This window comes from Thunnus maccoyii, chromosome 15, assembly GCF_910596095.1.
Source record: "Thunnus maccoyii chromosome 15, fThuMac1.1, whole genome shotgun sequence".
In the NCBI taxonomy this organism is placed as follows: domain Eukaryota; kingdom Metazoa; phylum Chordata; class Actinopteri; order Scombriformes; family Scombridae; genus Thunnus; species Thunnus maccoyii.
Genome location: NC_056547.1, coordinates 24509021 through 24578007, shown reverse-complemented (window position 1 = coordinate 24578007; position 68987 = coordinate 24509021). Strand labels below are relative to the sequence as shown.

Sequence of the window (68987 nt, the reverse complement as noted above, 5' to 3'; positions counted from 1 at the left end):
TGCCTATTCTAATATTAGACATGTTCCCTTTTGTCTCAGCATTACAAGGAGCATGTTTGAGGCTTCATTGAGTGACATTAGCATGCAGGAACGGAGACAAAGTAAACAAATTGCTGTGGCTACAAGTTATGGACAGACGATGTGTTGCTAGCAGGGATTATGAAGAGCAATGACCAAACCAGCATCTAATGGGACTGAAGTGACATTTTTAATGTGCTACAGCTGAGTTGAACTATCCTGATAACTGATGTTAGCTAAGTTAGATAAGAAATAGATTCTAGCAGGGAAGCTAATGTGGATTGTTGTTGAGAGTCTGTGGTTCTTGTATTGTGTAGCAGGATGCTATCAGGCTCAGTGTGACTATTCTTTGCATGTGAAGTGTTTGGGAATTGAAGTTGTAGTTGAAACAAAGGAGCTGAAGTGTCAGTAGATGTTGACTCACTGAAAGGATTAAAAGTGCCAGTTGAAGTGTAAGCATTAGGGAGAGTTAAGGTATCAGTTAAAGTGCTGAGTAGTTGAAGTATAATCATTGAAAGCAGCTGAACCGTCATTTGAAGTGTAAGCACTTAAAGTTTCAGTTGGTATGTAAAAGCTGAAAGACGTTGAAGTGTTTAGGTGTAAGCACTTATATGAGCTGAAGTTTCAGATGAAGTAAAAACAATGAAAGCAGTTAAAGTGTTAGGTGAAGCATAAGCTCTGAAAGCAGCTAATGTCAGTTGAGGAGTAAGCACTGAAAGCCATCGTCATGTCAGGTGAAGTGTAAGCAATGACAGCGGTCATAGGGTCAGTCAACATAATAGGCTAAACTTTCAATTGAGGTGTAACAGTTGAAAGCAGTTGAAATGTCAGCTGACGAGTTGCTGAAGGGAACTGAAGAATCACTCGGTATGCAAGTGCTGAAGGGAGTTAAATGTTTTGTTGAAATATAGAAGCTGAAAGTGCCGGAGCATCAGTTGAAGACTGAAAGATGAAAGCATTTGAAATGTCACTTGACGTAGCTGAATCACATCAAAGGAGCATCTGGGACCAATGTTCTCTCTCAACTGATGATTTGATGATGCGGAGTATATCTATTCATTTATTATACTGACCAAGTAAAACTATTGTGTCAGTCATCTGTTATTGTTCCCATTTCTCAACAAGAATGAAGAAAGTTTAGGTGTGGAAATTTTTCTTTTTATTTGAGACTTTGCCAGTGATGTAAGCTTTACTGAACTGCCATTCCTGGATGAAGGTGAGGGTATTTAATGCACAGAACACTGTGAGAGCAAAAAAGGTTTCTTTAAAATTCATCTAAGGTACGCCCTTGGCAGCTGAAGTTGGATGGTCTGCCTGACCCCGGTACTATAGGAAACACTGCAGGTAGTTGAGCGGGTCTATTAAGAATGTAGAGTTTCAGATGCCTGAGGCCACATCAGACCTCATCAGGGCAGCTGTCTGGATCCAGGTGTTGTCTGAGTCGAGAGGCCTCACCCTGCGCTTTGCCCGTGGCTGTATTTCTTTCCTGAGAATGTGTGTGCATTGTTTGTGTGTGTGTGCATGCTTTTACTTAAAGGCCAAACCAGACAAATCTGACTCGACACTCAAAAAGAACCCCGTAACCTCGACATGAAGAGAGGGGTTACACCTGACAACCAATCGGATTACCCAAAACGACAGGAAAGAGGTGGATTTCCTTATATGTGAGAAGACAAAAAACTTCCCAAAGGCTTTGATTGATAGCGTCTTTCTTCTCTGCTGACCAGACTGTAAGCTATTCCCACCCAAAAAAAAATTCATACGGTGTACGTTTTGTTTATGCATGCCTACTGAGCCGAGCACCGGGGTGAGAAACAAAACATTGCGTTTTAAATTAGCAGGTGTGACAAGATTTTCCACTGTAAGACTGATCGGATGGTGGGCTGAATGCAAAACAGCATGTACATATTAGACATACAGCTAACATACAGTTGCACAGCTTTACCCTTACCACGCAGCAGTGTAAAGATAAACAGAACATTACATAGCTGTGGAGCAAGGACAATGCGAAATGCTAATGTCTACAGAATGAGCCAAATGTCACGGATGTGCTTCTTTACTGTAGACAGCTGCAGAAAGCTGAGTCAGATCAAGGATATTGTTCTTGGGGAATGAACAATAAAAGGTCTCCCCCGCATAATTATGAATTCCCATGAATAATTTTTAGTGATATGTGGAGCGAAGAGATGATAAATTGCATTTCTCTGCATTTGTTGCGTGCATGAAGCATTCAAAGCAAGGGGTAATGATGCAGGGAAAGTTGCGTGACTTCTGCGGCGGTGGCACTTTCCTTTTTCTTGTTTGCATTCAAAGTTCCGTCTGGGGCGTCTGTCATTAGCAATGAGGAGCCAAACCCTCTCATTTCCACACATGCACACACGCACACACACACACACACACACACACACTCTCATATACCTCAGAGGGTTGTATTTGATCACACATCTTTGACTCATGGGAACATGGTGTTTTTGTTTACTGTTTACATGAACACATGCTCTCGTACACACACCCGTGTACGCGTCTGCATGCACACAGCCACACACGCACATGGAGCTCGATCAAAGGGAAGCCTGAAAAGAAGCTCAAAGGCAGGATTTCTCTCCTCTCCATTACCCTTCTTTTTACCTTAAAAGAATAGCAGCTTTGAAGAAGCACTATAAAGAGAGGTATACCATTTACAGTCATTAAAAACTGTATGTGGGATGAGTTACGGCTGTATTTTTTTTTATAAATGTCCTGAAGGTAGAAAGCAGGTGAAGGGAGAGGGAAAATCTCACCACTCATGACGTCTTTACAGAGGTTTAACGCCTAAGAAAGGCCTCTGATCTCCATCTGCAGCCAGCCTTTGAAGGCCTAAATGCATTTCTAATTACTAGAGGCAAAAACCAAGTGCTAAATCCTCTATTGGTTTCAGAGATTATTTTTAGTATCTGTGCTTTGTAGACACTATTTAGCAGAGGGAGGTATGAGACCATGGTCTGACATATCAAATGGGCTGTGAGCCCTCTTTGATGTTGCTGTGTCACTGAACCACCAGCGCGGGTTCTGAGTTTTAGCTGTGACAGTGCACCTGTGTTGGACACATAAAAATAGCATGAAACATACTTATTTTTCTGTTTTTTCATTTTCATTTGGAAAATAAACCCTTAAAATACATCATCGGGACCATATTTCAGGGCCAATATTTGCTCATTGCACATGTAATGTGTTTACATATATGGTATGTTGGCCAATATATAACAAATCAGTAAAGAAAAGAGGAGGACCGCACACAGACTAGCTAGTTTCATCAACTTCCAAATTAATGTTTATGTAAAATAATTAATATTATGGCATTTTAAAAACTCTCAATATTATTATTTTAAAAAAACAACTATTGGTTGGGCTCTACTGTCATGTACCCTCCACATCAGTTCTGTTAAAACCTCCTTGTGGGGTTTAAAAATGTCAGACTTTGGCAACTCCTAGTGGTCGCATCAAAGAGGACAGTCACCAATACAATTGCATAAACAAATCTTCACATAAGGGCTTTAAACCTGCAGTAACCTACTTTTTAGCCACTTGGGGGAGCAGAAACAAGATGGGAACACAACATTGATATATCATCACCTTTTTGTTTGTTATGGCGTACTTGTTAGCAAACAGTTTCCTATTTACACATCCAGCTGATACGGAGCAACATTAGCATTTACATGTGTTCCTGGCCAATTAATGAACTGGTGCTGGGCAGGTAGTGTACAGTGTTTTTATGAACATTTTAATTGGAAATGACAGTATGAGAGTGGTGACGATGAATCAAAACAGTAAAGTTATTGGCTGGAAAAACCAAAACAATGAGATGAAAGAAGCTATAAAACTCAATAGAGCTGAGGGGAACAGCAAAGTCGAGTGTTAGTTGGGTTTGTGTCACTACAAGCGACACCTATCACATTACAGATCGTCATTTGACCCATTGTTATTTTAGAAATATTGATTATAGCTGCTTTAAGTTCTGCAATGATCCTCCATTATTAATGCAATAATTAATGGAAGAAACACAAGGAGATGGAGATGAGTCAACCATACTGCACATTAAAAATTAGTCTTCAATACAGTGACACTATTTATGGGACAACAGCCCTGCCGGAAAGCTTAAATATCCCCCACTGCCACTTTACTATTTGCTTACTGATGACACACAACCAGGGTTGAATGCAAACTGTTACCTTAGCGATCTCCCAGAGGTAACACTGGATATAAAAACTTAACGAGCAAATAGGCATTATGTGAAGATATATATGTGTCCATAAACACCTTATTGGCTTTTCATTTGGGTCCAATGAATGTGGCTGGGTATCATCAATCAATTCTGAAGGTATATCATTCAAGTGAAGAGCATTTACATCAAAATGTGAAGGAGAGAGAAAAAGCCCCTTAGTTTAAAACATGTTCTACATAAATCACACACACACACAGACAGGCAAAACAATAATAACAGCAATCACAGAGAAATCGGAACATCAATGAAAATATCAAATGAAATCCTTCAGTGAGTAAGACCCGACCGTACCTCTGCCCCCTGGGCTCAGAAGTGGCCTACTTACTCTCAGCACAAATCACACTCAGTCATATCAGATGATATAATTCAAGGTAGAAAGTAAGTGTTTGGGAGACTCCGGGTGGTCAGCCATTAGATGTAACACACAGTAAACACCAAGAGATGTGGCAGATCACTGGCTTTCATGCGCATGCACTGACTGTTGTTGTTGGCAAGGACTGAAAATCCATGGTGCAACAGATGAGTATGATGCTCAGCTGCGGTAGTTCCTGGCTGTGTCAGTGATATTTATTTACTGATATTATATTTTATACCAATAACTGACAGAAAATATGATAAAACCACTAAAAACTTGTATTACTTAAAGCTGTATTAATTGTTGGCTACTGTAGGAGGCATAAGAGCGTCAAAACACCAGACACAGCCTGACGTAAAGTAAGATGAAGTTTGTACGGCTAATATGTTAGCAAATGATAGCGTAAACACAGACACACACACAGAGCAACATTAATATCCAGTTGGAGTTGTATTTTCACCTAACAAATTTAAGTCCAAGTAAAGCCTTTTAAGTCTGGTTTGATCTAATATCAACTTCTGAGAAAAATATCTGGATATCTCTAATTTGCTAGATGCTAACGTGGATTTTCTTCACCAGCTAGATAGCTCGCTAACTTTGACTGCCGTTTGGTGCTGCGCAGGTACCGTATGTGCAATGGGGTTTGAGAGATTTTTTGCTGGAAACTGCCTGCTGCTGGAAACAGTGTTAATAAGAGCAGTGAGATTGAACAGTGCAGTAACATTATAGGACATAAGGCCAAAACAATGGGCAAAAAGCATCTGATAAGCTCAGTGGAGCTGCAGAGATGTTTCTGTCACTGCAATTCTTGTTTGATTCAGTGTTAAAGACTCAGTTCACCTAAAGCACACACACACACACACACACAAAATGATAGTATTGTTTTTATTTACCCCAATGAAATGAAAGTGAAAGAAAATTTCTTCGTAGTTCTCGCAACACTGATAAATTACATCTAAAAGATTCAACAGCAACGTGTATTTCCAGAAGCAATGTTCTGGGTACTCAAATTAATCCAAATCCACTATGAATTGTTTTTCTGTGTACCTCTTTCCTATCAAATAAATAGTCCCTAGAAGAGTATCTCAATACCAGAACAAATAAAACAAAAGTATTAGGTTGGCAAGAGACAGATTTCCTAGTTACACATCTAGCAGACACAGAGCAACATTATCACCCCTTTGTTTCCTGGCTTCATGACAAATGTAAGTCAATAGTTCTGGTTTATTCTGCCGACTTGAAGCTTGCCAGAATGCTAACAGAGACTTTCTTCACCAAGCATAATGCCATTTTAAAGACATATTAATGAAAGATATATTTCATATTACAGAATAATGCTATTCTTTTACTATGGTTTAAGTGTTTGCATGGGGAACATGAGCAAATAGAAAAGATAAGATAATTCAGGTGTCTATGTTCCTCTGACTTACAAGGTTATTGGATTTTGTCAGTTCCAAGTGTATATTTATACTGGTCGTACAATACTTTGTTCTATATTTCAAAAGAGTATTCACAGAGGGGTGGAATTATGGTTTCTACATTTCAGCAAGCCTTACTATAACCAGAGTAGAGTTATTGGGGCATAAAATATTCAACCATTTTGTTACACTAAAATCAGGCATTACTTTTAAATGGAAAAATTGGAGTAATTTCCCCAATCCCTCTCAGCTCTGTCAGAAATAACACAACCTGAAATGTCACATTACTTATTTATTGAAGCAAAAGACGTTGTGATTTCACCTGCCATGTTTTTTCACCCTCTGGTTTGTTAAGAGGGTAAATTAAAGTTTTTGGCTGCTGGGTCTCTGCCAGTTTTTTTCAGTACCAGCAGAATATGTAAGTTCCCTTCCCTCACTAATGGCTTTTCCTAGAACTCCTGTCTCCAAGTAGAACAAAACTCTTGCAATACACATAAAAGTCTCTATGTTCCAGAAGAATAATGCAATGCTCTATTGTAAACACTATATTTTTTACGTTCGCTTGCTGGCTTTTAGGTTTGTTTCTTGCAGGCACTTCTTTAGATGTAGATTTCTCCCTGGATGGTCTGATCATCAACAAAATAATCACCTTGTGGGCATGACAGGGACAGAAAAACAGTCAGGGGGATGGGATGTAGAGAAGGCTTGTTTTCTGTGGTGGGTGGGTGGGTGACAAGGGAGGGATGGGGAGTGAGGGAGGGTGGGAAGAGGGGGAATTGGGGGAAGAGGAGGGGGGTGGGGTGGTGTTACAGACCTAAGCAGGTGTGACAGTTCTGAAAGCTTTCATGGGGAATAAAAGGTTTCTCTGGCCTTGTAGCGATGCTAAACTGAGCGTGACCCTCAGACTGAACCCAGCCATCTCTTTTCGCTCTCTCTCTCTTGCTTTCTTGCCTAAACTGACAGTGTGTAGACTACGATTTAGTCTTACAAATTCCTTCTCCCTTTCTATTTGTCTCTACCACTTTCATTTTATATCTGTTATCTGTTTAACTGTCAATTGATATGCTGCAGCGATGAAAGACTTTCATTTAAATTGGATATCATCCATTTAGTGTCTCCTCTGATATAATGGATTCCGCTATATGATCACATTTACTCAATATATATTTATTTATATTTATTTTTATGTCAGATGTCTGACCAGGAAAAATCTGGTGTGGTGTGGGAGGTTTGGCTGACAGTCAATTGGTCCACCACCTAGGTCCAGACTAAAACTTCTCAACTATCGGATGGATTGCCATGAAATTTTGCAGACATTCATTGTCCTCGGAGGATGGCATCTACTGACTTTGGTCATCCACTGACTTTTCCTCTAGCAGCACAATGAAGTCGACATTTTGGGTTCTTAGTGAAATGTCTCAAAAAGTATTGGAAGAATTGCCATGAAATTTGGTACAGACATTCAAAGTTCCCAGAGGATGAATCCTAACAACTTAAGTGATCTGCTGACTTTTCATCTAGCACCATCACTCACTTATTAAAATATCTCAGATTCTACAAGACAGAATGGAACAATGTTTTATACAGACGCTTGTGTTTTCCTGACAATAAATCCTAACGACATTGGTGAGCCCCCACATTTTCTACTCACCATAAAGTTCACATTTGTGGTTTTTGTGTAAAATGTCTCAAAACTACTTATTGAGTTGCCTTGAAATTCTGTACAGACGTCCATGTTCCCTTATGATGGACTGTAATGACTTTGGTGATCCTTTGACTTTTCATCTAGTGCCATGATCAGGGCAAAAATTTACCTCGTCCAATACTTTAGTTTAGAACCAAATATCTGCAATACTAGTGACATTCCCATCAGTGCTAATTAGCAAATTAGCAAATGTGTTTAGTGCTAATTAGCAAATGTTATTATGCTAAAACAAAGATGGTGGACATGGTAAACATTAGTTAACATCAGCATATAAGAATTGTCACTATGAGCATGTTAGCATGCTGCCGTAGGCATTTGCATCACTGTACTTAAGTATCAGCCTCACAGAGCTGCTAGTTAGTTAGTTACGATATTTATTGTGTCATGCACATGCAAGTGCCCAGTCAGTATGGACTTATAAGATGCAAAAAATACTGTTGCAGCAGTGAAACACTTGCCAGACATGAATATAACTTATTACATTAGTCTTCTTGTCTTGTCTGCAGTTTGTAAAAATTGCAGTGAAACCTGCCATAAGGAGCTGCTAAGAATTTCATTAGTTTGACTTTTAGTGGAATGTCAGAGCCCCATGATGCTCTAAATGCTGTTTCACAGGCTCCTCTGCCCTAACAAGGCTAAAACTCCAAGGGAACACTGAATCCTTGCCATTTTTTTTTTTAGAATCTTTGGGGCATGAAAAATGGTCAGATGCAAAGATCTGAAGATGCTGCGGCTTATATAAGCCTAACCCCACTGTTTACCCCCTTCCATCTGCCCCTGTTTACCCCAGACTGTGGCTCTGTATGTTAGGGGACAGGGGATGTCCACACAAGCAGAAGGCAAGAGTGCGAGCTATCGGATTGGAACTCCTCCACCTGCCAAGAGAAGTAACTCTTCCTTTTATGAGCCAATTGAAATTCAGCTCACAGGCTATCCATTCTGTCAATGACAAGAGGAGTCAGGACAACCTTGCAACCCCCAACACTAATAACACTGTAATGGTCAGAGATAGATCAAGCTGAACGCTGATAGTTAGAGCGGGTCTTCGGCCTCCCATAAGTGTTTATTGCAGACAATTTTTGCCTTCATTTGTTTTGAGCAGATGCATGCCTGGGTACACCTGCGGTCGATTGTAATAGTTTTCACTCTGACAGCGGACTGACAAATGACCTGCAGTTTTTGCTGTTTGTTCAAAGAGCATCCGCCTGCAGATAATGCATGTTACTGTATATTCTTAAAGACCCAATACACAGGGAATAGCCCAGTCTTGTTTTGTATGCATTAGACCAAATCTAACCTCTGACCTATTGCGCTCCACTCAATGTCATGACAGGTTCATTACCACCATCTGAATCAGAGAAATCAATCCTTGAGAGGTCTGTTCCAGACATTCTCCTCACTGCGCTTTTCACTTGCACAGATCCCCCCTTAAGTGTTTTTGAATCAATAGAAGTGGAGAGGAAAAGGAGGGGATTAGACTAAGAAAAGGTTTCTTCTGATAGACCCAGTTCCAGCAGCTTGTGGCCCACTCTCTGTCATGATCAGCTCTGGCACTAAGGGGCAGTAGAGAGCCTGGAATGAAACTGCCACATCTTCAGGGCAACCTGTATGTATGAGCTGAAATTATATTAACAAATTATACAGAAGATGTGTCATCATCTATCAATATGCTATTCACATCAATTCATATACACTTGGTGAGAAATGTCTTACACTGCAGTACATAAAAATTCAGACATATCATTCCTATTCTCAGACTTAATCTATTTGATTTTCTATTATGAATAGCTTGAGGTATATTTTATTTTCTTACAGAACCTCCTTTGTGTCATTTGTGATTGACGTGACTTGGTGACACTACACTATCTATCTATCTGTCTGTCTGTCTCTCAATCTATCTATTTTATACTCTCCTTATTCTGTCATATTATCTTCAAGTGATTATTTTTTTGGAGAATATGCTGCAATCTCTTTGTAATTAACAAATTAAAGATCACTCTGTAATTGAGATTAAGGCGTTTGTGGTAATACAGTTAAACATACAAAACCTTCACATGCTGGAACTGATTCCAGGAGTTATATAGGTCATATTATAGTTAAAGGTAATCTTATAAAAGAATTAATACATAAAAAAGCATTAAAAAAGATAAATAATGGACATCCCCTTCCAATTGACCTGTCTACAACTTGTTGATTGCCTTAATGCCTCTAAATCTTAACACTACATCAAAGGAAATATATCGGCTAAGTGCCTATAGTGATAAAGTGACATATTTTCCATATGATCATTAATAAATTAACTTTGAGCACCACAGACACAGACTATAGCCTACCTTTAAATATACATTTAGTAGAAAGTTGTGAGGTTTCAGAATCCAATTGTAGGGAACTTCAATACCTTCTGAGTAGTCCAGACTCAGAAAGAGGGGTTCTCAAACTTTTTCACATCAAGGACCCCTAAACTGACAAAAATCAGACCACGGATCCACATTTGATAAGATTTTGTCCCAGGGTCCCCCATCTGATAAGATTTTTGCTTTTAAATGTTTAATTACAGAAAGTGTATGAAACCCATGAACAGTCATTCATCCTGTCATTGTGTTACTTATGGATGGAATTATAGTGAAAATAAATTATTCCCCTTTTTGATGGGGACCCCCTGGAACCCCCTCAAGGACCCCTGGGGGTCCCCAGACCCCACTTTGAGAACCACTGGTCTAGACGTTTTTTTATTTTAATAGTGCCACACTCCGTACAGCAGGCACACCCAGACCAATACTGAAAATGTGATAGCGGGATTATCGCTACTGGAGGCACATTCACTCAGCACGCAGTAGGCGGCGTCAGTCTCGAGAAATACGTCCTTCTGAGCTCACTTCCGTCTGCTTGAGTCGGATCGCTATTCTTCCAGTCTCTCACCGCTTTTGTTCTCCCATTTCCATCTAGCCAGCGCTGCTGAAAAGACGGAACCCACCGGCCGGGAAACCACATAGACGCAAAGTAGCGGAGCCGTCCGTCGCAGAAACGCCCGGTAGCCACATGCAAAGCGCCGTCTGCACAGAGGATACGCGGCACTCCGTAGTTACATAACTGGACTACTTTTTTTCTATTATTGTTGGGTTTTTTTTTTCAAGCTTTTTTGTTGCACCGAAACTGACTGCCCCCCTCCCTCTAAACTCAAAATGGAGAACGGCGACAAATACCTCCCCGAGCTGCTGGCGGAGAAGGACAGCCTGGACTCATCGTTTACGCACGCCATGAAACTTTTAAACGCAGGTAAAGTGAGCTGACTTGCGGTTTATTTTCACTCAGTGAACGCGGTACACGCAGTGAGTTACAGAGGGGCCACATACGGCTCATGAACGCACCTTAAAAAAAAAACTAAAAAAAACCCCGCACACCTCCACGCTGTGAGCGCCATGTGTTTGCGGACGGGACGGACTGCCCCGTTACACCGCAACACAGTTCGCTCACATCTCAGTCACGGGTATGTGGAGCTCATGTGATGCATGTAGAAGCTAATAACTCTGATATTGGAAATAGCCGAAAGCTATCACAACACCACAGGAGGAGACACGCTTTCAAACCATTTTCTCAATGATTTCCGCTTCCCCTCGAGCACCTGCGACGAGTCGAGTTTAAACTCTGACTCTTTTGTTGTTGTTGTTGTTGTTGTTGTTGTTGTTGTTGTTCTACTGGTCGTTTGTTTTCGCTGCCGAGCCCCTGTTGAGCTCATTGTCTGGCAGCTGCGTTGCGCAGTAGCCTATAAATGTGCGCCAGTAACCGTGACTGGGGTCACCTCAGTGCTGTTAAAGCCGGGTGAAGAGGCGGTGTGCCAGCGGTGACGGAGACCCGCAGGTCCCGCTCTCTGTCGGCCGCTGCCGAAGTGTCCTTGAGCATGAGACCGCAGACATGACAGCTGCAGGGCTCTGCTGTCCTGTAGCTGAGCTTGAGAAGGGACAAAAAGACACGACTGCCTCTGGTATAATGTTTAACCTGTGTTCATCAACGAGCTCTGAAAACATGGTGTCAGTCGGCCTTATCCTGTTGTTCACCTTTTTAGTTTTCGAGGCACAGCACTGTTGTTATATTGATTTTGTGATATGAGACTAGATATCGTCTCAGATTTTGGGTATTGTAATATCATGATATGGCATAAGTGTTGTCTTTTCATTGGTTTAAAGGCTACATTACAGTAAAGAGATGTAATTATTCTGAACTCACCTGTTCCAGCTGTTCTGTTATTTGTCTTTACTGATGATTTATCAAAAACCCGATTGTGTAAATATTTTGTGAACGCACCAATAGTTGTCTCTACAATATTGTCTTAATATCGATATCGAGGTATTTGGTAAAAGATATTATATTTGATTTTATCCATATGGCCCAGCCTGACAGAAATGACCTCTATATAATGTAGTAATTCTGTGGAATGATGTGCTAAAGTATCACAGTGTCACCAAGAGTGCACAAGTCCTTTCAGGGCTGTTAGACTGATACTATAGACAGGATATAATAAACTGGCTGTTGACTGCTATAGCTGGGTAAACTGAAGGATTGTTAGTTTAGCGGTTATTTTGTTTTGAGGCTTTGTCGCCCATGTGCTCTCCTAGTGGCTGTGAATCATTTAATGTGAGCTGGTTTTTACTGCTGCTCCGGTCAAGTGTCTCGGGTATGTCTCCCGATGCCGATATCACGAATAAGTCGGTGTCTTCGCCTGACAGGTTGTGCCAAAATCTAGGCTACATCTCTGAAAATGAAGGTGAGAATGATCCAGAAAGACCAAGTGTGTCAGTGTGTGCTGCAGGTTCAACATCTAGACTGGGTTTGAATCTGACATGTTTGCACATCGTAGACTCAGGAGTTGTCATGGCCAGGAGTGAGGAGGTGGTTTGAGAAGTGATGGGTGCTGTGGGTGCTGTGCCACTTGGAAGAAGGGACAGAAGGTGTAGTACAGTTGTAATATAACTGTGTGGTTTTTTTCCCATTTGTGTTTTGAAAGGTTGAGGATTTGAGCTGCGATTTAACGATCAGCTTCAAGATAATTGTTAGAATAAAAATGTCTTGTTATGCTTGATCAACAGTCCAACACCTAAAACAAAGAAAAGTAGCAATTGGAGAAGCTGTAACCAGAGGATGTGAGGAGTTTCTGCTTGGAAAAACTGACTGAAACAATTATCAATTAATTATCAAAATAGCTGCTGATTATCTCCTGTCTAGTTATCGCCTAATCAAGTAATTGTTGCGGATCTATCTGTAATATTGACAAGATCGCAGCAGGCGCTAAATGCAACACATCTGTACTCTCGTATTCTTTGGGGTGCACCATTGTGTGGCAATCAGTAAACACTGATTTGGTGATTTGTCAGTCAAAAGGTTTCAAATTGGTTGAAAAGTGAATGTTTTTAGACATCCAGGATTCAATTTCAAAAGCATGTTGTTAAAACCCGCCTCACAATGAAATCCTGTCATTAAAAAAAACCTTTCCGACTAAATTTCGCTTTATTTGAACCAAGACGTCGAGATAGTTTTGACCTGCAGATCTCCACATCGATGCTTACTTAGCAATGTAAGCAAGCGCACCTAATTCTCCTCATGACCGAGATGTGCTTCTTTGAATTCTGTTTGACTGCATGAACGCTGCCTGAAACGATGCCTCTTCCCTTCTAGAAATTGATAGAATCCAGAAAGGCGAGACTCAAAAGGAGGCAGAAACATACCTGGACCTTTTCACAACAAAGAACATCAAACTTAAGGAACGCGTGCTCATACCTGTTAAACAGTACCCGAAGGTGAGCTGTCTTTGCCCCTGGTTTCTTTCTTTTCCCCCTTCCCCCTTTTTTCTTCTGTCCTCTTTTTTTTTTTTCCCACTGTGAACCCCTCTTGATTTAATTTATCCTGCAGCCGGGTTTCAATTACACAAAGCCATGGGGTTACTTAGGAGTCTCAAATTACTCCTCTCAACCTTGATCTTTAAGCTCCAGAGTATAATTACAGCTGATACTGGCATGTTTTAAAATATCACTAAAAGGATCAAAATGTTAATATTACTCTAGTCAGGATAGCTCTCTCTATATATTTCTGTGTAATACAAACTGTGCTCAGTAGATTGGATCCTCTCCTCTGTTTGTGCTCAGTAAATGTTTCCATTCGGAGCGAGTTCTTTATCATGTAACCTCGGGTGTATTCATCCATGTCAATACAATCTATATCTGGCTCAGACGTATGACTACATTGATTTTATGCTTATGATGGTAGAGATAGGGTGTTCAAAACAAGATGCACCTGTTCTGTGAAACTCCCAAGAACACGCTGCTAGTTGCGTAATGCTTCATTTGTATGTTGTTAGATTTATCTCCATCGGATTTGAGTTAATATGGCTGCTATCTGAAGCCTATGTCGATATGCTTTTTTGACAAAAATGAATAGATCACACTTTTTTTTGGAGAAGCTGCACTTGTTCTAACAAGAATAAGATCTATAGGTGTTGCTCCATCCTGAGCATCAGATCAATATGATGTAGGAGTCTGGTCTGTAGGGGGTAAGATGGCCCTTTCTGATCTCCCAGACTTAGTTTGTGAATCAGTCCGCTGTAGCAGGGATGACACAACTAAGTGTTTTCAGATTCCAAAAGCCACTTTTACAGCTCTCAGAGGAATCGCTTTGTCGGGGGGCAATATTTTCGCTAAAAGTCTTTGACCCTGACAGCTAATTGTAGGACAAATCATATACACATGGTAATTGCTCTCTTCAAAAGTAGACGAGGTAAAGATTGCAACTTTTGATCATGAGTTTGTTCTGGTTGGGCGCTAGGATGATTGTAGTGAATAGTAACTGACGGTATTACAGCCCTCAAGGGCTCATATCGACCTTCTCGGGTAAATACACTACTTAAGGCTGCAGTGTGTGTATGTGCAACAAGACCCCTGACAGTGATTGCTCCTTCATTCTCTTTGCATTACACTTGCCCCCCGCTTTGATTGTCAGGCTAATTTTCCTCTGCTTTGTTTTACTATTAGTTCAATTTCGTGGGGAAGATTTTGGGACCTCAGGGCAATACAATCAAACGTCTGCAGGAAGAGACCGGAGCCAAGATCTCTGTCCTGGGTAAAGGATCCATGAGAGATAAATCCAAGGTAAAACACTGTTTGTACTCACACATACACACGCACACACACACACACACACACACATCTGGTATGACACACCTGTGAGAAGGTTACCTGAAGCGATAACACATCTGGACTGTACTTTAGAGGGATGGCAGGCAGAGAGCCCAGATGGCGTAAACTCTTAGGAAAAGCTCGGGCAGACGAACACAAAGCCAAGGGCATCCACGCACCGCACATCTGTTCTAGGAATCTTTAGGATAGCCCGCTAAATGTGTTATCTACCGGTTTGATGTCATTTTTAAGCTACATAAAGGAAGAGATTACCACACCTATTTCTCCCTCTGAGGTGGATGAAATGCAATTACTTCTTGTGTAATTCATTTAATTTGAGTGTGTAGTTCCTTTGACTGGCTGACACCCCTGTGATGCTGCTGTCCTTGTTTCAGGAGGAGGGGCTGAGGAAAGGCGGCGAGCCCAAGTACGCCCATCTGTCAATGGAGCTGCACGTATTCATCGAGGTGTTCGCCCCCGTGCCCGAGGCCTACCTGCGCATGGCACACGCCATGGAGGAGGTCAAGAAGTTCCTGTTTCCTGTGAGTTTGACTTTGTCGGCTTGTTTTTGTCTCGTCCGGTGACGCTGCGTGCACGAGCTTTGCTAGAATAAAATTGTTGATATGATTATTTATTCAGTTCACCGTTCAGTCTGTAAAATGTCAACAACTTTGACAATCTAGTTAGCAGCGCTGAAAGTGATGTCTTAAGTTATCTAAGACAAAAACATCCCAAAGCCTTATTTGTACAATGAAATTAAATGAATTATAGTAAGCGTGTGCAGTTGTGACAGCAGATGATTAATTGACAGTTGGACAGTATTGACAAAACAAGAGCTGAAGCTTATTGTTTCACTTGTTTTTCATTCAAAAACAGGTTTCAGCTTCTTGAATATGACAATTTGTCATGTAGCAGCAGATTTTGGACTGTTGGTTAAACAAATCAAGCAATTTGAAAACATCACCTTAAAAATGTGGCTCCATTTCTTCCTTTTCATAGACAAAACGAATAATCAGTTCATCAAAGAGATGATTGAAGGATTAATTAATAATGACTGTTAGTTGCAGCTCTACCTATAACATAAGTTTTATACATGTGCTGTCTGTAAGTCAGTTTTTCTTTTTACTGTTTTTTCACAGACAGGTTTGCAAGTCCAGGTCTTATATGTTGCCATTTTCTTATTATGTTTATTTTAAGAAGAAGTTTGAAATATTCTTCAGATTTAAAACTTCCCCCCCTCCATGCTCTGAAAAAAGCAGAAAATAACACAACGCAACGCTCAAATTCACAACCTGACAACCCTAATAGCTGGAGTTATGAGAATATTAGGATCTAAAAACAGAGTCACCTGCTGACAAAACGATGAGAGACCCCGCTGAAAGTGTTCTTGCGTAATTGACTGAGGGCGTGTGTTTTTTTCAGAAAGGCGGAGCGAGCTGCAGCATGTAAGTTAGACAAAGCTCTGGGAGGAGGCCCAGTAGGACAGCTAGAGGAGATGGAGTGGGTATAACGTGAATGCAAACACAGTCCAGGCACGTAAAGCAATCAGCTTAAGAGGAGGAATTGGGTCGCTTTCACTGTGTCAGCAGGGTTACCCCAGCATCTACTAGCCTGTCTACACGTCTGTCATCACTGTGTCTCATTCTGTAGGGAGAGAGAGAGAGAGAGAGCAGAGCCTGGAGATGTGTAGCTCCCAGACAGATATGTGGTAAAGTTCATCCTGTGTGTCCCCCACGCTTACTTTATTGGTTTTATGTTGAAGGATTCTTGAGCGTGGGCCAACCCGGTCTGCTGTCAAGCCAGGCTGAAGCCTATAGTGCTCAAACAATGGCTCGCGCCAAAGCAGGCCAGTAGGCCCAGGGGTTTGTGCAATGCCTTACATTTTTTAATTAGTGTGCAGGGTTCTTTTAGAAGGAAGAATAATTTGGATCAGAGGCGAGATGAATGGGCTGATGAACCAGTTGCGATGTTGGTATTGCCTTGTTATGTAAAAAGCCGTCCCCTGCAGAACCTGTCATTACAATTTAAGGCCATAATCTGTCAGGCTTGACTCCGGCCTTCATTTGGAATCGGGCCATATTTTAATAAATGACTCAGGTTCTTAGAAAATGGATGGATGTGATTTGTTGGTGAAATGTTTTATGTATTACCAGTGCTTCTGCTCAGGGATTCCAAGAAGCCTTTGTTCCTCCTCATCCTTTTTTATATCTGTACGCTTGTATATCGACTAATGAGAGCACGAATGCAAAGCCTCTGTGTGAAGAGTCTGAAGATCCTTTTTATATGTTGACACTGTGATATTTATTTGATAACTTCTATAGATTGCTATTTCTAAAGAAACTCAATCTGAAAACCTTGATGGGTAAAGACACTGTCACTTCTCCGGCCTGTTCAATGCAGCTGCAGTCACGCTGCCCCTCGCCTGAGATGAATTTGTAATCAGTCAGATGGCTTGTGTTTGCCTGCCCTTGCCTGTGCATATTCTAGTATCTGCTGTGGTTTTTTTTTTCCCCCTTTTTCACCATCATTAGAGCTCTGTCACCATTCCAGTGCAGGGTCTGATTTATGAGAAAGAATTGATTAGGTCACAGTGCAGCACCTCAGATTGCTCCCCGAAGAAAGACGGCGGATTGTGTTGCAGGATTTGCGCTGCTCAGACAGGCAGCTTGACTAATCCACCCCAATGTTTTTGCAGATAAAATAAGGTAACCGTTCATGCAGTCACACCACACTTGTCCAGAAGTGCAGGGAGAAGGGATTTACATTTTGTGCATGATGTAGAGGCACAGGAAGGCAGCGAGTGTGGATGCTTTCCAACCACCCACTTCCACGACCCCCACCCTCCCCCCACCTTCTCTTTAACACTCTGAGTCACTAGCACTGAGATTTTTTCTTCTACTCGCTCTGTTAGCCATTAGTGGGATGCTGTGTTTTGAGCAGCTCTGTAATTGTGTTTCGCTCTTCTACTCATCGCTCCTTCTTCCACACTGCCTCCTTTCCTTACAGCCTCTCACTTTCTCTCTCCTCTCCTGTCTTGTGCACTTGTTTCTTATCCTCACTCTTCTTTTGGTTTTATTCCTGTGTGTGTGTGTGTGTGTGTGTGTGTGTGTGTGTGTGTGTGTGTGTGTTTGTGTGTGTAGGATATGATGGATGATATCTGCCAAGAGCAGTTCATGGAGATGAGCTACCTGAACGGAGGACAGGAGCACGGAGCCCGAGGCAGAGGGGGCCTGCCGGTCAGGGGACGCGGAGTCCCCCCTGCTGGAGCACACAGGTGAGGAGATGCGCATGCACGCGCGCACACACACACACACACACACACACACACACTCACTTGCTTCTTGCAGAGATTACATATTGCATGCAGCCATAAAGCTTTATGTCAGAAACAGATCTAAATGAGTTGAAAGATTGTCGAGGGATCTTGACCAATGACGCATAATAAATCCTATTCATGTTTAGTTTCTTGATAAAAGTGTAAGCAGAACACAGTTTTGACTGTCTTGTTTTCCAGGGGAAGGGGAATGCCTCCTCGCGGTGCTGCCGCCAGGGGCGGCGTGAGTCGAGGCGGACCAGCCAGAGGCGGCGCAGTGAGGGGCGCCCCAGCAGGCCGAGGAGGACTCCCTGCAGCACCCTCTAGGGGAGCTGCGGCACCCCGTGCCAGGCCCCCAGCTGCTGGACCCCCCCAGAGGATGGCACCCCCCCACCAGCACACCCCTGCTGCAGCCGCTGAGAGCTACGATGAATATGTAAGTACAACCAGTGGAATAGTTTTCATTCATCCATTTAGTTTACATGTGGTTACATGCAACACAATGCTGCTATTAACATGCAAATAAGTAAAATACCTCTAATCTTATATTTTGATGGGGTAGACATAAGAATGGTATATGAGGAAGAGACGAGTATTTCTGTTGATGTGCAGCTGGCAGGTTTAAATCTGACCTCTCCAAACCTCTCCTCTGAATGAGATTGAGCTGGGCACTCTGTTAGATTTGAATTGCTCGTCCGTCAACACAGGAATAAGTGATTTCAGATGCTCTAGACATAAGGGGGGGAGTGTGTCTGCTTCAGTACAAGTGCAGTACATTGGGGACATCTTGACATTCATGATTCATGAACAAGCCACCTCTTGCATCTCACTCTTGTTTCTGTTTCCTTCCCTCTCCAGGGCTACGACGAGAGCTACACAGAGACGGCCTACGAGTCATACGACAGCTATTACAGTCAGCCGCAGGCGTGAGTGAATCAGACGTCTCTTTGGTTTTCACCTGCTTCTCACATAGAGCACACATCGCCTCGTTGCTAGTTTTCACTTGAAATGGGATTTGAGAGCAGCATTAATACTTTTTAGCCACTCTGCACAAATTCGAAACGTAGATGGTGTTTCATGGTTTGGCGGTGTTATTTAGGAGAACCAGCCGGGACTGAGATGTTCCATGCTAGAAAGTCAAGCTTTGATCTTATTCGTGGAAGCCAATTATCATCCCCCCTAGACATTAACAGTCAGCAGCTTCTTGATGTTTTTTTCAAGATTAACAGTGATTTTTTCCTCTTCTCTTTCTCTGTTTTTTGACCATCAGAGAGCCAGAATACTATGACTACGGACACGGAGAGTCCACAGAGTCATATGAATCATACGGTAAGGACGACTTCGTTTTTACTCTAAATAGATGCTGGATATAAAAAGTGACCAGAAACGAAAAAGTCAGGGAAAAATATTATTAATTTGGATTAATGAATGCTGTAGTATATAGTGTATCCTGAAGATCCTACATGGTGTTATGAATGAGGTATTCATTATTGACTGGTCAGTTGATTTCTATAATACTGATAACTGAAATTGTCCAAATTAACTGAGTCTGAACATATTGGTAGCCCATTATATATGACTTTCTATTGCAGCAAGACTTCAAGTTGACTTTCTGGATCACCAGTTGCTTTCAAAGTTGCTAACTGGTAACTGTAAAAGTACCCAGTGGAGTTTTGGACCACTAGTAGAGCTATGGAACAATGTTCTTACAAGCAGGTTCCTGTTTTTTTTGGATCCAATTGGTGACGCGATTAGCAATAAATGCATGATGTAAACAATACAGGATTAAAAATTTGGCTTTGGAAATGAGAAAGAAAATGTACTCAACATGTTTGTTTGACCTCAAGGTCACACATGATGCTTCTTGGTGATAAATACTGACTGTAGGTTGCCTGTAATGTCCACCAGCCAAACTGGTTTTCATTAATGAATCTTGAAGTGGTTTGAATCACCACTGAGAGGTCGCATCCATATTAAACTGTTATTTTTGTGCGTGTCGTCTCCAGGCCAGGATGACTGGAACGGGACCCAGCGAACAACTGGAAAGGCCCTTCCCCCCTCCAGAGGTGCCAAGACGCCCTACAGGGAGCACCCATACCGACAGTACTGAAGCGGACACGCCACCCTTAACGTGTCGCCCTGACTACCGCCTGTCTACCACGGCAGCTGTCGCTTTAAGCAGCCCGGCAAAAGTAATTGTCCGTTTTGTCTTTGGTTTGGTCTTTTTCCTACATCGGACTTTATACGAGAGAGAAAATTGGGAACTGAAAATCGGAACTGTTTTTTGAGATTTGACCGCGAACTCCCTCCCCCACCCCTACTATGTTGCACCAACCAACCACCCATCAATCCAACCAACCAACCAACCAACCAACCAACCAAAGCGGCTTTTAGATGGGTTAGAGAGGAGAAGTTGGTGTCCTTTTTTGTTCTTTTTCATTTGGGTTTTTGTTTATTTTGCTGTATTTTTTTCTCTGACCCTTTTTACTCCCTTCTGGCTTTTTTGCATTGTTAATCATTAACTTTTTAACTGTTTGGGAATAGTCATTTCTAGTGGAAATAGTGGCTCATTATCCACTTGTCTAAGGAATCCATTTTAATTGTTTTTAAATACAAAGAATCTGTCGAGGGTCAGTTGCAGATTCCCATTTAGGCTACATTTCAAAATTCTGTTAATATAGCCAAATAAAAAGACCTTTTAAACTTGTAATATAGAAACAAAAAAACTACCTTAAATTAAGTGAAGGTTAAAGAATCAATGTTAATGGAATTCAGTACAATTCATTCTTGATGATGGTTTGTTTTTAAATAGTTCTAAAACGTTGTCCATTTAGATTTAGGCAGCAATATTTGTCATTGTACTTAGAGTTTTGAAATATAGCCCTAATAGACACTGTTGAGATGGACTGTCCTCATATCCTCAATTTGTTTTACATGTTAAAAATTAATTTTAAGACTCTGAAGACAAAATGTTTGTTTAATGAGAACATGGCCAAGAGATGGCCTCCTGTTATGCTAAAAACGGTTCAGGTCTTCATTTTGTGATCTGATTCTCTATAAACTGCATGCACAAAGTACACAAAGAAGGATTGGGACAAAAATCTCCACATGGGTCTTCTCTTTCTATAGAGAAGGGATCCTGCAGCTCAATCCGAACTCTTGTACATATTTTAAAACATCCTAACTGTACTTATTCTGCCACTAGTATCTGTACCCTCTCCATAAAATGCATTATGCTACATGTGTAAGCTTGCCTAAATAGGTTACTAAATCTGTCCAAAAGATGTTTTGCAGCAGTTTGTCAATAAAGCTTAGTTTGTTTTTTATGAAACTTAACTTGCTTTATTTGTTTCCTGTCCTAGTAAAATCTGAAATGACCTTTTTTAAACAACCTTCAGCAGTCAGATGTAGGTGTTTTCCTTTGTTTCTCATTCAAAACCGCATTTTAAATCTAAATGAATGTATTGACGTCTGAAGACTTTAACCCTACTAAATGATGTCTTGATTGATTATCAAAAGAGCACAACTTATTCTTTCTCTCTCTTTCTATACTTTTTAAAAAGGACCCAGAGGTAAGACCTCTAAAATAACCTGGATAGCTTCCTAATGTGTATAGAGTTCTAAAGCATTGAATGCCTGGGTATGTATAAGACTTTTTCAATCCTCTTACCTGTGGTCGTAATCGTTAATGAGAATTGCTTTTATAGCATCTGAAAATTAACTGAATTCAAACCACCATTCAGGTCTAGGCTTCATTGTCATGAATGACGCTGGCGCGATGGCTACTTTAGTACAGAGTAATGGCAGTGCAATGGAGAGGATGGTTATAACCTAGAGAACTCCACTGTAAAGGTAACCTAACCCTAAATGTTTAATTTCGTAGTGTGTTTATCCATTGACATAAACTTGCTGGTAAATGCGTACAGTTTCTTAAAATATTATTACAGTCATGGCAACAAAAAAGAATCGACTCAAAAGTAAGAAAAACGTAACTTCCAATATCATACAGTAGTGATTTTATGTACCAAAATAACTGTTCTGTGTACTAACAAAATATATTAGAGTAGTGTTAATGCAACTCTTGCTAAAATGAACAAAGCCAAATCTATGTCAATATCTTCTGTACAGTTGAGCTGCTGTTACTTTTTTTATTTGCAATATGTGTAAAGGTTGCTTACTGTAATATTTAAAAGGTTGTGCCTGTACAAAGTTATCCAAAAAAGAAAGCTTGAGTTGCATGAGCATATCTTCTCCTGTAGACATTGCATGATCTCTGTCTCAAGTTTCTCCCCGTGTTTTTAGACAAGGTATTGATTTGGGGTTTGTCCTTCCTTCAGGCACAGCTATCGGTCACTGAGTGCCCGGAGACTGACAGTCTGCTGAAGTGAGACCGTGCAAACCTCAGGTTGGTCCTCCGCCGCCGCTGCTGTCACACTTTTTCCCCATTTTAAAGGATCATATCGCTGGCTTTTGCATGTTTCCACCCACTTACTACGTGCTGCTTTCATTACCACCATCCACTTCTCAGATCATATAATAACCCTTAAAGTCCCCTTCCACTCAAAAATACATTTTGCTTCTTGTTCCTACATTTGGATGTTTGAGCTTCACTGTGCAGATTCATGTATGTGCAGAGTTTGACGCTAGAAGGCTGTTCTCACATTCATCTGCTGAAAGTAGAACGTTTTTCCGAGCTGATTGAAAATCTGATTTTAAGGGGCGGGCTTATGAGCATGATTTGTGACATCACAACTAGCTTGGAAGCCAATCCTGGTCCAGTATGCAACTTACTTAAGTGTGATGTAGAAACTTGAAGCCTCCAGTGCACAAACACTGAGAATTACTTTACAGTGAAGTAGAAAAACTTTTGAAATGAATTATATTTGCATATTCACAGATTCTGGAATTTTTCATGAGGGAGAAGGAGGAGATGTCATTTAAGGATTTTAAAGTGGTAATTATATTTTTTTTTGGTAGAGAAACCATATCAGACACACATTATTGTTCCAAGTAGAGTATTTTTTATGTCTTAATACATGTCTGGAGGGGATCTTAAAGATGGATTATTCTACCCTCCAGGCAGCTGTTAGTGTCCGTTCATGTTTGTACAATATGAAAATCAGCTTGCAAACTTGCATGAAACGTGTAATCCATCAGAGAGCAAATTCAGCTTCTATTGTTTTTGTAAAGGCTTCATTTCTTTTCAGAGCAAGCAGAGCTCATTTGGAATATTTCCCTGCTGGTGCATTCATGGATACTCGGATACCTGAAATCTGAAAGTCTGGTTGCAGACAGCAGCCTATTGAATGCAAGAAACAATCTGTTCTACACAGTACATATTTGGGTTTTTTTTTTTTTCTCCAGTGATAACTCCATGAATGTGATGCTTTTTAGCAGGAGATATCACCACTAAGGAGAGTTTTTAGTCCCTGCTTACTTAACTAAGAAAGAAAAAGCTGACAAATTGCCTCCTGTGATGGATTAGCTTTCTCCAGCAGTAATGTAGGGTCTACACACAATTTGTAGGTAATGTTCTAAAACATTCAAAACCACTGGTATGGTCATTTAACTTTCCCATTATCCCCAAAGACTTTGCTTGTAGATACCTCTGGGCATTTCAGCCAGTGTAACACTATGCAGCAGCAGCAGCACGTTCATGATATTCACAGCATTTCAAAGGTTGGTTGATTCTGATGATTGCCCAACTCCTGTAGTAGCCATGCTTTTGACAGTACGTGTGAATCGGTGTGTGGCTGAGGGAGAACGCGATGCCGGTGTCAGTGCGGTCTCAGGGAAAGTGACTAATGAGGATCCGTAGCTCAAGGCTCCCTGACAGAAGGAAAACAGGAGCGAGAGGACTCCAGCGATTCCCGAACTGGAACCAGCAGGAGGAGAGGTGTCAGAGGGATTTTTTCATGATGTCCTGTCTGTGCCCGGAAGGCAGAAAAAAAGTTAAATGAAGGCTGGGAAAGTAACGCTCGGTGGTCAGACTCTGAGAAACAACTGTCACTAGCATTTTAGTAGGAGGAAGTTAAATAACAGAAACCATTTAAGAGCCTTTTTTTTGAGATGTGTCATGACAGGAAGGTCGCTCACTTGTTTAAAGAAAGTGTTCCACATGACTGCCAACAATTTTTAGACATTTTAGAAAAAAAAAATCCTGGTTTCTTTGTGTTGATAAAGCAACACAACAGCTGATTTGGAGCTCTTGTTTTTTGACAGAAGTCCCTTTTGTGCAAAATTTTGAGTGTGTGCCAGTGAAAACTATGTGTTATTGCATGTCTAGACTTTCTGGAAACGTGAGATTACTGAACGGATATGTCCACTTCTTGGTTTTCATTTGCTGTCATGTGTGAAGCGGCTGCAAAAACACTCGAGGCGAGATCTGTGATCACATAGCTGCTGATTGAAATATTAACACTCTAATCTAAAATCACCATTCTTGCCAGTAATTACATCTCACTTAAGCTAAAATGTTGCTTAGCTACTGCTCAAGAGCTGTGCTGCTTGGCAGGAAAATGACCTTTAATTATTACAGCCACTGCTTAAAAATTGAATTAAAAAGTGGGTTTTTTTTTTTTTTTTTTTTTTTTTTTTTTTTTGCCAAACACCACCTCTTATCTCTGGTTAAATCTGTAGAGCTCAGGATTTTGTCATTTTAAAGAGCCAGCGCTCTGTGTTTACATGTCGACTCATCCCGCTGTCTCCCCTGTGGTTTTTGTCTCCTCTGCAGTGAAGCCGTGCACAGGATCAGCTCAGCATGAAGGAGGTGGTCAGATGAAGCTCTCCGGGGGGGGGGGGAGGAGGGAGGAGGAGGGAGCGCTGTTGAAAGGAGTGGCGCAAGGCCCAGTTCTGTATCCTGGCATGGTGGAGGGAGGGAGGGAGAGAGGGAGGGGGTTTGCGGGGTGGGGCGGCTGAAAGGTGGGCCGGCTGCCAGGTGACCCACAGGAACCAGCTGATGTAGTGTGGGGAGAGGATCTGGCCGAGACCGGGACAGGACTGCAGCTGGTCAGCTAAGATGCTCGGCTTGCTGGAAGACGCAGAGACTAACAAACAGCTCTCGCTTCACGTGGACTGTTTTTTTCATTTCATGTCAATATTGAAACACTGTGCATTATTCTTGTGTGATTATTTCTACCTTCGAAGACGCCCTCTTGAAGTCTTCGCTGATTGCACGCTGCTGTACAGTTTCCGTGGACCACCCCCTCTTTCTACAAATGTAATTGTTACAGCCTAATTTACCATAAAATGAGCACTCCTGTTATAGTAGGCTGTGAAATTGTTTTTAATTTCTATTAACCCTTGAATTAAATGTGAAACGAGCTATTTTACTTTCTGCAAGGCAAGCTGTATTCTTCCATTCAAGGAGAGTCGTGTGACATCTGCATTTCAAGTATTTGATTCTTTAACATTCTGACAGCGTGCTGTTTAGCATCCGTGCCTTATTGCCGGGTGAAATTAGACTCAGTGCTGGAGAGTTTAAAGATGCCGGGGAGCGCGGATCAGTATCTGGCGGCGGACAAGTTCAACGCAAGCGGACGCACGCCGCCGCATCTCGGCGGTACACAGCCTGCGTAGCCCTGAGGACAACGAATGCAAATGCTGAGCCCTATTTGCATGTACTCACATGTACCCTCTCTGCAAATGTGCAACACTTTCATAACCAACGCTGGCTTGTTCTCCATGGTTCAGCATCCAAGTATGATAATTCAGTGAGATGAAGCCAGAGAGGGAGAGATGCATGTGAGAAAGGGACAGAGGGTGAAGACAGACATTACTGTCTTCCCTCGATCTATCCATCACATCTCTGTTTATTTGATTCCCCTGTATGCCATTTTCTGCCATTATCGCTGATGGTATTACTGCTGCCTGTGGTGCTGAGTTACATTTAGAGGTCAAAACTGTACTTTCCTGTATTAAAAACAAATTTCTTTGTCCCGATCCGCTGGTCAGAGGCAGCATTAGCCAAGTCAGAGGCTCCATTTAGTTTATTGAAAAAGCTAGCAGCTTAGAGGATAGAACATTAAATATTAGGATAGAAACCATCATTTGAGATGAAATGTCAACAGGCCATATCCAAAACAGATCATTTTTCAGTCTTTATGTGCTATTATGTCTAAAATAATGATTTCTGTGTCTCCTATAATCTAATGAAAGATAAGTAATGGTGTAGAAGCCATCTCCTTTGTTTGAATCGATGAACTGTCAAGAGCGAAAGGGTGGAAAAGAAAGTAAATGTTACCGTGCAATGATCAATAAAAGCGGACTTGAATATGAGCGAGCCGTGTATCAGTCATCTGTGATGTTTCCTCTTGGCTGTAGCTGCCTTCAACACAGTCTGGTGTTTCTACCCACCTCCATGTAGTCAACTGGTGTGGTGCGTTCACATAACAGTACGTGGGAGAATAGATGGAAGAAGGTGAGAGACAGGAGGACAGACTGTCTTGTCTTTTCAGGCTGAATGAGGGGAGGGGTGGGGGTTACAGAGTGTGGAGGAGGATGTGTTAAAATGCTGTGTGTGTGCGTGTTGGAAGTGGAGACGCTGTGGGCAGATACGGTGGACAGCTGGATTGCATCTTCTGGTCCCGACGGATTCACACCATCAGAGGAACATCGCATGCCGAAGCTTGTGAAGATGGTGACAATCAGACTCCTTCAGACACGCATCAGCTGCCGCTTCGTCAGGAGAGGCGATGTTCTCGGTGACGTGTTGCTTAAAGTGGGGCGAACTGACCTTGAGTGTCCTTGATCTTCCAGGGAAATTGCAGGGGGAACTTTGAATATGTATAGGGATGACTACTATAAACACGTGTTTCTGCACTCTTACATACATACACAGTAGAGATGGAAAATAGCAAATAAGATGGGCCACTGGTCTAAAGTGTTCCCAAGAGTTCATTATCATGAAAAAGCTTAGGATCTCCTGGCTTAAAGGACAATATTTATGTATATTTTGTATTTTCTATGTATCCACAGCCTCATGTACTTATTCCTCTGTGCCATAGAGCTCAATTGTCAAAAGACATCAATGAGCGGACATCTTTCAATACCACGGACACAAGATACACCGTCTTACCACTGTCGATACTCACTTGAGCTTATCCCACAGCACTGTTATATGAGCTCAAGTACCTCTTCATATACACGACCGGTATTATTAATGAAAACTTTGAAATATATAAAAGAAGATATTGTCACACTCACTTTTAAAGAAATAATGATGCTGGAATTGTCAATGTTTAGGCTTGGCTGTTTTTTTTCCCTTTTTTTCTTCCAAGTTTACATCCATACTACTACCACCTGGACGTTTCGACTATGTAACTATTTGACACCTCTGCTCGCTTGCTAACTAGTTTTCACAAACACTCAGTGGTAACACATGATCCAAGGGTGTTACAACCGACTCATTTTGGTGGGAGGTGTGTCCCGTGCAGTTGGCCTATTGTTGCTGGTAGTTTGTTGGTCATTGTGAGAGGAAATATACTAACGCTCAGCTCAGTTTTGAGCATGTTAGCTACACAATATACAAAAGCTCACATTCTAATCATGTTTGTGTTACTACTTGACTCCCAAACATTCATATGTAGATCGTTTTAAAGTCAAATTATAATTTCCTTTTTTCAAATGAGCTGATCTTTCCATAAGCCCTGCAGCAACTAGAAAAGTGTTCCTGGTTCCTGGAACTGCACTAGAGCACTACAGGAGTGGCTGTAGCTCAGAAAGTAGAGCGGGCTGTCCACTAATCCGCATGTCGGAAGTGTCCTTGGGCAAGATACTGAACCCCAAATTGCTCCTGATGGCTGTGCCGTCGGTGTGTGAATGCATTAGATTCCCCTCCTGATGAGCAGGTTAGCACATTGCATGGTAGCCATCAGTGTATGAATGTGTGTTTGAATGGCTGAATGTTGGCACGCAGTGTAAAGTGCTGTGAGTTGTCAGAAGACTAGAGAGCTACTATATCAGTGCAGTCCATTTACCGTTTGATCTGTAGCTGGAAACAGTCCCCAACAAATACAATATTTATTCCTGTTTAAAACTACAATGCCTAGCTGTTTTAGGAAATTACTGAGCCTTTAAAAAAAGAAAAGACAAGAAAAAGAAACTATATGTTTGTGACAATTTTAACATTTTTAGTATGAAATGAAGTTAATTCTCAACATTTGAAACAGACAAAACAGTCTCACCACAAGGGCCATTTAGCAGCTGTTTTGGAGTTTTCTTCAAATATATAGAGAAATATCAATGTATTCAAATATAAAACATAGCATAATGCAGCCTTATGCTTTGAGACACCTATCACACGCTTATAATAGCAGGGGTTTGATGCCCAACTGTTTGTCTCATCATCTCTTTCTCGTCAACAGGTGTTCAGTTGCCACCAGGCTAAGTTGTAAGTTTCAGTCTACCATGAAGTAACTATGTCTCTCACAAAAACAGAATATGTTTTAAGTTTGTTGTGTATGTTATTTACCTTTAATCTTCCTTTATTTCCATTTGAAAGAGAATTTTATATGTCAGTGTTGTGTTTGTAACACTTGAGAGTTTCTGTATTCATGTCACAACAACTTATTAAACTCCAGATATCTCGCTGCCATACCTCTTACACCAAAATACCTTTGATCACCGAGCTACTGCTGTCGATTTACACAGCAAAAAAAATCCATCCTAATAAGTCATGTAATAAACAGGCACGGACATCTTATTTTCCAACACGTGAATTGCATATCATTATTTTTATGCGTCCAGCAAATGTTTTCCTTGGAAAAAAACAGGTTAGAAATTCATAAAGTGGAGTGAGATACTTTCACCTGTTGCCAGTTTACCACTTTTTTACAAAATTTTGTGAAGCAAATTCCAACATCGATTTGTGAAAGAAGGCACGTAACCACCTGCATGAAGATTATTTATTGGAGGAAAAAGTTGAATTGCATTAAACAAGGGAAGCAATCTCAAACTGATTGTTTAATTTGCTGGAAAAACGACCTGTAAGAGTCAAGAGTACTTATCTCCATATCCCTCACATAGAGGTTCAGTGTCAAACACACTTTGCAATAAACCAATGTGTCACTGAACAATAGATTTGAATTGTTGTTGGCTTTAACCATGATCTCCCTCTTTCATTGGACCTGAACTTCTATTCAAAGGGATAAACAAACCTGTATTTACTTATTAAGTGCCAGTACGATATCTGTAGCCGCGAGGGAAATTTCTGCCTGGGGAAAGAATAGAGCCGAGGTTCTTCTTTATGTCTCTTGTCATCGACAAATGCTGTCTGTCAACACTTGAGAGACTGGATTGGAATGGTGTTGCACAGGTCTGCTCAGACGATAGTTAGATGTTAGAGTCTCACGTTTTCAAATGAGATTTTAGAGCTGCAACAATTAGCCCATTAATCGATTAGTTGCCAACTATTAAATTAATCGCCAACTATTCTGATAAACAATTAATCGTTTTGAGTCATTTTTGAAAGAAAAAAAGTCAAAATTCTCTGATTCCAGCTTCTTAAATGTGAATATTTTCTGCTTCCTTTGACTGTAAACTGAATATATTTGAGTTGTTGACTGTTGGTCGGCACAAAGCAAGACATCTGAGGATGTCATCTTGGGCTTTGGGAAAGTGATGAACTTTTTCTGACGTTTTATAAACCAGACAACTAATCGATTAAACGAGAAAATAATCAACAGATGAATAGATAAAGATATTAATTGTAAGTTGCAGCCCTACTAGATTTTACTCATTATGTTGCCTTTTTTGCCTCAAAAGCACAAATGTCATTTAAAAGCTTTGAAAGACAAGATAATTTGACTGATTATGACTCAGACTTTTTCATTGGAAAAGGTTTATGTGCCCATTTACAGTAGGTGTCGGCGACCTCAGCGCTCTCATGTACTTTCATATTAAAATAGTCCTCTCTCGCTTTTATTTAGGTCTTTTCAAGGCTTTATTAAGTAGAACACAAGACTTTCAAGACTAAATGTTGGTGTTTGAATAGGGATTTTGTCCCCCCCCCTCCCCTGTGAGGTGTAGTCTGCACAGGGCCCAGTTGTCATCATGGATGGCAGTGCTCAGCGGGGGCTGGAGTAGACAAACTAGGCCAGCTATATAAAGTGGATGAATCTTACTTTTGAAATGGTTGCCATGGAAGACTTACTAGATGCTGCAGTGCAATGTGGGATACTCTAGAGCAATACTGTGTGTATGTGTTTGAGTGCGTGAGTGCGCGTGTGCAAAAAAAAAGAGACTGGAAGCACATCTTCAGTTGTTTATTAATGAAAGACAGGGTGGAAGAGGAGAACAGTGAGTGTCTGTGTATCAGTTTCTGTAGAAAGACAGAGAGGGAGGGTGACGGGAAAGCAAGAGAGAGAATAAGGAGTGCCTTTACATTTGTGTGTGGGAGGATATTGCTGGGAAATGTCATAGCTGTCGTGTTTCCTAAATAACATTTATCAAATAGCAAGATCACATTTGGAGAGCAACATAGTGCGGTTTACAGTCTGAAAGCTCACGACAGCCAGAAGACCTTTCACTAATCCCATTGATATTCAAAACCGTGCGTCTGTGTGCGTGAACGTACACCTGTGTGTTCACATGTTGAATCCTCATATCCCCCGAGTGGCGAGCAGAGATCAATAAGACTCGAGCTTTACTGAAGTCAGCCTTTTCTTTAATGTACAGACAGCTCAGGTACAGAGTGGGGAAATAATGAATGGTGCTACAACAACCGGCCCAGCTTGTGATGTCCTCCTGCTTCTTTGTCATGTCTGATTTCCATCAAAAATAATGAAGTTACTTCCCCTTGTCTCAGCCCTCGTAGCAGGGCTGATTTTGGAGGTGCATCCATGGGGAGAGGGGAGAGGTGATCTTTAGGTGAGGTTAAGAGTCACAGCTCACATCAAGACTTATTAGGACAGTAACCTGCGCTCTTCACTGCTTTGATCTGCAAGGACTCGAGGAGTTCTACTTTGACCTCCTTCAGCCAATTCAGGCGTCCAAATGGACAGAAGTAACTGAAATTTGGTTCAAGCAGGAAAATCTGTGTGAGTGTTAATGGGTGTTGGCAGGCTTTGATGATGACTTTGATCGCATTTAAGTGGTATGTCGATCAAGTCCTTGTCAAAGATAGCTGTATAAGCTATAATTGTGAAACAAGCCAGGTAAACAGGTTGGGTGGCTTGGCTTGGTAACTCAGCTGGAACTGGAGCCGAGTGAATCAGAGGTTCTCATTAGTATTGTCCCTTTTATGAACCCCAGAATTTTATAAACCTTACATGCACTCCAACCCCAAGAAGCCATGTTCAGTTCCTAAACCATAGTTCATACCACCCAAATAGTCTTTGCTCTTACAGTGGTGCTTTCCAACGGCCCACAAGTGAAGTTTGCAGTACTGAACATTGCCGAATGTGAAAGTTGTTGCTTGTAGTGACAAACCTGCAGGAAATTATCACCCACTTCTGAAGTTTACCTCAGCTATACCGAGTGTTTTAGCATCTTTCAGCTCATTGCTTTGGCTTTGGTTTCATTGCAGTTGGTAGCCTCCAACAAACCCACTGTATGCCACTGGCTTAGCACCAAACTCCAGAGAGACAAAATCAAGGACTAGCTGTTGAGCTGTTAAAACAAATAGCCAGCTATCAACTGTAGTAGCTTCTATATAATTAGCTAAAATGTTGTCCAAAGAGTAGTTGTCCAAAGATGTTAAGGGACTGAGTGAGCCTCCATATGTTACCTCCACCAGGCACCACACTGATTTAACAGTGGTGAGGGTTAGATTAAACCCACTGCTGACTTTAGAAAATCCAAATATGCAAACTACCAAATACGCAAAGACCAAGATCTTATCAACCATTGATGCTGTTGCATCCTATAGACACCTCTTTGTTTTTGCAAAATTGTATTACAGGAACTGGATACTGGACTCAAAGATGGCACCTATTCACTCGAATGAAAATTGCCCACATAGCTCATAAGCCAAAAAAGCCTCCGGGTTTGCTTTTATGTTGTGTGGCCCACTGAATATGTGCAGTATAGTGTTTTTCCTGCTGGCCCCAGCTCATAGACTTCACAGTAGGATGATTTCAAAACTTTAAAATCTGAAATATCTAGGCTCTGGGAAAGTTTTACAAATATAAAACTTCCATGACATCACCAGGGAGGGGAGCTCCATTGCTAAAAGCTACTGATTGGGTCAGTGATAATGGTGATTCGGTATAGTCAGTCCAGTTTGAAGATTCAGTGTTAAAGATTCATTCGTACACATACTGACCACCTCTAGATCAGAATATTTTGGTAACCCTCAGTCTGTAGCTCTACACCCACACAGGGACTCACATACGAACTCACACTTTTAACTCATTTTATTTATTTCTCGTCTCGCAGTTGGCTGGGAACTCGAGCTGGAAATTATAACATTTCGACTCCCTCATTTCTCTCCAATTTCACTTCAATTTCTTCCCCATTCCGTGCTCCCTCCCTTTAATTTCTGCTTCTCCTCTCCCATCTCATTGTGCTCTCTGCTTTCCTCTGCTCGGGTCTCTCACCTCTCATTAGCTTCTCCTCTGCTGACTGGAGGCACCTGTCCTCAGGTCCCACTGCGGATATCTCAGCTTCTGTTTAAATCAATTTCCATGTTAAATAGCTGCTGGAGGGTGTGGGTGGGAGGCGGGGTGGGCCCTGTGGTCGGGGGATGGATGGGTGGGTGGGGGTGGGGGGGGGGGTGGGGGGGGGGGGGGGGGGGGTGGGAGGATGGAAGAGGTTGAGACATTACAATGAACTACAACTCTTTCACACCGCTGACCCTCCAGGCTGATCCACAGCCCCTGTCTGCTTCTCTCTCACTGTCTGTCTCTCTCCCCCTTCCCTCTCCTGGTTTGGCCTTTTATCACTCCGTGTTCTCCCCTTTGGCTTTTCTCTTTCATTTTATTTCACCCTGTCCCTCTCTTTTCTCTCTCTCTTTCCGTGTTTGACTTCCATCCTCCCAGTGCGGCCCAGGGCATGTTCTCATTTCAGATGAGAGCTAAAAAGAGTTGTGACAAGGTGGTGTTTGTTTGTGTGTGTGCGTGTGTGTGTGCGTGTGTGTGTCTCAGTTCTGCAAACTGGGAGTTGCTTCTCATATTAATCCCCTTCTCTTAAAACAGGTTTTATGACATACAATGACATATAGGTGTATCTTTTAAAACAATACATGCCATCATTGCTACTGTACATTACCATTTCAATTCTCCTTTAAAATCCATTCAACATGACATGCAGACTGATCTAAACCTTTTTTCTTTCAATGCAAACATGCAGGACAACCTCCAATAACCTTATAGGTTCACTGTCCCTGTTGTGTGCATTAACTTAAATGTCATTGTGTCCTAGTCTTCATCCTCTTTCTCTAAGATGTGCTGCATCACAGGTTTAGTGTCCTAACTTACACAGAGTGGTAACAGTACAAGAAAAGCTGTCAACCATTACAAACCTCGTCATGTTGCACAGTGTGGTTTCTTTGCCTAGTGTAGTTCAAACTTCACAAGGCTATACTTTTGATGTTAACATTTAGTCACATGACTCTGTAATGTCAAAGACTTGAATGGCAGAGGCTATTAGAGGTTATTTTAGCATTAGAGTTTTTGTATTAACCGCAGTCATTTTAACCTGTTCCAGTGCACCTCGAGCTACAACCTCAGGCCTTTAAAACTAAATGTCAACCTGCTGGCGGTGCTCGAGGAAAAACTGAAAAAAAAAAAAAAGAGCCCAAGCCTAAACCTAGATAATTTCACAGTCATGTCTCTAATGAAAAAATAACTGTAACAATATCCACTTTAATATACTTTATGGTGTTAAAAAACATGCAGTGTAGAAATCAATTAATTCAAATGAACACATTTGGAATATGATGGGGGTTTTCAATGAAGGGACACGTAGGACAGACAAGCTACCCTCATACACAACCCACAGTCAACAGTTTTTATAGGGACTATTTCTTTAGTAGGAAGTAGTTCTAGTGTAACTGTTCACAGCGAGATCTTAGTAACCGTTATTCTTAGTAACCAGGACACTACATTACTGTTGCAGTTTTTAATACTTTTAGCACCACAAATGAAATTTCATTCACCTCTATACTATGTGTAATCACAGCTATTGTATTGGCGTGAACTGTACCACCAAAACTATCTGCATGGACACCACTGGAGGAGGAAAATTCACTTTTTTTTTTTTTTTTAATGTGATTGAACCGACTAAATCAAACATTTTTGTTCACTGTGTTTAAGATTTGCAGAGAAACTAAGCTCTTTCTTTTTTCCTTTATTTGTTTGTCTTCCTTTGATTGTTTTTTCTTATTAATCTCTTAATGATTTCTTTACCTTGTTCTATACAAATACAGTTGCCTTGTCTTGCCATTGTTTCTGGCAAGAGCGTGGGCAGTCGCACCCAGCCGTTAAAGCGTACGTGCTGACTGTGTGCTACCTCAGAAATTTCTCATCAGATTTATGGAAGCATTCAGATACCAACATCACCAGATTAATGTAGGGGACAGCTCTTCCAATAGCGGGCTGGATTTAGCAAAACTACATGTCTGATATACTCTGTGCTCTATTGTGCTCTGTGATTACATGAGTGAAGCGGTATTAAACTACTGGACTAACAGCTGTAATCCTGAGTGTGTATGTGTGTGTGTGTGTGTGTGTGTGTGGGAGTGTGTGTGTAGGGTACTGACAGCTACTCATACTGACTCATGTAATGAATAGTCCAACAAGCATTCTGTGCTATTGTCACTAAGTATAATAATGGCCTTGTCCCAGATTAGTGCACGCACAAAGCAAATTGCTCGTTAATCGCTCAACTACGTGCGTGCATGTGGGCACGTTGCTGTGGTTTATGGCAACATCTACCATGTGAGATTCCGGCGTGCAAACACTGCTGAGCACCCTATCTGATGAGATTAAAGATTAATTACTCCCCCTTAATCCCCATATAAAGGAAACGGGCTTGATTGCAGATAAGCCCTTCACCTACAGATTCACGAAATAGTGTGTAAACTCCAGCGATGTTTAAAACACACAAACATTCATGCTTTCTTGCCTGCATACTGTACAAACACATATACATGCGGTAAAGTGTCTGAATATGATGGATAATGTCACTGACTCAGAAATATCCTCTGGGAATGTTTCACTATCACTTGATAATTCAGTATTTGCATGTACACTGTGTTTACTCGGCTTTATGCCTCATGGGAAGAATTCATTATAAATCACTCCAGCTCAAATAAACTCATGCCCTCACACTGCAGCTTCCACAGAGTATTGGATTTGGATCATGCTTGGTGTGGCGCTGCTAAATATTCACAAGCTGAGACGGCATAAACAGCTCCATCTTTAATTTAAATCAAATTTTTTTTTTTTTTATCTATAGGCTCTTGTCATCACGGGTCAAGCTGATGTGAGTCAAACACTGTACTGTACGTCATCATTTTAGAAAGGAAGCTGTGATTAGATCACACTGAAGCTGAAAAGTAAATGAGGGAAACAGAATCCAGACAAAGGATCGTGTTGATTTTCAATGAAGTGGCTTCATCGCAGATTTTCAGCCTTTTGGCAAATCACAAGACTTAATCCTCACAACGCTTTTATCGTTAAACCTTTTTCTGAATTCTGCCTCATAATTAAAACTAGAGTGGTGTAAGTTGCTGTATGTTGTAAGTCTTTAGACATTTCAATGACGCCTAATGGCTTGCCTACTGAAATATTTGCAAGCAAAAACACATCTTTGAAATCCAAAAATCCAAAAATATTTAGCGAAAAATCCATAAGCCTATCACTGTTAGCTTCTGATATTCTAGGAAGCTTTCATCATGTGTCTTATTGTTGCAGATGTCAGCTTAAAATGTAGCTGGGCGTGGCGATGAAAATGCTTCCTGAAAGGATAGTCTCATGTTTCCCCCAACAAAGCTGCTGCAAAGGAGATAATGAAGCAGCTTATTGTGTTCCCCTCTGTCTCGGGGTGGCGGCGGTGGTGGTGGGGATGGGGGGGGGGGCACACATCAGAATGAAAGGAGGAAGTAGTGAAGGAGAGGAAGAGTATTTCTAGGGTAATGGGATGCAGCCTTGGTCTCTGCTCAGTGTGTATTGCATAGAATGAAGATGTGGCCATGGCCATACAATGCTAAGACTAATCAGGTGTATGTTTCCATGCAGTAAAGGGTGAAGGCAGGCTCTTGTATGGTCTGTCTCCTTCCTCTTTCAGTCTGCTGGCTCTTGTTTTGTTCTCTCAGACCTGTCAGGCAGAATAGAGTCACATCTGCTCCCCATATCTCCTTCAAGTCAGGGGGACATAGTTGGCAAAGCTACCAGCTGCTGGCCAGAATGTATGAGGTTGTGCGTGAGGTTGTGCAGTGTGTACATGCGAGCGCGCACACGTCTGTGTCTATTTGGCTGCGAGTGTTGATGGCTAGCAGTTAACCAGCTCTTGTCACAAGGGACATCATTAGGCTTCGCTCGGCAGAAAAGGGGATAAAGATGGAGGGAGGAGGAGAGGAGGAAATTAGAACGACATCCACTGCCGTCTAATTCCAAAAAGAAGCTCCTACTCTCTGCTTGTTTGGTTGCTTATGTATATAGTTTTCTTCCCTTGCTCTGTTCTGCTCTCACACCCACACAACTTACTATTGCTTTAGCAACAGATTGCAAGCTCCCAACTATGTTCTACCACTGTCATCCTTTATTACCCCCCACCTGTATTTTTAAAAGAAAAGAGAGGCTTAGGCAGTTATCAGTCAAACTGGAATTTGAATTTTCCTCAGTTTTGTGTGAGGAAATATAAAGCTTGATACTACAGCCATTGTGCATTTGTCCATAATAGAATAAAACCATTTTAGATTCACCTCTCTTGCAGCTGTGACTGACATTTGAAAGGGGGCATTGCAACTTCTGTGGTGCGCTGCTGACTGAAACGTCGTAGCCCTGTGATGTTGTAGCTCTCAAACATTGATGTGTTATTCTTTATTGAACAATCCCACAGAGCTTTGGTTATGTACTCTTAACAATTTATGTCTGTGCCTTTATAACAGTCAACATTTTGGAGGACCTTAAAGGGAAACTTTGGTATTTTTCAACTTGGACCCTATTTTCCCATCTTTTTGTGTCTAAGTGACTAATGAGGACAACAATTTTTGAAATTGGTCCAGTATTGAGCGAGAGCGCTTCAGCTGGCAGCTGCTAAACTGGCTGCAATATAATCCAATGGGGCAATAGCACCCCGTCACTGTACGTCCACTAAAAGTGCTTGTTATTGCCACTGACAGGCTCAGATTGTTATTATAAGTGTCTGACAGCATTATGGAAAGGACCGTACAGAGAAATAAAATGTTTTTCTTTACTTTTTGCTTGATCCAGCGAACCAGGTTTCGCTCAAGGAGAAGTCTTGCTCTGAAATCTCACGAGAGTGGAGTTGTTGTCAGGTCATGTGATGAGCCATTAAAACGTGCTTTGAGGCAGATGGTAAACACCAGCAGACATTTAATAGCATAAGATGCTTTCTACAGTGGAATAAAGGTCTTCTGCATCACCGCATCCCAACTTCTACAGCAGTGACCTGCCCTGCAGCTCATGGATGAGAGAAAAGAAAAGGAGAGCACATGAGCAAAAAGAAAACGGTATGAAAAAAATAGAAGAAAAATTGCTAAAGAAAAAAGCAAAGTAAGTAACAGAGAAACAAAAAGGGTAGACTCAGTTTGTCCTCTTAGTTCTTAACAAAGCACACTGAGCTTTACAAAGCCCCCCCCCCCCCCCCCCCCCCCCCGCGCACTCCCTCGACTTTGAGGTGGTAGCATTCAGACTCGGGGACTGTAGCAGGCTCCAGTGCTCATGTTTCATCCCTCGCATATGAGAAGGAATGAGGCTTTGTATTATCGCAGCACAGCTCAGATGAATATTACTTAAGCCCACGCACACAGACAATGCATGACCATAAATAAATAATACCCATCTCTCCATGCTCCGCAGCATTAAGAAGTGCAGGAGAAAAACACTGAGAAGCCGGGGGAGAGGAGATGCAAGAGTAATAAAAGGAAAGGATAGAGCGAGAGAGAGACCCAGAGAAGACACACAGAGAGAGAGAGAGAGAGCAGAGTGAGGGTGGGAGGGGAAAAGTTGGCAGCTTCTGGCGAAGACTGAGAGACATAGCATCACATTAAAGGCCAAGGCCAAAGACTCCTCAGACCATTAATGAGATTCTGTATCTATCTCCCTCTCTCTCTCTCTTTCATTCTGTGTCCTTCTGGCTCGCACATTCTCTCTTCTCACTCAATCGTCCTCTTGCTTCAAACTTTAATTTCTCCGTTTTGCAGCATATTTTCTCTGACCACATTCTCCTGAGCCTGAGCTTGTAATATTAATATACTAAAACACAGAACATTTTCATCAGATTTGTTATTATAATTGGGGATGGTTTTGTGTGCTAGTACTTATCAAGTGTTTAAAAATGTATTTACTTTTATTTAAAGTTTAGAGATTTGTTTAGATTTGTGTTTGGAGGCTCTCAGACCAGTCATACATTTCATCTAGAGGAAGTAATGACAAGTTAACATCCTGGAAATAGAGACAATGAATCTATACAATATGGCTCAGTTAACTGGCTAGTTGGATAGTGTGCATGAAACATAGAGTACTCTACAAGACCCAAAAACATATCAGCAATAATGTAGTACTCAACCTTCCTGCATATGTCCCTGTGTCTTCAAGGGGGAAATACTTGTCAAGCTGGGAAGAAAGTTTCAGGCCATATAAAGAAATTGACTTCCTACTACTTAGGACTGTAACCTCAGTTGTAAAACAAAAGATACAAATGTAGATGTAGCTTTATCAACTAGAAAAAAACATTTTTAGTTTTGGTTCTATCACCAAACCTATAATGATGTAATTCTCAGAAACATATTGGATGCTTAATGTACTATTATATATAATAACATTTCAGTTTCTCTTGACATTGCAGCATTTTGTATTTTCCTCTTGATACCACTACTCCCATGCTTGTATGCTAAATATGAAGCTAAAGCCAGTAGCCAGTTAGCTTAGTTTAGCATAAAAAACTGGAGGTGGGAGAAACAGCTAGCTTGGGACTGTTAAAATATTTTTAAAAATCTGTCAACCAGCACCTCTAAAGATCACTAACATGTTATGTAATGTTTGTTTTATCCATACAAAAACATAAGTGTAAAAACATTATGCTGTAGTGTTACATGTGGTTATGTGCTGAACTATTTCGCAGCCAGGTGCAGTAACTTCCTGAAGTCTCATTGTCACCGTGAGGCTGCGAGTGTTACCTTTGGACAGAGCCAAGTTAGCTATTTTCCCCCTATTTCCAGTCTTTGTGCTACGTTATGCTAACTAGCTGGCATTAGCTTCATATTACTTAAAAGTGGTATCAACATCCCAAAATGACGGACTATTACTTTGACATACTATTGCAGTAGATGACATAACATATCACATCACATCACATATCACATATGTAGATTGTTGTAAATGTATGCAGAAAATGAGCTGTTGGCTACTTGTTTGAAAAGGAAAAAGATTGTATTTGGATGCTCATCACTTCTCATGTGGGCATTGAATTTCTATAGTCTGTATTATAACACCTATATAGACATGATGGAATTCAACTCATGAACCAAATGTCATTCATTCATTTTAGCATCCTATTCTTTGTCTTGTATCTGTATTTTTTGCTCATAATTTAAATACAGTACCACAGGTGAGTGGGGAATATTGAGCATTAAGCACTTTGTATTTTGTTTTGTAATGTTCTGAAATGCAATTTAAATGAGCATGATACAGTGGTAGATAATCAAGCTGGATAAGAATCAACATATTGAAACCAAATAGTACCTGCAGGGAAAGTTGAGGGAAAAGTGTTTTAGCTTGAGGTGATGTAATTCCTCAGAAACAGCTGTTTAGCATTCTTGCTTGCAGCCCCATATGAATGTATAAATGAATCATTTTAGTCAATAATGAGTAATTTGATAATTTTGCACAGCCAATAAAACATAAATATCACACTGACATTCTAAACCAAATATGCTATTCTTCTTATTTGTTATCTCTTCTTTTCTTCTAAAACTTATATTGTTACCTTTCAGGCTTCCAAAGGATCTCAGGTGTCTCAGTGAACAGTGTAGTCACAGTTCCCCGATCAACAGAGAGACAAGCAGAGATGACCACTCAATACCTACTGTACATGTGTGGATGGTTAAGGGGTGATTTTCAATTGAAGCTGGTTTCAAGTCCCTCTGTACTCTATGAACTGATGGACCAGCATATTGATTACTACTCAGGTTCTCTTAACAAAATACAATACGCACTACATGTACTACAACCATGAGCATGAGGCCAGTTTTACCAGTGACACTTAATTGACCTTTGTGTGTCCTCAATTACACTGGTTAAAGGTAAACAGAGAGAGAGTAAAGTAACCTGAAGGGTTTAAGACCCTAGCATTGAAAAGATGGCTGCTTCAACACAATGAATTTCATGCACAAGTGCACCAACAAGTCGCACAACTGAATCAATATGTCGTGTAGGTTGGACTTACAGCACTTAAAACCTCTATTGATCAGTATTCCTTGTGGCTTGCATAATTCACAATGGCCCTGGTCCATTTTCTGGCAAGCCCTAAGGTCCCTGCGGTGAATAAGGTTCAGACAACAACGATAAACAATCAAGTTTGCTGGTGAAATTTGGCATCTACGAAAACAGTGTGTATATCCGAATTTCTTTCTTTTTGTTTAGGGCAGCAGTTGGGTATAAATGAAGAGTTTAATAGCATAAAAAAATAGAAATTGACACACTAAATTCTTTAGAGAGAACTACTGCATATGTAAACAAAAACATGTATAAAGCCTGTTTGTAGCTGTGTGAAATCTGATAAATTGCCTCAAGTGATTTCACTTGAGGCTCAAGACTACAAATCTGGAATATAAAAGGCAATATCTGAAGAAACTAAAATGTTAAAATTTACACTGGAAACAGGGAAAACAGCTAAGCTGTTTCCAATCTTTATGCTAAGCTAAGCTAACCATCTCCTGGCTGCAGCTTCATGTTTAACGTACAAATATGAGAATGGTATCAATCTTTTTCGCTTGGTGAGAAAGCAAATACGCGTATTTCAAAAAATGTCCTAAACACTATTCCTTTAATACACTGACAGAGTTCATGTTTGCTTTAATCATTCCTCTTTTAGGGCAACTACACTGTATATAAATATGGAGGACAAAATCCACCGTAAGATGGTGCAGAAATCTATTGTGAGATTAGCAGCTAATATAAGGTTTCAACATCTATCAAGTTAACCATACCAAGTGGATCTTTGTGCTGGCAGTCACGTGTACCTTTATTGCTGTTATTTTGACCTGTCCCATAGTTAACAAGAGATGCTGATATATCTCTGATGAGATATAAACATGTAGAACTTTCACACACTGGTAGTCTTACAAATATGAACATGTAATACACTTAACAGTGGATTAGCCTCAGTATGCGCTGTCGTAAAAATGATTTGGGTACTGAACAATGAACGGCAGAGTAGACAACTGAAACTGGGTGTTTAAGTGTTTAATAAAGGTTAAATAATTAGCTAAATGTATATTTAAAAATATAATGTCAGTCTAAGCACATTATCACATCATTCTTAACTACAACAGCTTCTAAGAGAAGTTTTGAGACTACCTTTACATGATCTAACAATTACTACATTATCACTGTTATTGAGCTGGTAATGTGAAAAGCAATTACCTGTGCCCACACAGTGCCAACTGGAAATTTGTACGCCCTACAGAGGCAATTACCATGCGTCATCATTACTGAGTTTGTCCCGTGCTGAGCACACCCTCTGTCACTAAACCAGAACAAAGGCTTCGGCTGATGTTGTGATATGGCTGCATAAGAGGAGTTGTGTGCGGTGTGTTTCTCTTTGATAGCCCAGTATGTGACCAGCGCTGCCTGACAGGGACTGTTTAATTCAACTCCTACTACCATCACGGTCAACAGCACCAGGACGCAGCCTTTCAGCACCATTACACACACTAATGGAACTGCATGTAATATATCCTCCCTACGCAAACCTTTCTCTCTCTCCCACATGCCGTCTCCGATACAGAATTATCACTCTACCTTCCTTCCCTCCCTTTCTCCTGCCCCTCTGAGTCTGTCACCACCACCAACCCCCCCCCCCCCCCACACACACACACGCGTCTCCCTGTCTTCTGGTCTCTCTCTCTCTCTCTCCGTCTCTTCGTCGGAGAAAAACGCCCACCTACTGTAGTCCCACTCGAGTGCTGAGTGCAAAAGAAATACAGACTCGACTTGTTTCCGTTCTTCCAGCAGTCTTTACCCTGTGCTTATCATTTCCAAGTTCAACATCAGACATTAGAAGGCTGACAAAGTGCCTGAGGTAAAACTATAAGTGCTGGGTTGCAAGTTTATCTTAAGATTGCAAGCACTCGAGCTCCTTTGTGGCCTCTCAACCTGTAAGCAGTGTTAAAAGATATAAAAAAGAGTGACTAGACCCATATTCATATCATATCATATAAGAAATTCAGGCAACTTTAATTTCATATTGAACAACATGCAACTTTAATATACTTCATACTGACCTTGGCAGTCAGAGCCCACTGAGATTTTCCTTGTAGTAGCTCCCAGCTGAAGATCATGTTATTATAGCCAAAATTATATATAAATTCAGAATTTTTGATGAATGGGAATAACATAAGATTATTTTAAATTCTTTTAAGACTACCACCAATAAATATAAATGTCAGGACTTTATTTTTTACGCTGTTCTCTTGCATGATTTTTAAACCTTGCAGATGTTTCACAATTCACAAGAGCGTGAGATTTGACAGAAAAAAAGGTCCACTTATGAGCTTTTTTTTTTTTGGTCTCCTCACCGTGCTGCAAATGTAGTATTACCTACTCCAGTTTTCCACTTGTCTTTAGGGTGTACCAGAAGAGATAATAATGTGTTGTAATGTAACTTCAAGACTCCATGTAAGAGAGTCCCACTTGGATGCTTCTGGTGGTCCCCGTCAATTTAGCAGTGGCATCCCGGTCTCAATGGAAAACTACGGTTTATTACAAGCTTCAGTTTTATTTCCGAAGCTCTTGGCACCGGCTCTGTAAGTTATGATAACACTGTATTCACCAAGGTAATTTCAGAGATCTTGGAATAAGGCAACATCACTAAATAATGGGGCAGAAAACATGAGATGTTTGACAATCACGCAGTGTGTAACCAAGCCAACAGTTCTGTCAGATTAGATACCACTGTAATTGGAGGGGAAACCAAATGTGAGCATATCCATAGTCTCAATAATAATCCCTCCTCACAAAAGAAAAACTGTGAGTGTGCACAGCTATGGAAAAAATGGTAGGTTCAAGTCAAACCAAGTCTGTAAATGGTGATGGAATTGGATGGTTTGTTTACAACCTGTCTGATCATCTGACTGCATGTGTTGCTTTGTTGAATCGACTTTTAGCAAACCCTGCCTCAAGATGTCAGCAATTACTTTGGTGAGTACAAAGCTACAAAAATAATACAGAAGTTGTCTCCTCACCAACATTGAGGAGCACCTGAAATAAAGTTGAGAATGAATGAGACAAAGAATGAACTTTCACAAGTTTTAGTGGGTATTCCTTTTTGTACTGGCCACAGCTCCACCAATACAGTAATTCATGCTGCACTGTCTCCAGTCAGCCACTAATCCTACACTAGAGACTGGTCTCGAAATGTACTGGACAACAGAAATTGCGCCTCTTGAGCATTTTGAACCGTAAGGCCAGGAGAAGCCTGGTGTAGAAGACAAAACCCTGGATTTTGCTGTCCCCAACAAATTTGTGAGATCAAATATAATCACCTCAAAGCCGAGGCAGTGCTGACTGTTGGTCCTGCTGCTCATACATGTGAGCAGGTTAACGGCACACAATCTGATGCAATCCGGAGCTATTGCAGACATACCAGTCTTTTCAAGCATGCTTGATTTTAATCTGCATCATATAGTTAGAGATAGAAGAGGAAAAGCTGTGATTTTAATGATAAGCTGAAGTCAATGAATGCTCTTGGAGAAACCAGAAAGAACTGGCAGTTATATTCAAAATTATAGGTTGAATGTGGTTGTACATATAATACATGCACAGCCTCCTCGAATGTCACAATTCTTAGAGCAGATTAGTTTGGCCTGCGCAAAAATCACAATCCATAATTCTTGCATCTCTTAACGTCTAACACTATTTCTCTCCTCAAAATTCTGTCTGGCTGTTTTTATTATTTTTGAAAAATTGGTGCACAGGCAGCAATTACGGCAAACTGCTGTTCCACGTCAAGCTCCATCTGGCCATGCAAAGTCCCATGAAATACCATCATCTCTTGCATTTGTTTTCACAAGACAGGAGAATCCCGTATGACCCAAATCTGAATGAAGAACCTAGTGTGTGACCACGTGGGTCACATCATTTGAGCAAAAGCTCTTTCCTTATCACGTAGATCTCAGAATTGTTACGTTCTACGTCCAAAACCATACAAAAAAAGCAATACAATAACTTTCAAATTGTATCATTTAGATTTTTCAAACAACATTGTATATAAGTAAATGTAGAAAAATTCACATTTTTTAATGACTTCATGCACTGTAGCTGTGTGTATATGTGTACATGCACACTGCACACGTGTAGGTGTCAGAGTTTATCTGCACCCTGGGGACAAGGTGCTATAATGGAGTATTGATGTCGCAGAGGGGTGGGTGAGAAGAGGGCGATAATTAGATTTTGTTCTCACTCTCTCTGCACTGCTCAGATACACAGCGTTTCTAATGAGAGAGCGGCTCTCGCCAATAATTACCTCTGTATTTCCAAAAAGCATTCTCAGCATGGCAAACGGCAAACAGTGGCAACCTGACCTTAGAGAAACCCAACATTAGGCGGTCACATAATTAGTTGTCATTAAATGATGAAATGTGTCAGGACGTGCAGATTGTAAGCAGTTGCTTAATAACCCCAGTGAACAGTCGCCACCAATCCGTTGTATTCGCAGCTGCTGGTGTGCAAAAGCAAAAACTGGACTAGCAAAGCAGACTTTGTGTTTTCTCTGGAAGCACGTTGCATCTTCAGGGTGTGAGTGTTAGGTCAGGTACTGTTCCCTTCCTCCCTGCTCCTCACACTGGGTGCTAATGAAATATTCCCTATAGGGATTATTTCATTACTGGGTGGGAAGTCAAGAGGCCGTAGGAAATGTCAAAGGGAACACACACTAAGACACACACATGCTCATCATATTGGCATGCACTCATTCTACATGTGACATAAGGAATGACAGCAGGTGAATCCAGGAATTGATGATCGTAAAATTAAAGCGAATTCAACGAATCCCTGCAGTAGTTTGACAAAAGTTCTTAACTCAACTTTCTGAACTTTCAGCCACATCTCCTGGCCTCCATCAGCAGACAATTGAACCTTCAAACTCAATCCAATCCCTTCATTATTTCCAAGAGCTTTCAATTTTACCAAATCCCCAATATTTATGCAAATAAATGGTCACTTGCTTATTTTCTTTCAAAAATGTATCTGGAGCCCAGTACCCATAGTTATCAAACTTCTAACAGGCATGATTGCACACATGGAAAGATGTGAGTGGGTGCGATTAGACATGAATTTGCCTGGTATGGCGTTAATAGAGGTGAGGATGACAGTTCCCAGACATTTATTAATCTGCTTCCTAAATGTACAGACTAGCGGAAAAAGTGGCTATAATCTATATTGTTATAATAACAATTTATCAAATGACAATGTGTAATATGACACGCTCTTTGTAATGAAACTACAGAAAATGATCACTCAACTTTGCATCTCACCTCAGCCAAAAACAGAGCTAAAAGAGAGTGAATATTGGACTTATGTTCATTAGGTGGCCAGAAACACAGCTCCTAACGAACACCAACGCTGTTCAACATATCAACTTAAAAGGTGATGATATGTCAGTGTTGTGTTCACAACTTGTTTCCGCTGCCCCCAAATGGCCAAAAAAATAATTTATTGCAGGTGTAAGCTAACTTTTTGTTCATCATGATATTTTGTCCAATCAGTCCAAAACTAACTCTGGAGCCCTGTTAAATTTAAGAGCACTTTTAAGATATTTGATTGATGAATTTTGAAATAGCTTTTATTCTTTTGTTTAGTTTGCATGTAGTGGTAAAAGTGAAGGATGTTTACGCTTATCTCCAGTCTTCATTTCATGTTTTGCAATTTGATAAATATGGGTCCTTGACTTCAACAATCTGACTTCTTTGCAGACATCTTTTTTGTGAGACTTTATTGGCCCTCAAGTTTGTCTTCTTGGCAGAACTTACTTCAGTGTTGTGTGTTTTCCAGTTCAAATATTACCACAATTTATCACAAATTGACACAAAATGTGATGCAAATTGCGGCACAGATTCAGTCATTACTGAGAGATATGATCATCAAAAACAAAACAAAACAAAACAAAAACTTCTTTTGAGATTCATTGAGATAGTATATCTACACACACATATGGACACACACAATCTTCCACAAACCACAGAGCTGGCCCTTCTCTCCATGGTCTGAGGTCTCCATGGTATCCATAGTCCAAGGTCTCCTTGGAGACCTCATTCACACAAGTTCGAGATGATTTTGATCTCAACCAGGATGCACTGAACCAGCAAAACCACTCTTCACATTTTGGTCCCGTGGCGCGCACACACATACTAACACACACACACAATGTACACATACACATAAGCACACGGGCACACACACACACAAGATCATCTTATTCCTTCTGCTTGACATGGCTTCTGGAGATCAGCACCATTTTCTCGCTTTCCACACCTGGTCGGCTTTCAGGATTGGTTCAACGAGGAGTCACAGTGTAGCATGTTAATGGCAGCTCATGGACATTTACTTTTTGAAAAATCCCTGCAAATATGGCATCAGGTGGAATGTTCTTGGACTGAGTGACAGTGTGACCTGAAGACCATGTAGGCAACTCTCATGGGTCCTGCTGTGTAAGTAAGCACAACACAGCACACATATTGGCCACTGAGAAAGTGCATGAATAGATCTTCCCGGAATAAAAATAGAAAAGTGATTAAAAAAAAAAAAACATGAGAGGTTTTCCAAATTAATTTCAGAATTTCATTCATTATGTCAGTTTCCTGCCATTAGAGAGCAGGAAAGAAAACAGGAGTTGAAACATTTAGAGTGTCATTTCTGCTTTCCGTCTTGGTGGACTGACGGCAGTGGGAGAGTAATAAAGCACCTTTACACTTCACTGCCTCATAAATCCTAATACATTTCATAAATGAACTGCCGCACCCACCGCTCTCTTACTTAGCTCCCCGTGTTCATTTGGCTGTGTGACTGCAGACAGATTGATTTACCAATGCCCCAGAGCCAGTACCGCACTGCCACTGGGACCCATTTCAAACGCGCCGGAGTCACCCTTACAGGATTACAAGCTTGCGTTCCTCCATTTCCATCACCTCAAATCAAATGTTGCTTTAGCTGGCTTGCAGAGGTTCAGAGTCTGTGTGTGTGTTTGTATATGTAACTGTGTGTGTGGTAGGTTTTTTATGAGTGGATGGAAGATGGCATGCCTCAGGGACTGTTTCGCCACCCTGTTTGATCACTGTTAATATGAGTTCCGCCTCTTTTTGTACCGTGAACTAGAGTGATCATTGATTTTGCGCAAGCTGGATGTGAATTCTCGTCACCTCAGGGGAATACGAGGGAGTTCTGAACAAGGTTGGTGGTTTTATTGTTGTTGTTCTTTTACCATAAGAAACTGGCTTTTAGCAGGAAGTTCTGTCTTGTTGGTTAATGTCTCATGTCACGTTGACATTTCGCATGTTTCTACAAATGGCTCACTTTTTCTTCATGATTCAGTCGTGGTCTCCTAAGCATGTAGGATATTCAGGCAACAATTAATTTTCCACAATTGGAAAAAGTAATTTTTTCCTTTAATACAAGCCGCAAGGCCACCGTTTATTACACCTGCTCAAGGCTTGATCATCAAAACGGACTCAGAGTTGGGAGGCAGCAGAGGCCAATCAGTGTGAATCCATTACTTTTCTTATTTCAATATAAAGACATGTTTTCTCTCATCCAGGGGGGTTCAATGGCAGAGAGGCATTTGTGTTCCGGCCTTGCTTTGTGAGTCATCCCGATGAAAGATGAGGACTTGGCAATGCTGGCACAGGCATAACACGCTAGATTTGCCGTGGAAATGTGCCGTGGCAAACCCTCAAAGTGACATCAAGGTCTTTTGCATCGAAGTGGAGGCAGAAGGGGAGAGAGATGAAAGTAGTGCGGGTGGTTTGGGGAAGGAAGGAAGGAAGGTGTGTGTTGCAATACATTTTGTGATAGTGCTTCTTGAAATTCATGATCTTGTGATGGTTTGTATGTGTGACTGTTTATATATTTGTATGCACACACAACAATGCACATTAGCATTTATTACCAATATGATGACCATTACTTGATTTCCTGAAGTATTTTGATATGTTTAAAGTCAAACTGAAATTTGAATTCACACCACATTTTGTGCTAAGAAATATAAACTATAGATAAAAACCTCTTTTGGACAAGCTGAAGCCAGTTAGTTTAGCTTGCTAATGTTAGTGCTTATTCCCACTAAATGTTTCTTTTCATTCATGCTGTTGCAGCTGCTGCACCCTCAGTGATGTGTTCTTCTGACATCATAAATAGGAGTGTATTAGTTGCCTCTTGTATGGGTTCATGGTGATGGAAAATGACCAGACTGTTAGACTTGCAGCATAGGACAGTCCTGTAACCTCACAACTCCATACGTCACCCAGTGATTTGAACCATGACACAGGGTAACATATGTATTGCTCAAATCACAGAAGGTACAAAGCAACAAACTCTGTTTAGTGTCCATCCACACAGATATTTCACCAATCAAATTACAGTATGGATATTTTCACGCCCACTGGAGAACACTGATGTAGCAGCAGAAAAATAAATAAAACTTCAATTTTATTCAAAATGCTTTTTCATTTTTATATTGAAAATTATATGGCCTTGTTTTACTGCTTATTAATACTTTTGTATCTGTGGTTTATCACTGCACAGATAAAATAAACTGATCTTTACATGTTTCTTTATAGACTTGGGTTTATTTTCCTCACCCAGAGTTAGTTGACAGACTACATTGCAGCTGTTGACATTGGCGTGGCAGCTCACTCATCCACAGTGATATAATTGTGTCCGAAAAGAATGGGTGGGTTCTGCACTTGCCTTTTGAAACTACAAACAATGCAGTCTGCACAACTTGCCACCCATAGGTGGTGATTCATTCTCAGGGTGTGCCGCGCAGTTCCTCATGTAAACCCTGGTTCCAGTAAAAGTTAGCAGCAGAGGAAAATCTCACCAGAGGCTAAATGTAATTAGCTTTGAGAAGTGACTCTGGAAAGAGTCGCTTTTTTTGTAATTAAAACGAAGCAGCTCCTCATGCAAAATTCAATCTAACAGGTTTTGGTCAACCTTGCTAAAAGCAACAATTATTGAAAATATAAACAAACAAAGGAGATGATTAGGTGGGTCTGTTGGAGATTTGTTACAGCTACAGTGTTGTAGCATTAGAGAGGATCAAACAGCTACATGTATATTAATACTCTGGTTGCACATGGTGAATGTGTTTACAAGAGAATAATGGCATGTACATGGCCATATGTATGTCTCAGCACTTGTGCTACTGTATGTCTGCTTCTTTTAACCACTGCACAGCTTTGATTAGACATGAGCAAGACAGAAAGCTACAGGATGTATCTCCCTCTATGTTAATAGTCATGCTGTATCTGTGTATGCCATTTTGTGCTTTCTGTGTGCTTGTCTGTCTCAGTAATTGTGTCTTTGGATATACAGTACACTACAGAGGACGTGTGGAGCACTCAAGCGTAATCTGGTCCTAATCCCTGCCAGAGGCATCCAGCAGCTGGATATTAAAGTGGGATTTTATTTTTATTTTCCTCCAACTGTCTCATGGATGCGATGTCACTACCTGCCATAACAGCAGCAGAAAGTAGACTACAGTCAACACCAACCTTATCCTCTCCACCTATGAAATAATCATGGGTGTATTTGAGGTCAGAGATGTTCGGCGGACTCTGCGTTTTGAGTTTAATAAACCGTCAATCACACCTTCTTTTAACTATTCATACATATGAACCTGCTGCGCGTCACAGAGATCACCATCACGCAGAAGGAAGACAAGCCTCCCCATGATATAAAATGTTGCCTTTCTTTGTGAGCGTGCATGCGCGAGTGTGTCTCCTCTGCCAATTTGCGTGACGAGGGAGATAAAAACCCCACCGCCATGGGTAATTAATAAATCAGATTGCAATGATGGAACACTGGGAAGGCGTTGTTCCATTAGTCGCCATCCCCATCCTGTTCCAGTATCTTCCATCTCAGCGTCGCCGTTCGTGGCTCCTAATTAAATTGTACTTTCTGTCGATTGTGCTCATTACTCAGGCAAAACCAATCAGCGGTCTGCAGCTGGGTCTGGCGATGTAGATAAATACGGGAGTAAATGTTGGTTGAGGAACACAACATGGGGTATGTCTTTTGCCTCGATTGCAGAGACAACACGGCGGTGCTTCCTTTGGCGTGAGTTTCAGCACAGAAATGCACCGGAGAAGAGTCGGTGCTTTCGTGAAACTGTCTCCCGATAGTCTAGCAAAGCCTCATCTACATTGAAGAAACCAAAAGCAGGACAACAGGTGAGAAATGTCTCATGTTCTAACCTGACCTCACCTTTCCCTCAAAGAACTATCAATATGCTCACATCAATATTAGATCATTCATACCACCAGTGGGAGGACCATGTGATGTTCCTTAGCTGTACCTCTTTCTTTGGTGCTTTATTGCTGAAAGTTTTTTTCTGGTTATTTGTTTCTGTGCGTATTCTACCTCCCCCTGCCGCAAGACTTCAAATCTCACCTCTCTTCACCTCACTCCCACGCTGACTCAGCTGCATCTGTGTGTGCTTCACTTTAGGACATCGCTGTACAATTTGACTCGTGACAGACTGCACTTGTGTCTGTGCAAGTCTCTCTCCTTTTCAGATAGCCGGCGCTTTAAAAGAGCTCCTTAAAGCTTTCTGTCAGTGTTCTGGAGTCTTGAAAGCAGAGAGGTCTCTGCAGTGTTGATGGAGGTTCTACCTGATAGGATAGGCCTTTTCCCCGACACCTCATCCCGCCTGACCAGTCAACCATTCCACTTATACACGCTGCTTCCACCTCAACACTACAAAGTGATAGGAGGGAGGGGGTTTGTGTGTTTGAAGAGATGACAGCGGGTAAAATAGGACTGGCTTTGCCATTAATGAGAGTTTTTGTAGTTAAAATGAGGGTCGCAGCAGGCAAGTGCTTTGCTCCAGTGCAGTTTGATACATAGCCAAAAGTCCAAACTGTCCGGGGAAGAAGTTTGGAGAGGATCTGAGCTGCCTTTTTCAAAGGTATTCTGTCTTAAAACTACAAAGCTGTGAATTTGTCTCACAGTATTTGAAGGCTGGAAGATTGACATCTGCATAGCAACAAGAGGGAAATGATAGAACTATCATTTCACTCTTCTTGCTGCACATTCACAGCTCAACTGACTTGGTTCATCAAACAGTTAAAGGTAAAATTTACATTTTGGGAAAAACGCTTCTTTTCTTTCCCTTTGAGAATGAGATGAAAAGATTGATACCAATCTGGTGTTTGTGCATTAAACAAAGAGCTTAGCATTAAGAATATAAGCAGGGAGAAAACCAAAGCTTGGCTCTTTCCAAAGGAAAGAGAAAAAATACACCTACCAACAATATATTATATATTTTTTCATTTTGGTCAAAGCCAGGCTAGCTGTTTCCCCCTGCCTCCAGTCTTTAAGCTAAGCTAGGCTAAACACACCCTGACACCCAGCTCCAGACATGAGATTTGTATAAATCTCTCAAATAACCACAGTGCAAATAAGTGCATTTCCCAAAACTGTTGAATTATTCATTTAAGTCCACCGTTATATTTGTCCCAAGAAACGAAACAGATGAAACTGAGCAATATAATTCAGCTGTTGGTCTCTGAGAGTACCCAGTGGGACAGTTTGGGGTTAAATGTCTTGTGGAAAGAACACATGGATGATGGTTGCTGGGGAAAGGGAGAGCATTATTCTGTCAGTTTCAACACACACATATAAGTGCCAGAAAATTCTCCCCATCAACCACACACACACCCACACCCACACACAGAATAGGTTTACATACACACCCTGTTGGAAAAGTAGGGTGCTCAGCATCTCTCGCTGAAAGGCAGAAAGACAAGTGATGCAATGTTTTGCCCATCACAGTCCTAGTTGGCTAGTGTGTGTGTGTGTGTGTGTGTGTGTGGTTGTATGGGGGGTGGGGTGGGTGGGTGGTTGGGTTTGCAAGTGACAGGGCGAGATGGTGAGAGAGATAAATAGTCACACTGAGGGAAGCGATAATGGACTTTTCTTGTCTGCACTGTGTCGGCGTCTGCAGACGACGAGGCCAGAGCGATGACAGACATGCTGATGTGTTTAACTGCTCTCATTCACTGAGAGAGAGAGAGAAAGAGAGAGAGACAGAACAGCGGAAGACAGACAGCAAGAAAGAGGGAGGGGGGACGGGGGGAGTGGAGAGAAAAAGATGCTGATGCTCTTTAACTCTCTTCCACATTGCCATTGGCAACAAGACCTCCGTCGGCGCTCTGACAGATGCATGGTAATGAAGCCCGCTTTAGGTGAAACCCGTCGCCGCCTTCTCCTCGCACATTCACAATCTGTCCCTCTCTCTTTTTGTCTCGCTTTCTTTCTCCTTCTCTCTCTGTCACACACACACACACACACACACCTATCTATCCATCCTTATCACCATAAGAAATAAGTCAGTGTGAGAGAAAGGAAAAGATGGTAGAAAAACAAGAACAGAATAGTCATTTTCAAGATATTACCTTTTTGTGACTTGAGGATTTATGGGGGGAAATTGACAAACAAAAAAAACCTTTCCTCCCTTTCCTCTTCTGATATCTAGCCATTGCAAACAGTTTTGGTTTCATTTGTCCAGATTTGAAGACATCAGTCTAATCTGCCTCCACCCCAACACAATGGAGGTGAATGTTTGCAGTGCTTCCAGCATTGACAAATGACAGTGGAACTACCTTCTACTGAAGAAATAGACATCGAAAGACATGTTGCAGTTGTTTTCAGAAATGACTGACAGAGCACATCCAAGGCTTGGATGGACATGAACCTCTTCCAATTCATTCATCAGTAAACAAAAATATAAGTCTAGCCATACTAGCAGAAACTGTACCTTAGCTAAGTGTTCACAATGAAAATACCAGCATATTGAGGTTTTAGCAGGTATGTTTACCATGTTCACTGTGTTGGTTTAGTGTGTAAGCATTAGAGACAAAGTATAACTGAGTTAGATGGGAATGTCATAGGTTTGAGCAGGTATTTGGTCATGAAATAAAAGTGTTGGACTGTATGAAAATTTGACCAGATGATACACCAGGAGATCAAAGCTATTACAATTCATCCTCTGGGGACCATGAATGTGTTGACCAAATTTCGTGTCAAGGTCAAGGTCAAGGTAATCTTTATTAGCCAGCAGTAAATAAACACAATAAACAACACACACCAACCTACACGCAAACAAAATACACAAAAAAGACAAAGAATTACATAATACTGTTCAAAAAGCCAATGATAGCAGGGACAAATACGTTTTTAAGTCTATTGGTCCTGCATCTAGGCAGAGAATATCCACAACCAGATGGACACAACTTGTACTCACTGAACAGGGTTTTCTTTGTGGCTCTTAATCTGTACAATAGGGAGAGTTTTTCAAGATTTTTTCCTGCAATTTTCCTGCATTCTGCATACTTACAATGTCTTCCAACCTATTCCTGTTTTTCAGGGTAAGTGACCCAAACCAGCAGATAAAAGAAAAGGTTAAAACAGACTCAATAAAACAAGATTAAAACATTTTCATAAAAGAGGTGTCAACATTAAAACTTCTGAGATTTCAATAAAAGTACATATGCTGGTGGGCCTTTCCACAGACAGCATCAATGTTAAAGTCAAATGTTAATTTGTCAATTTGTTGTCGGGGGCAGCTGTGGCTCAGGAGGTAGAGCGGGTCGTCCAAGATCGGTGGTTCAATTCTCTTCCAGTCCACATGTCGATGTGTACTCAGGCAAGATACTGAACCCCAAATTGCTCCTGATGGCACACAGTTCAGTGTGTGAATGATTAGATTCCTTCTGATGGGCAGGTTGGGACCTTGCATTGGAGCCTCTTCCATCAGCGTATGAATGTGTGTGAGTGGGTGAATGTGACTCATAGTGTAAAAAGCGCTTTGAGTGGTCAGAAGACTAGAGAGGTGCTATACAAGCTATTTACCATTTACCATATGGTCCCCAGATACCTATATTGTCAGACAACTTCATCAGCCTGGCCATGAATAAAAGTAAGGGGGGAATTGGCAGAGGCTTCTTTCTGAAGTCAATCATTTCTTTTGTTTTAGACACGTTTATGTCCAAGAAGAGTGTTTACACCAATCACTAAAATCATCTACCACTGGACCATGGTCAATGTCATCATCACTGAGCAGGGACACGATGACAGAGTCATCCACAAACTTAATGATGTGTCTACCCTTGTAGACGCAATCCATCAAGTAGATGTTGAGATATATCAGCAGTCATAACTTTGACCTATTGGTGGCGCTAGAGGAAAAGTCAGAACATTACCAAAGTAATTTAATGGTAATCCATCTAATAGTTGTTAAGCTATTTCACTCTGAACCACAAGTATCAACTTCACACTGGCGCGAGAGGAAAAGTCAGGGGATTATGAAAGTCAGTATCCTCAGGAGACCATGACTTTCTTCTTTTTATAGAACCTTATATTTCGCTTTTTGATTTAACAACATGCACAAGAGACATGACAATCACAAATATGACACACAAATCTATGACAATCAAACAAACAACAACATCAGCTCTGGCAGTTGTAATAATTATTAGTTAAAGTAATTAATCATAACAATAGTAACAATAATGGGATAATAAGGTAGCGGAAATTAATAGCAATAATAATATGACTGATAATAAAAATAAAAGTTGGTAAAAATAAAAAGAGGGACACAGAGAGAAGGAAAAATGAATAATTAAATCAATAAATAAAATACACAAATGGGGTGGGGGATTGGGGGGGTTGTCTCCAGAATGTTGATTATCAGGTTAAAAGGTTAAGAGGCTGATGGCAGCGATCTCAGCAGGACCATGAATTTCTGTACAAAGTCTCATAGCAATCCATCAAATAGTTGTTGAGATATTTCAAAAAATTCACTCTGTAAGATGTACATACTGCATTTTAAATCAATTCACTTTGAGATTCTGGGTTTGTTTTGGATAAATATAGCAACTATGGCATGAACTTCCCAAATTCCAACAACTAGTTTTAAGAATTTGATACATATTCAATATTTTGACTCACGCTTCTGGATGAAATCTTCTCTATGGAGAGCCAGTGCTGAAGAAGTTGGTTCCAGAAGTAAGAAAACCTCACTAAAAATCACACATTTGTAGTGACGCAATTCATTAAAAATCTAGCCATGGAACATTACTCTACATTATGTCATGTGGTTCACCTTTTATGTCGAAACAAGGATGGTTGATTTAAAAAAAAACAATCAAATGTCATGTTTATTCAATATGTTTCAGCACCCTTTAATAAACACAATTTCCCGTAAGCCCTGGACCATTGCAGGTTAAATGTCACCATCGACAGAAGAGATGAGTCAAGGGGATGAGGCTAGTTCAGACACGTCTATTGTAACAGCAGGACAGAGAGCGCTGAATTATGTGGTTTTAGCAGATACTACATCTAAAAAGCTGAAAAATTACTTTACAATAATGTTGGTGGATATTGTGAATATGAAGGAAACTAATTTACAATGTGTCCATACCTGGGCTGCCATGCTGATCAATATTCATGGCTGTTGTTTTAAATTGGCTTTGCTAAAATCACACACACACACACACACACACACACACACACACACACACACACACACATATATGGTACATATATATACACATATACATATATACATATACATATATATATATATGTGTGTGTGTGTGTGTGTAATAGGGAGTCCTGTAGTGGATGCTCATTTTTTTAGAATATTGATAATAAACATGACATTTTTCAGAAAGACTGATGAAAGAAATTCTTATGACCAGTGGTGTGGCCTGACTTTTCCACTAGGTGGGGCTACGGCTCTAGTATTTTGTGTATTTTTTTTGTGTAGCTCTGTGTATTTTGGATGTCCAGCCAGCTGCTGAGGGCTAGCAACTAGGCTAGCGGTTTCTAAAAGTTTAAAAAATTTTGCCACTTAGCGAGTGTTATCATTTTAAAATTATTGCCACAGTATCACAGCCATCTGTGTACCTTTGCCTGCCTTCAGCGGGTAAATGTTATCTAATAGGGCAGCAGCAGTTTGGTGGACCACCGCCCAATCTGGCAACATTTCTTGGGTGTAAAATTTTCTGCCCCAGATCCAGTTATTTTCGGCATGCAGTGTCAACCAATCAGAGGCTACCAGGAAAAAGCTATACATGTTACACACATACCACTATCGGGCAGAGAAAAGTACACCCTTTGGCACACAGACAAAGATCGTAGGCAGCGCTTTTTCATTAGTCATCACACGTTTCAACAACAAAAACAATTTTTCATTAAAATATGTATTTCACAATAGGAATTACAGGAGGGGCAGCGCCCCAGCACCCTTAGTGGACCACACACCCCTGATTGTGACAGATAGCCTAATATTAGATGCAGAAAAAGCTAGCAAAACAGCAGCTAGCCTAGATATAGCATCAGGACTTGGAAATATAGTTAACATAAACAGCATAACCTAAACCTACAGTTTGATTAAACTATAAATTATAAAATTGAAAACTTTGAATTTACGTTATGTGAATGTTATGAGTAACACCTGTGCTTTTCCTACTATGACAGGTCAAAATGTCTGCTGTGAAAAAGGCCTATCTCTCAAAGCCTGGGCATATAAAACCGATAGATACCACTTGAGATAAATGACAGAACATGTTTTCTCAGTAACGGATTTAATATGCTTCTATTAGCAAGAGAAGGCAGAATGAGAAAGCAGAATAGAGAGAGAGGGTGAGAAAGGGAGAGTCTCAGTTGTCTGATCTATTGGTCACTTCATCTTCCAACTGGTTTTCCCTTGCCGTGCAGTTCGTTTGTCACTGCCACCACAGGCTTATGTCTCACTTTCCTGAGGAACTGTGTGTGTGTGCTTTCCACTAGCCAAGACAGAGACAGATGGGCCGACTCCCACTGGTTACATGTGTTTGCTCTCCGTCAGAACGCTCTGCCAAGAGGTCTGGACCTGCATGCCACTGAGGGTAATGCTCTCTCCCAGCGGCTGCCGGGTTGCTAGTTCAAAACCCTGGCCTGCTGTTTCCCTGAAACTGGCCCATTGGGGTTGCAGCGGCTGTACATGGACGAGCTTAGGAAAGTAATGGAAAAGTGCAGATGAGAGGAGAGTTTGTGTCGAACACATTTGGGTGACACAAGTGCACACACTCAAAGGAAAACACCCCTTTTTCTCTTACTCTCTCTAATTATCTGATATAGCACACCTGTCTGGCCTTTGCTAATCCTAGCTGTTCAATTTATCCATTATCCACAGCACCTGTCTATCAAAACCCATAGAGTGACCTAAATGCTGTGACAGCCCAATCAACCAGAAAGCAATGACATCAGTGCCATGTAGAAACTCAAAAAAACAGCCTTTGTAAATCCCTGTGTGACACAAGTGCAAGTGGAACTTTTTGTCCCAGTTTGGGGGTTGACATTTGCCTGTTTTTTTTTTTCCTTCCTCTGGCATCAGCAAAGGATTTATGATGAACAAAGAGAATGAACGCTGGATAAAGAGCTGAACTGGCCTGCAGAGCTGCCGTCCAGAGGGGGAAATAGTTTTGTTTGATGGGAGTTGTGTTTTAAGCCCCGCGGTCTGTGCTGGGTTTAACATCTGCTCTGCTGTCGCACTCAGGGACGAGGTGCAGAACACTGTGGCACATTAAAACACAGCCTGCTGCACACACACAATGGTCGAAGACATAGGCCTTGTTCAGACTGCCAGCTCAAATCCGTTTTTTTGGCATATCCAGACTGTATCCAGATTGAGAAGTCTGAACAGTAAAAAAAACCACATGAAATGAGATTTTTGCAAATTGGATCCAAGCCACATTTGGAGGTGGTTTGAAAAATGATTCCAATCGGATTTCTACAGATGTGTCTCAGTCCAGACGCTCTGGCTGCTCAAATCAAATTTCAAAGTATCTTTTGCGTCACTCACAACGCGTCACACGACGACGACGTCAAATCCAGAGTGATGAAAGTGCATCAGAGCGGCTGAGCAGAATCCGCGCTGCTACTAGCAGGAGGAGGAGTTCTTTTAGGGTGAGATGATTGATCTCCATTTCTCATGCTTCCACGTTGGAAAGCTGCAGCACCAGTGTATGTAGTTACTGACACCTACGTCGTTACCACAGCAACCCATGCAGATAGGTTGGTAATGTCTGGAACACACAAATCCGATCTGATCACTTGCAAATAACAGTGTGGACAGTCTGTCTTAAAGATCTGATTTGAGAAACAAATCTGATTTGCCTGCAGTCTGAACAAAGCCATAAAGGCCCACTACCAGAATAAAGTTCCCGTGCCTAAACACACACACACACACACACACACACTATTGCTCACAGCTTTCTGTGAAATGTGACAGTCTGACCTTGGAAGTTGAGCATAATGAGATGTAACCAGTGATGCAGAGTGTATATAAAAGTACAGAAATCAGCTTGACTTAGTACATTGACTATAAGTGAAAATCAAACACATTTATTTTAGGCTACTATGTTAACTCTTATTATGCAAAACAAAAGGAAGATCAACTAATTTCATCCTTCAAATGAACTGTGAAAACAAGTCCTGACAGATTCTAAAAGTAAGATTTGAGATGATATTTAACATGTTCGGAAAGATAGAAATGAAAAAGCCTATTTTAGGTTTTGCCATATGGGATGTGAAAACACTTTAAAGCTTGCTATCTTAGCGCCACTCTGACAGAGCGTCATTACTCTGAACTTGCATCTGGACACTTTGTTTTACGGAGTTGACAAGTGTGAAGTGTTATGAATTCAGTTATCTTGCATGTCTTTGCGTCATCAAAGATGAATGTGGTTTTTGTGGTGTTAGAATCAGGCTGGGGCGTTCATGTTTGGGAAGAAACACAAATGTGGCTGTTCGGACAGAGAGACCTACACACTGTTAAGTTACTGTAATACAGAGCATGAATCACATCAGATCTCTCTGAATATATGTGTGTGTGTGAATAGAGGGTGTGTCTTTTGGTGTGTCTGACAGTTACAAGAGACCAGTTCACAGGGAGCCTCGGGCTTTCTTCCGAGTAGTGTCATGACCTTTAATACACTTCTGTTTAGCCCTGGACACACACACACACAACTGTACAGGCATATGGACACACACACACACACACACACAACGCATACATATTTGTGGCATACACAGTCTCTATCGACAGACAGACACAAGGGCAACACTATACTCACAAACAAAGGGAGGGGAAAAGCATCCTTGTGTGGACCGAGTTGCTCACAGTGTGTGTTGCTGAGCAAAAGCAAAACATCTCATTGTTGTGTGAAACAGTTATGCAAAAAAGAAGTGCTCTACCTGTTCTGAACAAATTATGTTTTCACTGCAAACAAGAAAAAATGGACAGATGGTAGCATGGACGATGTCTCAGTAAACAGAAAACAGGAGAAGAATTGGTTGCCAGAGTGTAAACAAGCAGGTGGGCAACGGATTTAATCATTTTCCAGAACTGTCTTTGTGTGTGTGTGTGTGTGCGCGCGTGCGTATGCGCGAGCTTGCGTGCGCTTCCGAATCTGTCAATTAAGCGGGCGAGCCGTTCGAATCCTGGAAGGTGAGCGAACGAGGAGAACCTGGGTAAAGGTGGTTTCCATGGCAACCGCTGCACTTATAGCACTTTCCCTGCTGTACCCATTTCACCTTTGCCTGCGGTGATGGTTTCCACACTGTGCAGCCAAAAAAGGTTTCCTGCCATGTGATAACAAAGAACTGCAGGGAAGAAAACCTGATGCATGGGAAAGGAGTCGCGGAGATGACAGCAATGACAAGCTATTTCTGAGAATGAAGCGCCTTCACGGTTTCACATGCCAGGTAGGAGAGAGGTGAGGGAAAAATGGAGCGTGTGATAGGGGGATCCATCAGCGGCTGCAATAACAGGCTTGTCAACGATCGAATTAGAGTCACGAAAACACTCCTCCTGTTAAGCTGAATCCATTAATTGCAACAAATGATTATACGGTTATTTTGGCCGCTCTGCTCAGAAGGCAAAAATCAATGCAAACATGCTAAAGGTTTCTCTGGCAGTATAAACTATAAATGCCCCCCCTTGGGTGACAGAGTATGCTGTTAGAAAATCTCTCATCCTCTGCTTGGCTGAAATATATGAGATTATTCTCTCTTATCTTGGAGAGTTTAATTGATGCCTGTTGTGGATGCTTGTCTTGCGAGAATGGGAGCTGCCTGTGTATGTGCAGTGCATTCAAGTGTGTACGTGCGCAGATGGTGCTCCAGCCAATTAGAGAAGGAAAGTGGAAAGGGAGCCATTAGTGCACAATTAGCTCTGATTGCTTCAACATTGTTTTGGTGGGCTGCAGCGCTCTGTGAAATGACCAAATGCTGTCGCGGGCCTCCTGCTCTGGCCCCTCCGCCGCGGCTGATGCTCGCAGGCAGCCAGAGGGAACGGGAACAGGCAACGAGACGGTGAATACGTTTCTCGTTGTCAATGCGCTTTTCCCCCCCCGTTCAGTCTGTTGATCTCTTCCTCACCATCGCTTTGGCTCTGCTGTTGCTCTTGCTCAATATTTGCCTGATGCAATACCGCTGCCTCTCTGTTTCGCTCCCAGTGTGTCTACTTTTTCACTTAACTCTGCTTCAGCAAGTCTATTTTTTCCCCACTGTCTCTTTCATTTACTCGTTACTTCTCCGACTCAATGGCTTTCTAGACTCTATCTCATGAATGTTGTTTCCTTTTCTTTCCTTTTTTCTACTTTTTTTTTTATTTAACCTTGAATACTTCTTTCCTTTCTTTCCTTTAAATTCAGCTCTTACTATTATTAAGTACCTCTTATTTTGCCTAATTGTGTTACAAGATTCTTCTAGACATTATCATTCATTTGGAAGAAGAAATGAAGCCCTTGGATATACCATAGGGGTGTAAAGAATAAATGAGACTTATTGGAAAGCTGATACAAGAGTCAAATTCTGCATGAATTTAAAAAAAAAAAAAAAAATGATACAGTCGTCAAAAAACAATAGCTTCACATAACTTTTTCTAACTTACTGTATGTGTGTGCGGCCTGACTGTCTCTTGCTAGCTCGCTTTGATCCTCAATCACTTACCTGCTTCAAGAGATCTATGTCATTCTCACTCAGAAGGAAGACTGGGACTACCGCATCTACTGCTCCCTGACATCTTGACATTGCATTCCCATTCTTCAAAATCCGTAACAGTGAAAAAACTAACATAAACCTTGCTTTAAGAAGGCAACGTGTGTGCTGACAGTAGTTAGCAAGACAAGCAGTCAACACAAGGCACGTTACACCATCGTTAGCGTAGCAGCTAATGCTACTTTCAACTGGCCTAAATTCCTCCCGAATACTGAAGAAGTGTTTTATCTACAGAGACATGCCCCAAGAAATTCATTCTCCAGTGTGGCTGTTTACTAGTTTTGGTATGAACAAGTTATAATTTTGTGATGTATTTCTGATTCAGAATTTGAAATAAAAACAGTGTAAATAATTGATTCATTATCTTTTATTACTAAAGTTTGACATTTTAGACGTTGTCTTGCTGAGAGTTAGACAAGAAGAAAGATGCCACGCTCACGTCTGTGCATTACAGTACATATGAAGCTACAAACAGAAGGACAGTAGCTGAGCTTAGCTTAAAGACTGGAAACAGCTAGCAAACAGCTGGCTTGGCTCTGTCTAAAATTAAAAATAAATCTGCCTACCAGCAGCAGTGTTATACGGGGTATGTGCTGGACTATTTCTTGACCGCAGTGACTTCAGTGGGTCATTTGGCCAGAGTGAGACTGTTTTTTTTTTTTTACCTTTGGACAGAGCCAGACCAGCTGCTCCCAGTCTTTATGCTAGACTAAGCTAGCAGACTTTTTTTTTGTTGGTACAGACATTGAGACAGAGTGGTATCAATCTTCTTGTCAAACTCAGCAAGAAAATGAATAATCATGTTTCCCAAAATGCTGAACTCTTCCTTTAAAAAAAGCAATCAGACTAATTACAGTATAATCAAATAAGCATCGAATGGCAATGTACTGTATTGGATTGGATTGTGGAGTGTGTATCTAGATTGAATCGTATCGTATCGACTGAGAGGAACAGATATACACGCTTAATGTGCTATAGTGTGAATACATCACATGTAAAACTAATTAAAGTGCTTCTTCTTTTCTGCACCTGAATTGCATGTAAAGGTTAGATCTACACATTTCTACACTTGTTTGTAAAATATGGTCATTGAATAAAAGATTGCATTTATCACTGTGCTGGCTGGGATCGATAGTACTCTTGTGAGGAGAGGGGTTAGTCAGCAAGGACACAGTAAGATAAATTGGAGAATATATGAAAGTACAGAAACCGTTATTGGAAAAAAAGAGATTTACCACAGGGGTGTAATCTGACTGGTCCTTTGATATTCAAAGATATTATTTTTTAAAACTTATTAAGAGCTTGAGCAATTTTTTATACAGGAGACATCCCTGAAGTTCCTACTTATATTTAAATTTGAGTGTAATCTTGGTGGCTGTTTAGGAAGCTGCAGTAATATCAAAGATTTTACTGTACCTTCTAGTGCAAGTGTGTGTGTGTGTGTGTGTGTGTGTGTGTGTGTGTGTGTGTGTGTGTGTGTGTGTGTCTCAGGGCTCAGCAGAGGCACAGATCTTTTGACAGAGTAAGAGTTGAAGACGACAGGGAGCCTCAGCACTGGGGTAAATTTAGGATCCTCACCGAGGAGTAGGCTTCCTGCTTTCTCTCATTCTCTGCCTCTATTTCTGTCCCTCTCCCTCTTCTTCTCCCTCTTTTTGTCTTTCACGCTCTCCATATCTCCATCACACCAGGTTCCCTTCTGTCTCCTTCAGAGTCGGTTGCTTCTCGGCGGGGTGGGAGTAAAGTGTTGATTGGTACCATGCTGGCAAATGGCAGGAGATTGGAGGTAGCCTGCTGATGCAAGCTCATGTTGAGCCCACACCCCCTTTCGGCCTGGTCTGGCAGGAACAAAAGGGATGAAGCGATGGCAGGGGGCTGGCGGACAAAAATAAAAACAAAACGAAATGCCACTGAGTGAGAGAGACACTTTCAGCTCGTCTTTATTTAGGCTTCAGCCACAAATAGTTGCTGTTTTGTTTTTAATTTCACTTGTCAGTGCACTTACCAGTCCAGACACTGTTTGTACGAACCCAAACTGTTATTTTGTTGTATTTGATTGATGCACTGGATTGTAATTACAGTCATTTCCATCAGCGCTCAAAAATTGAAAGGGTGGTCCTCTGGACTGAAAAAGAAAGAGCTTTTTTGGCATCTTAGCCTCTTATTGACAGTAACAGTAGAGCTGGACAGGGAACATGAGGATGACATGAAATGTCCCAGGTTGGAACCAGGGATGTTGATTAATGACAATGCTGCAGAAAGAACTTCTATACAGTGGGCTGACACATGAAAGGAAAAACATGAAAACGATGAATGACGACACAAAATAAATGCAAAGGACTAGTTGGTGTTGGCAGATAAAATGTGGTGTTAAAAGATTCAGTTCCAGTCCCTGCCTGTTGTTCTTATCAAGATTTTCTAAAAATATGTTAAATTTCTATCCCTGTGTTCTCATACGAAAAATCTGCCAAGTTAAAGGTTAAACCATTGAGATGCATAAGTGATTTGAACCAACTAGGTGTGAAAAAGCCCTAAATGATGGCATATCTGTAGATGTGCCAAATGCAGCTGGGGAAAGTATGTGCCAGCTCTACCTTTTTGAATGAGGCCTGGGGACGGAGGGATGAGAGAGGTCGAGTGGTGGGATTAAATGGGGTAGAATGGAGATGAATGATGAGCCAGGAGGTGTCGTAGCAAGGAGGTCCACCTCAGAGTGGGTGCATGTCAAGAATTCTTCTCTATTTCGTTTTTTCTGTGCACACTGTATCATGAATTAGCAAGGCAAACAGTTTTTGGTGGAAGTCCATTTCTGTTTTGTAGAGGAACATACAAGAATAGCCTCATGGCGCCCACCCTAATCTACCTCATCATCCAATGTGTTGTCCTCAGTTACTCTATACGTACAAACCTGGCCATACACGTCTTATTCAGAAAGAGTGCTCCAAATGTCAAGATAAAGTAGGTTAAAAGCTGTGTGAAAAGGGATGTTAGATCCTTAAAAATTTGCCTTTCAGTGTCGCCAATTGTCATTCTCTTTAAAATGCTGGTTGTCATCCAGGCTGGATTGCAATTTCCCTGAGGACCCAGAAACCTCTACACTTACATGTCAACTAGTCTGTGCCAGTTTAATTGTAAATAAAACCACTAATTTGTGCACCACTAAATAACTGTGATGTGTAAACAATGGACATGATAAAGGCCTTAAGGTGGGTTCTGCTTTATAACCTAGTCCTGACACACTGTCTTAAAAAGGAGTATAGTCGTTTAAAGTTTATTTAAATGTTCTTTGTAATGTATTGTGTGATGACCCTGATGAAGGCCAAAACCTGAACATTGGTCTCACACCAAAGTTCCAAGTGTTGCTAGAGTTTTAACCTCTATAGACTTTTAAAATCTAGTTGTAAAATTTCATCACTCTCCCCAGTGAAACACTGAGCTCAATCATCTGAGTATCCTCCAAACCAACACTTTAGATGAGATAAGTGATTTGAACCAACTAGGCGTGAAAAAGCGTTAAATGACCACAGTCGTAAATGTGCTGAATGCTGCGAGGAAAGGGAACAAAGCACACACCACCTCTACACACCCAGAACACTAAGCCAGAGGCAGAAACATGAGGATTTGCTAAATGTCAAGTGACTAAGAGGGCTGCTTGAATTTTTCTTCATTTTTCTAAAACCAAGTGACTAGACATTGCATGTTAGGGAAAAGGCTTTGGGTGTTTCTGCAGGAAAAAAAAAAAATTAGAACAGAGGATGGGGACTATGGAGTTATGGAGGACAAGTAAGCTTGTTGAACTCGTTGCCAGTTTTCCACTCTCTCTCTCTCTCTCATAGAGAAAGATTAGCTGGTGCGCTATAAAGGTCACAATGGTGTAGTCCTCTTTGGCGATGTCAGCCATGGGATTGGATTGGCTGGCCTTCAAAGGGAGGGATTACCATCGAGCCGGAAGCTAAAAGTAACCCAGCGCTGACGGCCCAGTTCGCAGCCAAATGACAAATTACAGCTGGTCTGGTTAGGTCCATGGGCCAGGAGGAAGTGTGTGTGTGTGTGTGTCTTTGCTGCAGCAGACAGATGAAGACTCCTAGAAGCTGGCTGAGTTCTTACCCCATTATACAGACGAGTGCCTCTATTCTCCCCCTGTCTCCACTTCACACACAATGCACACACACACACATACACTCCCAGTGTTGAAGTCCACATGACTCCACCGCCCTCTGCCTCCTCCGCCTCCAGGACAAAGACATCACAACACACACCTCTAATCTCTGACATGCAAGCAGACATACCCTTCAAAGCTAAAGGTACCGGAGCAGATGAGACAAAGATGGACACAGCGGTGGCGATGCTACACGCAGCCACGGGAGACAAGCAGGAGACATAACCCGTCCCTGTTTATTCCTATTCATCAGCGCCCTGTCAGCCACACAGCTTGACCTTGGCATTGTATATCTACCTTGTATAGAAAGTTATGAAACTGACAAGATCTTTGAAGATAGATGTACAGTATTCAGCTGCGTACAGTAAAGTGTGACAACAATCAGTGAGGCAGATGAATAGATAAAGCAGGGCACAAAGAGCAATCCTTGTTTGTAGAACGGTCTTTGAGTACACAGCTAATTGTCACAGCAAATTTGCACTAATTGTATTTATTTGCCTGTTGCCCTACTTTGGCTCATTGACCGCCGGTATTACGGTTGAGCACCTGCGACAAAGCTTGCTTCTACTTCCAGGTCCTCAGGGTCCCTCTGTCAGTGTCTGTTTAAGGGATGCCCGAGTGAGCAGCTGTTGCCTTTACACTGTTAAAAACTGCTAGAAGATCACAAAGTTAGATCAACTCACCATAATCTTTCCGGATTTCAACTCAAATGCACTTTCCTTTGTATATATTCATGTCCTGTAGCTATAGTTTTCATACAGGGCTCACTTGGGGAGTAGATAAATAAAGCAAATAGTTACAAAGTGCTTTTATGTGTAAAAAATGAATAATGAATACAAATAGTATGAAAATCAGGATGAATGGCAGACAGAAAATACTGTATTTTGTACAATGGATGCACAAACAGACAAACTGTATGACTTAATTAAGAAAAAAAAAATACATTAAAACTGTATATAGTTGCACTCTATTCCCAAACCCACACTTCCAGTAAAACACCCCCAACGGGGGAAGCACACACAGTAATTCACATACTCAAATTACCTTATTAGAATTCATTCATGTGGGATGTGCGGAATGCATTTGCTTTCAAATAAAATGATTTGAACATTATTCTGGCTTTACTACTGAATACGCTTCCCCGTTGGGAGTGTTTATATTATATAAATAAATTATGTTAACACTTGTCTATATATAAGCTATGTGTACTGAGCAGTGACTTAAATGTGGCACATTTACAGGGAGGGGGAGGAGATGCGAACCTGGCAACGGACGCCGCTGCAGGTAACCCAGGTCATTCATGTCTTGTTAAAAAAAGAGCACACCAAAATACACACTCGATAAGCTTGACAGATGAAAGTCCTCCAGTCACTAATAGGCCTTTTTCATGTCAGATTTGTCATAGAAAAAACTCAGGTGTTACTAATGACATTAACGATGCTCATTCAGGTGTCACAGTAAGTCATGACAGTGTGACAGTGAGCCAGCATGTGTGATACTGGGACCCTGAAACTGAGGCAGACAAATGGAATTCAGCCATTGTTAATTTTAGTATTTACGCCTGTGCTTTTCCTACTGTGACATGTCAGAAAGTTTTTTTCACAACTTTGGTGGTGTGACTCTGCTCATGTGAAGCTCTGAAACAAATCTGAGCAAGGTGGTCACAGACATCACAAGTCCCCTTCCTCTGCAGAGTCTGACATTTCTGTTGTTTTTGTGGCTGCCAGCGGCTCTTCCTCGCATGGACAGTCACAGAAAGAGAGAATTCCTCCAGCAGGTCAGTGCTCCTGTTAGCTGCTGTTAGCTCTTGAAGCTAAAACTGTCTCGATCAGCATATATTTGAAAATGAGCATGGGCGGTTTCACAGACTCACATTCAAGGGTGGGGGCTGGGGGAGGTGGATGTTATCTTTCTACCATTTATATAAATTTCATGACGTTGAGAACTCCCAAACGGTTGACTCTACATCAGCGTTGGCTCCACCTTTTCAGGGCTGATTTTAAACAGCATGACAGGTTGAGCCATTTTCAACCCTTGTAAAAACCCCTTATAAATTTGGTGTCAATGTCAATATTAACACCAGCACTGATGTGTTTCATCACAGTAGTCATATAATTTAGTTTACAGCTCAAAAAACATGTTTAAGTGTGCAGCACCTCTGTAAGTTGCACCCTTGATAGTGGAGCAGGATCACTGAGTGTGAGCGTTGAAGATTTGATGAGGAATGGAACGGATAGATGAATGAGATACGTCTTGGGCATGAATGCTTAGACAGTACATGAAACGTGATTAGATTACTTGAAAATACTTGAAATGTGCACCACTAAATATCAACTGTCATAAGAGACCTAAAGGAGTTAGTATGCGTCAAACAAAGTACTTTTCAAATGGTGGAATGTCATCTGAAACCCCATTCCCCCACTCCCTACTGATGCTGGAATTGGGAGGCCTGCATCAGACAATTTTTGTAACTGACAATTGGACAAGCAAAGCCGCTTCATGCAGCAACTGGCAAGGCCCTGTGCCCCCTTGTAGATCTGCCGCCCTATCAAGTTAACACATTCTCCTGTCAGATGAGTTTTTGAAAATCAAAACTCACCCTATTTGCCTGGGGAGTGGAATACACAACTTTCCAACACCTCTCTGTGTGTATGCAATGTTTAAAAATGAGGCCTCAGGAGGCTGTTGAACGGGGCAGGTGGTTTAGTTTCTGCAGAGGCATATAGGGGGGACGCTGCGGGCCACAAGTTATAGTCTCTTTAGTTATTGCTGGTTGCTCGCCACGCTGATTCGCTGGAGAGCAGAAAAGCCAACAGACATCACTGACTCATCCTTCCTCCCTCTCTTTTCTGTGTGTCTCTCTCTTTTTTCTCTCCATTTCAGTCATCCACAGAGGACGGGGGGGCTTCTTTTTAGTGTGCAGCTCCT

General features: G+C 41.3%; 1 protein-coding gene and 1 long non-coding RNA gene across 4 annotated transcripts; both read left to right on the top strand.

The window, feature by feature from the left end:
- Window positions 1-10567: 10567 nt before the first annotated feature.
- Window positions 10568-25064, top strand: khdrbs1b (KH domain containing, RNA binding, signal transduction associated 1b). 2 transcript variants are annotated; one of them, XR_006100174.1, is made up of 11 exons: window positions 10568-11033; window positions 13428-13549; window positions 14777-14893; window positions 15316-15462; window positions 18061-18194; window positions 18435-18669; window positions 19092-19159; window positions 19504-19562; window positions 20240-20425; window positions 22571-22638; window positions 24967-25064. XR_006100174.1 is itself a non-coding variant. In XM_042435488.1 (9 exons), the coding sequence occupies exons 1-9, from the start codon at window positions 10940-10942 to the stop codon at window positions 20341-20343; spliced, it is 1080 nt and encodes a 359-aa protein (XP_042291422.1). In that variant the 5' UTR covers window positions 10568-10939; the 3' UTR covers window positions 20344-21564. The 2 variants fall into 2 exon arrangements, 1 of the variants encoding a protein (XP_042291422.1); XM_042435488.1 differs by lacking the exons at window positions 22571-22638; window positions 24967-25064 and having other exon boundaries at window positions 20240-21564.
- Window positions 25065-47201: 22137 nt separating this feature from the next.
- Window positions 47202-49282, top strand: LOC121912655. 2 transcript variants are annotated; one of them, XR_006100132.1, is made up of 3 exons: window positions 47202-47286; window positions 47847-48025; window positions 48390-49282. It is a non-coding gene; the product is annotated as an uncharacterized LOC121912655 (long non-coding RNA). The 2 variants fall into 2 exon arrangements; XR_006100131.1 differs by lacking the exon at window positions 47202-47286 and having other exon boundaries at window positions 47617-48025.
- Window positions 49283-68987: the final 19705 nt, after the last annotated feature.

Bases quoted from the DNA above. Each gene is read 5' to 3' on its own strand.
- khdrbs1b (XM_042435488.1), top strand. From the start codon at position 10,940: ATGGAGAACGGCGACAAATACCTCCCCGAGCTGCTGGCGGAGAAGGAC. The intron at 18,195-18,434 runs GTGAGGAGATGC...CTTGTTTTCCAG, and splicing joins CCCCCTGCTGGAGCACACAG to GGGAAGGGGAATGCCTCCTC. The intron at 19,563-20,239 runs GTAAGGACGACT...TGTCGTCTCCAG, and splicing joins AGAGTCATATGAATCATACG to GCCAGGATGACTGGAACGGG.